The sequence below is a fragment of the Callorhinus ursinus genome, unplaced genomic scaffold, assembly GCF_003265705.2.
Source record: "Callorhinus ursinus isolate GAN/ISIS: 27379988/994484 unplaced genomic scaffold, GSC_fseal_2.0 scaffold17, whole genome shotgun sequence".
Taxonomy (NCBI): Eukaryota; Metazoa; Chordata; class Mammalia; order Carnivora; family Otariidae; genus Callorhinus; species Callorhinus ursinus.
The window spans coordinates 26527443-26599531 of record NW_027397079.1 but is presented as its reverse complement, the minus strand read 5'-3'; the positions used below and the strand labels follow the sequence as shown (position 1 = coordinate 26599531).

Sequence of the window (72089 nt, the reverse complement as noted above, 5' to 3'; positions counted from 1 at the left end):
GTACTTATTTTTATCAGACAATAGGAGTTATATAGTACAACGTGTTTCCCATTTTTCATGGGCCCCTGTGAACCCATTGCGTCATTGTTCCAGTATCATCCCTCCTAATGAATTCTGCTTTCCCTTTTTGTCTTGAACCATATTGGTTGTTTTTTTTTTCTTTAACTTTTTCATTGTGAGGTAGAGCATACACACAAAGGAGTGTACAAAACAAAAACATATGGCATAACAATTATCTCAAGATAAATACCCATTACGCACTACCCAGGTCAATAAATGGGAATTGCCAGCACCCCAAAAGCCCTTTCAGCTTCCTCCTAAACACCATGCACCCCCTCTCCACCCAGCCCTCATTCTCCTTCTTCTTCTTCCTTGTTCTGGCTGCTTCACTTCTCTTTATATTCCTATTATCTAACCACAGTATATCCCTCAATACTAGGGTTTAGGGCTTCACTGTTTATTTTAACCTTACCTGAATGGAATCCTGCACTGTGTGGTCTTCTGCGACTGGCTAATTTCATTCAGTATTACATCTGAGTATATCTACAATCCATGTCATTGTTTTTATTTGTAGTTGATCCATTTTCATATCTGTATAGCCTGCCATCATATGACTAGATCACAATTTATCTATTTTCCTATTCATTGGCATTATGTTTGTTTTTTTTTTTATTTCCCTTGATTGTTAATGTGGCTGAGCACCTTTTTGTATGTTTAGGAGTCATTGGAAATCCTTTTTTTGAGCCATTTTTTGAACCAAAGAGATGGATTCTCACGTGGCACCTCTAGAAGGGACACGGCCCTGAGTTTAGCCCAGCAAAACCCATTTTTGACTTCTGACTTCTGGAACTGGGAGGTAATAAATTTAGGTTGTCTCAAGCCACTATGTGTTGGTGATTGTTACAGTGGCCACCAGAGCCTAACACACCAGGAAAAGGAAGATGACTGCTTTGATAATTAAAATAGTTTATATGAAAAAAAATTAAAAACACAAAAATAAAATAGTGTATATGAAAACAAATGAAATAATGTGATGGTATTTTTGCATTATGAAGGCATTACAGTATTGCCCATTTTCCATATTTAATATCCTAACACTTAAAATAGAAAAATGATTTTGAAAATTGAAGTATAATATGCATGCAGTGATAGGTAGAGATCCTAAAAGTATAATTCGATGAATTTTGACAAATGAATACATCTGTAGAACTGACACCCAAATCAAGGTACAGAACATTTCCCCTCCTCCAGAAATGCCTCGTGTCCCTCTCCATTCCCCAAAACCTCCCTGCCCCACCATCCAGGCAACCACTGATCTGACTTCTATTCCCATGGGTTAATTTTGTCTCTTCTAGAACTTCATATGAAAGAATCATACAATATCTACTCTGCTGTATCTGGTAAGAATGTTGAGTTTGAGGTTAAAGACTCCAGCACAAACTCTGGTTCTTGCACTCACCAACCCTCTGAACTTGACCAAGTGTCAGTCTTTCAGCGGTTAAGTTTCCATCTAGAATATAAACTGCCCACCTCAGAACTGCTATCAAGATCACAGGAGATCATCTGATAAAAATGCTTAGTCATTTCTTAAATGGTGTACACTTGCAAACAGTTGTTTCCAACTCAGAACAGAAATTGGATGTTAACCACTTTGGGTAATGGGATAATAAGTGATTTTTTAATTTTCTTAACATTTTCCTATATTTCTCAAGTTTGTACATTAACACACATTCCTTTTAAAATAAAAATGTCATTTTAAAATATTAGCACAGGAGTGTTTATCAACTCTGATTTCATGTCACAGATTCTTTTTTTTTGTTAGATTTTTATTTTAAAAGTCTGATTCAATTAATTCCAATCTTCAAATATGTATTGGTACGAATCATGGTAGAGTTTTATTCATTCCTACACAAGAAACAGCAGAAAGTAAGATAATAAGGATCCTACACTCTATTTTCTTATTTTATAAATCTAAGGAAAGCCTGAGACAGCATGAAATACATTGCTGCAATACTGTACTTAAGAATCAGCCACGTCATTCGGTGCAGCACGTCTGACTGTTCAGATGCAAAATCCAGGGGCAAGGTCTATGACCTATTCTTGTTTGCTTCTCCAAACAAGCCAGCACATAGCAGGTACTCCATGAATACTTGTTGGATACATCTCTTTTCCCCATCAATTATGTCACGCTTCTAACTTGATCATCCTGTTATCAGCTAGCCCAAAATATCCGTGTTCTGATTTAGCAGAGCTTTACAGCAACCTCTATTTCTCTACTTATCAAATACAATGTAGAATTTTTTTTAGATAGGAGTACGAATCACTTAGTTTTTATAAAAATGATTTAGCCTCAAAAATTGCATAAGTATCTAAATAACCAAAGGTCAACTATTTTATTAAAACTTTATTCTTCATAATTTATTTTTTTATTTTAAATTCAATCAGCCAACATATAGTACATCATTAGTTTTGATGTACTATAGTGTTGTGTTCATTGATTCATTAGTTGTGTATAACACCCACAGCTCATTCCATCAAGTGCCCCCCTTAATGCCCATCACCCAGTTACCCCATCCCCCCACCCACCTCCCCTTCTGCAACCCTCAGTTTGTTTGCCAGAGTCAAGAGTCTCTCATGGTTTGTTTCCTTCTCTGATTTCTTTCCATTCAGTTTTCCCTCCCTTCCCCTGTGGTCCTCAGCACTATTTCTTATGTTCCACATATGAGTGAAACCATATGATAATTGTCTTACTCTGACTGACTTATTTCACTTAGCATAATACCCTCCAATTCCAGCCATGTCGATGTAAATGATGGGTGTTCATCCTTTCTGATGGCTGAGTACTATTCCATTGTATATATGGACCCCATCTTCTTTATCCATTCATCTGTTGAAGGGCATCTCGGCTCCTTCCACAGTTTGGCTATTGTGGACATTGCTGCTATGAACATTGGGGTGTAGGTGCCCCTTCGGATCACTACATCTGTATCTTTGGGGTAAATACCCAATAGTGCAATTGCTGGGTCATAGGGTAGCTCTATTTTTAACTTCCTGAGGAACCTCCACACTGTTTTCCAAAGTGGCTGTACCAACTTGCATTCCCACCAACAGTGTAGGAGGGTTCCCCTTTCTCCACATCCTCACTCACATTTGTTGTTTCTTTCCCTGTCCATTTTTGCCATTCTAACTGGTGGAAAGTGGTAGCTCATTGTGGTTTTGATTTGTATTTCCCTGTATTCTTCATAATTGATTGAGTGCTATTGCAGATGATTCACAATGGATGTAGGACTGCCAAATGACAGACTTGCCAGAGACTGCAACCAGTAGGTGGATTGGGAGGGAAGAGGAAAGATGTTGGATATTCGGCACCAAGAGGGAAAGACTTCCTGGAAGAGCCTGTCTATAGAGTCCTTCCCATTGCCATTGTGAAGAGAGGAAAAAACAAAGACATAGAGAGACAACAACCTTGAAGGAAGTCTAATAGGGAACAGTATTCAGAATCACAGGCATTACCCCCTAGAACAAGCTTTAAGCTCCAGAATGGCACAGAGCAGTGTAACAGCTTACACAAATTGAGGTCAAACAATAATGGTGAACATTTATTAAGTGTGTACTCTGCGGTAGGCACTATTTTAAGCACTTCATAAACATTAATCCCTTTATTTCTCACTACAATCCTAGGAGAGCAGGGCTCTGGTGCCCCGATTTAAGAGAGGAAGCCCACTTATTTAGTGGCATACACAGCATGGTATCAGATCCCATGCTCTCAATCATTACTCTACACTCGCTCTATAACCATGACTAGAAAATGACTGCACTGACGGTTTGAACTGTAAATAATTACAGTCAAAAAGACAAAAAGTTCTCATGAATTAGTGCATGACCTTTGAGAAAAAGAAGTGATCATTCGAACACGTACCCATGGAGAATGTGTAACCACATGGGACATTGACGAAGATCAAAATACACAAACTTGGGACAACAGGAGAAGTAGCTCTCGGCAGGATCAGGAGGGAGATATTTCCCCGAGTCATACTTCTTAAAATTACCCCCAGTTCCCTGTCGGAAAGTAATAGTGTTAGTACCAGAGCTAACGGTCTCGTCTTTCTACTTGAAGTAAAAATTTAGCAGGTAATATGTAGTTCACTCCACAGTCCAAATTTTGTTCCTCTCAATCCTTTCTGCTGTCATTTTAAAGTCCTGAATAAAGAATCTACTTCCGAGGCTTACTGAGGTTCAGTATCAGAACGGGATGAACCAGGCCAAAGAAATGAGCCCACTTCAAGAATGACACCTTAAAGCTTATTTCCACCTGAGTGTGCAACTGTGAGTCACTTTTGCACCATTATCTCTTTGATACCACAGGAGAAGAACAGTAAGAAAGATACTATTACAATCCTCATTTAGTAAAGAAGAAAGAAAAAGGCCCTGAGATGTGAAGGGGTAGGCCTAAGCCCACACAGCTCTCACGTCCTACATGCAAGACTAGAACCCAGGCCTCTTCAGGTCTCTAACCCTGACCCATGTTAGTGACAACTGCCCAGATTCATTAACAAGCCACAAACCTGACTGATTTGGCCTACCCTCTGGTGAGTTATCAGTGAGTGGTGAAATGTTCCAAAAGTGGACTGAGACATGAATTAGAGCTTCAAGAACAGACTTAGAAAATGGAGTCGTCATCTTATAATAAATGCCCAGTTTTAGCACTTAGAATGTACCAGGCAGCGTGCAAAGTGCTTTATAGATATTACCTCATCTATCCCAAAAATATGCCTGTGAGGAATATATTATTAGCTCTATTTTACAGATAAGGGATCTGAAGTTTAAACAGGTTAACTGACCAAGGGAACAGTTAGAATCCTGTGTGACGGGGCGCTGTGCTCTCCCAGCCAAGTGAGTCAACAGAGACAGGAATGCCAGGCCTGCCCCCCTCCCCAAGCTTGAGCTCCAGCTCGGTTCTCCATTCTCCCTCCCTCTTTACCTGCTGGCTCTGAACAATGAGGCTCTTTCTCTGTTGAGGTCTTCCTGGTGCAGGAAATCGCATCAGGCCTCTGGGAGGCTAGTGTTCTTCTGATGCTTTTGTGACATTCCCCTCCCTCAATTCAGAAGGATCTGAATAAGCCAAAAAGAGGTTTACTCCCCTTGCAGGAATGCTTACTGGGACTCATGGTGGGGCAAACGATTTAAGAAAAATAATGCTTTAATGCAAAAACTTTTAAAAATCAAGATCAATGCCCAAAAAAGTCCATTTTAAATAAAAATGGGAGATGGGAGATCCAACCCTACACTTACTTGCGCCACTCACTCCACCCCATCGGAGGGAGCCCTGTTGGATCCTGTCTGTATTGAAATTCTTGACATTTTGGTCACCGTGGATGTTTTCTGCATTGATTTTCATTTTTTAAAATATGGCACTAAAACACTCCTTATCTTGATGACAGATGAGTTTTTTGTTTTTGTATTGAGTGCCCTTAATTTTTGTGTGCCATGCCTCACCCACCTCCGCTTACCCTGATCCTGGACTGAGGACATAAACGCCGGAATCACAGGTGGTGGGCCCTGATCTCCAGTTTACAGTTTTCCCATCCTTCCTGACCACGTGGTCACTATCCTCCATGTCAGCCCCAAGGGCACTCAAGTTCATAGCTGGGCTGTGCTGGAGAAGGAAAGAAGTCTTCTCCACCGTGCTCCAGAACTACTGTTTTGCTATTTCTTTCTCCTTTTTATTTTTTTATTTTATTTTTTTAAAGATTTTATTTTATTTATTTGAGAGAGAGAGAGAATGAGAAATAGAGAGCACGAGAGGGAAGAGGGTCAGAGGGAGAAGCAGACTCCCTGCTGAGCAGGGAGCCCAATGTGGGACTCGATCCCGGGACTCCAGGATCATGACCTGAGCCGAAGGCAGTCGCTTAACCAACTCAGCCACCCAGGCGCCCCTCTTTCTCCTTTTTAAAGGACACCTTTTATACCGTCGGCTGAGTAATTTGCCATGACGGACATTCCTATCTTTGACACCCTCAAATCAGTGTAATTTTAATTATATTATTGAATTCCTATCACTGTTTCTCTAAGGCAGCGGCTCTCAATCTTTAAAAACAAATCCCTATGTCCACGCTGCTCCCCAGAGCCATTAAATCAGTATCTCCAGGGGCGCCTGGATGGCTCAGTCGTTAAGCGTCTGCCTTAGGCTCAGGTCCCCAGGGTCCTGGGATTGAGCCCTGCGACGGGCTCCCTGCTCCACAGGAAGGCTGCTTCTCCCTCTCCCACTCCCCCTGCTTGTGTTCCCTCTGTCTCTCTCTCTCTCTCTTAAAATCTAAGATTTTAAAATCTTAAAAAAAAAAAAAAAAAGTATCTCCAGAGGCAAGAGCCTGGCATTCGCAATCTTTAAAGCTTCTAGGTGATTCCAATGTGCGGGCAAGGTTGAGAATGACTGCTCTAGGGAAAGGCTGTTTATTTTCCTCCCTCGGATGGTTTTTCTTGAGGTCCATCCCGGGGACAGTATCAGTCAAGGTCCCAGGGTCACAGGAGCCGGATTCAATTCCTGGCTTTCCCACGTCCTAGCTTTGTGACCTTGGACAAGATACTTTTGTTTCCTCAACTGTGCTAGAGATAATAACAGAATCTACCACTCGGACTTGGAACGAATCAAGCTGAGGCATCCGACACACCCAGCATAGTGTCTGGTGTGCGTGTGCCTGCATGCCCTCATGCACCCACACGCTCGGTACGAGCTATTAGTACTATTAGTTATGCAGCCATCCTGCAGACAACATGACAAGAAGCCCAGGGAATAAATAGATAAAGGCAGAACTGCTCTGTTGGAAACCAGAGCTGGAAAGAGACTCAGACCCCACTCTCTTTTTCCAGTGTGTTGCTAACCCCTGGCAATTCTGGGAAATAATCTGAAGACCACCAGCATGGTGTGCAACGACATTTTGAACCCAATTTTACTCTGTTTGGGGTGGCTTTTTCTGCTTCAGAATGGCTCTGGCCCATTTCTAATCTCATTTTCAGCGGCAGGCATTCACTGGCTGGGTTCTGGGGCTGCTCTCTGGCCCCAGGACCTAACAGAGTAGGGCTGCTTGGCCCAAGTGGCCTCCGGGGCCTCAGGCTGACTAGAGGAGTAAGGAGCCACTAAGTGAGCGCACCGACCCACCCAAAAGATGCTGCTTTGAATCCCCAGTCCCCTGGCCGGCTGAACGTCTCCGTTTGGTTTTTCCGTGTGTGGTGGTGGCCAGGAGGGTTGAACGCGTTTCCTGTTCAAGAGTAGAAGAGTATTTAAGTGCCCTGTGGAGGAAGACCCTTAGGGCATCCTGGCTTGGCAAGGGTGGCTCCCTTTGGGAAAGAGGAGCTTGCCTGTTTTTCCCGTTGGAGAACAGTTGTGCTCTCTTTGTTTCTTAGGCAGTGTTAATTGTTTCAACCCAACCGGTCCAAAAATCCTGGCCGGGTTCAGAGAACTCTGCTGGCCGTGGGCTGATTGGGAGTGAGGCAGAAGGTACAGATTGGGATCCGCGTAACTAAGGTTGGCTCTGCCTCAGCATCTGTGCCACAAAATTGGCTGTATTTCCTTTTCCCTTAGGGAGGCCCATCTGGGCCTCCTTGTATGTGTGCCTTCGGTTGCTGCCTTTCATTTCTTCCAGTCAACACAGTACCTTTTTCTTTCTTTTTTTCATAAAGGAGTACTCCTTGTACCAAGGTAATCACTGAATAAGCTGCTCGACAGTAAGAGTGTCTTGTTTTTCCCTCCCCTGAGCACATTTCCAGACGCATTTGGGAAGAAAGTTGAGATTTCATACCACAGTGTGTTTACAGTGTGCGCTTTGATCGTTCTTTAGAGAAGCTATTTTCATTAGACTGGTAGTAGTTGGGCTCTTCAGTTGCAAGTAACAGAAACCAACTTGTGTTGGCTTTAGCCAGAGAGGGGAATTGATTATAGCATAAAGGAATACCTCCTAGAAGCAAAGACAGGAGGGTGGCCAGGCTTCAGGAAGCCACAGGAAATGGAAAGCCGCCAGAACACTTCTGTGGCGTCTCATCTCTGAAGCTCTGCATGTGTGCTGCTTTTGTCTCTCTGCGGACTGGTTTTTACCTCCTCTGTGTAAAGGCTGTCGTCCGAGCATGGCGCTCATCACTTCCATGCAAAATGTGCTCAAAGTGACTCGTGGCTTTCGGTAGTGATTCTCAGGAAAGAGAATGTGATTAGTCAGATTCTATCAGCTATGGTCAGTGGACAGATAGCCCAGAGGCTGTCTTCTCAAACAAGGTTCTCAGACCCGACTGATGACTAGGGTCCCTTGTGGGGGATTTTTTTTTTTTTTAATGCAGACCCAGGCTCCACTTTAGAATCTGTAGGAATAGGGCCTGGGACTCCGCATTAAAAATTCCTCAAGCAATTCTGATGATAAATTAGATTGAGAGCCACTGAGACAAAACTCTCTGGTATCCATTAATCCTTCTACAAAGGTCTAACGAAAGACTGCCTTGTAAGCTATCTGCTGTTTGTTGGAGGCTATTACTATCAAGCTAGAGTGAGTAGTTCATTTCACTGCGAACACACGTGAGTGGGATGGGGAGCTCCCCATCCTACAGAGCACTAGCTGTGGAACTAGCCTAGTGGAAATCTGAGAAGACAGCTCAGAGTTGGATCTAATATCACTGTTCTTAAAGGTTTCGTGGTCAGGACTTTCAGACACAATTTCAAGAACAGTTCTAACCAGGTGTAATGTGGTTCAGTGTTAGCCAAGCAGATGATGCAGCTACTGCAGTCAGTGTGAGTCCGGAACAGGTTTAAAATCTAGGTCTTCACGCTAGGGGAAAAAATAAAACTCCATTGGGAACAAAAACCATCTTGGTGAATCAAGTTGGGGTTTTGGTTCCCATGTTTTTGTTTCTTACAACACGCTGTTTCTGCCACTTGATAAACTATTACCTCTTCTCTTTTTTAATGTCTATTGCTCTGTTCTTTTAAGACTTAACTTGTGTTTCCACTTAGAGGAAGTCTTCTCTGACTCCTAGTCTATTCACCTTTGATTCTGCTCCTTTAATATCCTCTATGTACCATGATCATATCATGGGTGGTAATCGTGTTACTTCTCCATCACACCCACTTGATGATGGGTCATTGGCACTTTGGTAACTAAATCTACTTGTAGGGGGTTGCTGTGAACTGGCCTTCTACTGAACTGATGTAGCGATGTGTCTGCTGATCTGGCCCCTGGCTTCCCTTCTGTCCCTCGAATCCTCCTAATTTTAACAGTCAGAGCCACCAATCTCAAAGCTATTCCAGGTTCTGGGATCACTCATCCCTTACTCAGAAAATTAAGAAGCCCTAAACCTGTGGCCTTGCATCCAGTAGGCCATGCTTAAGACACCCTTTAGCACCATGATGAATTCTGAAGATGTTTTATTTGAGTTTTACTCTGTGATACTCTAGCTAAATCCGCCATAATTCACTAGGCATAATTCAGATATTAGCTCATTTAACTCCTACAAGCCTCCAAAGAAAGCTTTATAGGGAAAACTGGGAGTAGAAAGATGAAGTAATCTGCTGCAGCCGTACCACCAATTGTCAGAACCAAGATCAAAACCCAGATCTGACCCCAAACCCTTATGCTCTTAAACACGAGGCTGCACTTTAGGCACCTTTTGAAACTCATTTCACAGTTAGCTACTTGGTTAGCTAGTTATTTTATGTAGTTCGCTATCTTTCCAGGTTTATGCCTTATTTTCTGAATTAGAATGAAATATTCTAAGTATTTGTTGGTTGCATCTACACAGTTATGGATGATACATCACTGATCTGAACTAAAAGAAAAAAGTGGCTAACCTTATCCTATCAATTTTCAAGTACAGAGTAATTTTTTAGAAGTATTTATCTAAAAGTTTCCAATAAATGTGAGACTATGCTTATTTGCACCTCTTCTACTGAACATGGTTGAGGAAAAGATTTCTTCACTGTTGTCCACGGAACAACTGAACTCCAAGGAAGCCCTATTTCCACGGAGCTCTTTGTTCTTTAGGTGTGGCCCCTACATGGTAGGGTCTGAGGATGTGCAGGTGCTGTATGAGGACAGGGTAACGGGGCCAGTCATAGCTCTCAGAATATTCACAACTGAGTCATCCGAGTCACACAAGCCAAGCCTGAAACTGGGCAGTTAGGGGAGAGCACTGTATACACAGGTCCCCCAGACACATCATCTACATATCTGACAGCCCAGACAAGAACACATTCATCATTTGCCTTAAAGGAGGGATTTTTAAGAAGACACAAGAGTTCTAGGGGATATCAGAAATAGTTTGCATTAATTATACATGGGGAAGTAGAAAGAAAATTTAATCAGAATTATGTCCCCCCTCCATGCTCAAGTATGGTTCAAAGGCTAGAAACCTAAAGAGATGCACTTAGACTGATATTAAGTCTAAATACTGAAACTGATGAAACTGATATTACACTGTATGTTAACCAGCTGGAATTTTTTTTAAAAGATTTTATTTATTTTAGAGAGAGAATGCACAAGCTGGGGGAGGGGCAGAGGGAAAGGGAGAGGGAGAGAATCTCAAGCAGACTCCCCACTGAGCACGAAGCCTGAGGCAGAGCTCAATCCCTCAACCAGCCCCCACCTCCCCGAGATCATGACCAGAGCCAAAATCAAGAGTCTGACACTCAACCGACTGAGCCACCCAGGCACCTCTAACTTAGAATTTAAACAAAAACTTAAAGAAAGAGTAGACGCAAAGCCCATCTATTCCAACAAATGAGATGAAACATGGATGGCAAGGAGGCAGTAGCCAAACCTTTTCCCTCCAGAGGCTATAGCAAACTAGTCCAGAGCCTTGTAGAGATGACAGATGCACCAGGCAGATATATGACCCTATACTTGGGAGCGAGAGAGGGAAGGGCTGATTCAAGCAGGCTCAGGTGTCACCTCCTGAAAGCATAACATTTTCCTCCAGCTTCGTTAGCAAACTTTTCATTCCAGATGTGAAGGGTAATCACGTCCAGGCTTCCTCCAAGGGCAGAAAGCCAAAGCACACTGCAGTGTGACAAATGAAGCATCCCCATAAACATAAAGAACAGGGAACCAGCAGCTTTGCCACAGATTTGGAATGTGAGTGATGAGCAGGTGACAGAAGTGTAGGCTGGGGGCTAGAGATGGGGGGATAACCACGTTTTATTTCTTCATGTATTAAATTTAAGATGCTGGTGACACTCATGAAATACCCAGCAAGCTGGTAAAGAACTTCTGGAACTCAAACGAGGGGTCAGGGCAATAGATTTTAGGAACTTTTTGCAGGGAGGTGATAAAATCTTGTGCGTCTCAGGGAGACAGTAAAACAAGGTGAGGACCAAGGACACAAACTTAGGGAAATATACATTGGCTGACGCATTCTGGTTATACAATCCCCAAGTTTTTCCTCTTCTTTGCATAGAGATTCCTCCTAGCCTTGAGAAATTCCTAATGCTTATCTTATTCTCTTCCCTTCTACCTTGAGCAGTAGTAAATTTTCCCCCCAAACCTGACAGTCAAATAGAGCCTTGGAATAAATGACTTTACTCAAAAAGGCCATAAAAAATGTTGTAGTAGAGTGCCATGTTAGAATGGATTAATAACCCTTCTCAAGTATAAAGAACTATGGTATCTGTGATAGCATAAGATTCTAATTGCATTGATCTGTATAATTTGAGCAAAAAAAAATCACTTATAAGAATGTTTTCATTTGCAAGCTGGAACTTTACTACATCTGATTTTCAAAAGCTCCTCTCCCATTACTTCTCCCCCAACATTGACAGAACACAAGGAAGTTGCCTGTATAAGGAATGCAGGATTTAACACAAATGTTAGGACTTAAGGTTTATTATATTTTACCTGTCTTTCCTGAATTTCTTGAATCATCACTAAGTGACTGTTTGTGGTTCCCATATTTTTCTCACTATATACACAGAATGAACAAAAGTCATGGTCCTTGTTCCCTGAGGGGCCCCTTACACATTTTAAGCAAGCTAGAAGTACAGTGTAATCGCTCAAACACTCAACAGAGAAAGTGACTGGGTTTCAGCTGTCTGCACTGAAAACTGTTTCATAACATTCTACCTAGTGTGTGTGCAGTTTCAACACAGCTCAGCACTGAATAAGCACTAGACTGAGGTGGGAAGAACGCTAACCCAGGTGTTCTTGACATTATCTGATAAAGGGAACTGAAAAGGCTTGGTGTTGGCTGGTTGATGGATAAGCTTTATGACATTAATGAGGCAGGAGCAGGTTAGTTTGTTTTACACCCCCCTGCAAAAGATTAACCCAGTTTTCTCAGTGCTCACTAAGGAAGTCCTAAATAAGAACTTTTATCAAATGTGGACTCAAAAAAGCCCACAGTATCATTGATGGAAAGATTTTACAAACACACAGTAATAAGGGTAGAACTTGTCAACCCTCTGGACCAGAGGCCTTTGTATGGGGTGTGTTTAACCCTATGAGGGGTACCCTAAAACTTTTCATGGGTTTGAGCAAGGGTAATTTAAAGGAATCTTCTTCCACATTCTCTCCTCTCATACATACCCTTCCCTCAAACTGAGCAGTCTGAAAAACAACAAACACTGTATTCACAGTATTTCCTCCATTCAGAGACACACTGCTCCCCTTCCCAACTTACACCAGGCTGTACGGCCCTAAGGCATTAAAGGTCTAAGGTGCACACAGTGTTAGTCCTTGGGGCTTCCTGACTTTCCCTATTCTGTATTTCTGTCGAGGGAGATTTAGAGACAGGGCATTTGGGGAATTATTACAATGTGTTCAAAATTCAGATATGTGGTAACAAGCGGGGTACAGTGGAAGTAAGGAGGGGTACAGTGGAAGTAAGGAGGATTTTTATTTAACAAATTGGTCACAGTCTATCTTCAGATTCCTGCCAAGGAAGAAACAGATCCTCCTAGATGGAAGCCCCACCAGCAAAGCAGGAAGTACCTGTAAGAAATGCTGAATGCTACAGATTTTCACATAAGTAATTTTTCCTGCTACTTAAAATACTCTTCTTTAGAACAATCACTGACTGGAAAGTAAAGTACCTTTGAGCAGTCAAAACAAGAATAGTTTGGTGATGCTGATCGTTAATTGTAACTTGAAATATTTTTAAGGACGACTAGAATTTTCAAGATGCACTGAATAAAAACTGCAAAGGAAACTTTTCATGATCGTATCATGAAATATTTAGTCCAAATACAGCCAAATCTCAATTTATTTAATCTCATGAGATGATTACCATTTCCTACCACCATTAACAGAAAATAAATTAGATTCTAGCTGCCACATCAGTTAGTTTTTAGCAGCCTATAACATTTTATAGGAAAAGTCTGATCATATCTAATAAATTTAATGTTATATTTTGATTCCTAATTCTACCAAAAGCCAAACACCTACCTTCGTTCAATATACACACAAAGCTTTATTGAAAGACTATCTTGTCTTATCACCCTACTTGCTATAAGTTACTCTGAATAACTTTTAATTTTAGCTTACAGATAACTGTGATTGTTACAAGTTAAATAATGAGAAATAGTATATTTATCTTGTTTCTTAAAAAATTATGTTAAATCTATGTGATTTTTAAGCCTTGACTACTTTTAGTAATCTCTTACAAGAAGTGTTCGGTGATGTTCTTGATGATTTTTATATTCTTCAAAATTCATTAACACAGCATTTGAGTTTTCAAGTCAGACTTTTCCTGACAGAAAGGAAGTCTGATTTGATTATTTGATTTAATGATGAGATGGTAGATCTTTGACTTGGTTTCATATATGGTGGACATTTACCTAAACCGATTAGATCTGCAGCCCCAAGGTTTTCATTCATGAATTACATATTTAATGAAACATTTATTATGATGAAAATATATTTAAAGCACTAATTCTATCAAAAGAATATATCTGAAAGGTGTTTTTAAAGTAACAGACTGGATTTCCCAACTGGGTTAAATATATTGAATTAAATAAAGCTTTTCTAAATTAAAGAGTAACAATTACAATTAACAATTATTTGATAGTCTTGGTAAAGCCCTCGGGGTTTATATCCCCAAATTTGAGAATGAATAATTCTTAGTAACAAACTCTTCTAAATGTTAGGCAGCTACCAATTTTCTGTTTTCAACAAAAAAATGAATAAACTAATCATGATGTCAGCTGAAGGATGATTAAATCCACAATGTGATTTTTGGCATGGAATTTTAAAAATTGAGTAATGTTGTTTTAATAAAGCTACTTCCATTCCCATCTCTTTATTTAGGGGCTGTTTTCAGCATTTACATAGACAGAAATGAAAGACAGACACAGAGTTAATGGTGAACCCTCCTTCATTCTAGCAATGCCATTTATCCAAGGATATATAAACTAATCAGAAAAATAATCTCATTAAAAGAGGACTTTTCAAAAACTTCACATTTAATAAGTATCAAATTTTTAAATATATTTATATTTTGACCAATTACATAAATTAATTTAAACTCAATACAGAAGAAATTTAGCACAGTTTTAATTGAGATCATAAGAAAATAAAATTTTAAATGTACTTATTTTTGTTGCAAAGATGTATATGACAGTGTGATCGATATGACTTTCAAGCATAAAAACATACAGAAAAATTCTAAGACAACCAAATGCAGGAATATGAAAATTTGATTTAATGGAATTGACCCCTGTCCCTCAAACCAGCCTCCTATTCCCAAACATTCTAAGCTTCTCTGGGGAAGGCCCTTGCTGGTGGTGGTGGTTAGAAAGTGATCGCCAGCTTGTATAAGTTTCATTACTTTTACTTTTGTCCTGTGTGACAGTACAGACTAAAACATACACTCGCCCCCCCTCTTTATTACTGCAATAATATGGTCTCAGATTTTCACAATTCAAGTTTTTGGAGTCCCATTTAGGTATTATGGTAGGGTTTTGCTGTGTTACATTAGGATAAAATCTTGTGAGGAAATTGCAATGAAAATACAACTTCAAAGAAAGATTTAAAATTTTAAATATTTATGTATTTTTCTTTGTGTATTATCTATAGTGGTTGATGGTACTGAATTTCCACGATATCTCGACTCTACTGGGTATATCTGAAAGAGTAATGAACACTTTGTTTTAAAATGTCAATATTTATACTATGCTGGAAATTATACCCCTTTGCCAATTTATTTAAACTTAGGGTCAGCTTTAAATATACAGTGTTAATATTTTCCTTTTAAAACTAGTTTTTAAAAAAGTATTAGGGAGTACTTGTGCATAAAAGTTTGAAAAATCACTGCTCCAGACAAAGGAAAAGTAAGCAATGATCTTTTCAAAGCCAAAGATAGTTGGAGCAGATTTTTTTTTTTTTTATCAGCAGTGCATAGTCTGAACTAGGAGAGCTTAACATTTGTTTGCTTTTCCTGGCACCTAGAGGGAAAGCCAAGTATAGACAGGGATTAACCATTACTGCTACTGAGTCAAAGTCTCTAAAAATGTATTCATGGTGCATAGTAACAGGGAACAGCCCAGCCTGTATCTATAACTCTGCCCACGAGGCAACTCCTTTCTCAGAGAGTAGTCAACACTTAAGCTCTCCACCCTTTGCAATTTCAGAAAAAGGTACTGATCTTATGCAACGCATTTTACCACCATTAATTATTTTTAACTGAGCATCCCTTCTGTGTTAGGTTCTGGGGATACAATATGTAAGAACCTGCACTTGAAGAATTTACAATCTAGTTGGAGGAACAGAAAAAAACATGGAGATAAATATGAATCTGTGCAATTGAGTGAATAGAGGAACTTATTGCCAAAGGTCTGGGTAGTCGGGGAAGGAGAAGGCTGGAATCAAAGTAGGTCTTAAAAAAAACCAGAAGCGAGAGCACAAGATTGATAGGCTAATTTGATGGGGCCTGAAGCAGACTGGTGTAGGTGTGATGCAGGTATGATGGTGAGTAGAATCGTAATTAGACCAGAGCAGATGGCTGCCATAAAGTTGGAAGGTAGCTGGAAACCACACTGTGGAGGGGCCTAAATGCCAATGGAGAGCTGCGTTTTACCCTAGGAGCGGGAAGGTTTCTGAAGTCAATGTGCAACATTTTAGGAAGCTTTTTTTTAATGACAGTAGTACATAGGAAGAGACAGCAAGAGAAAAGAGTCAGTTAAATTTTAGCAATAGTCTGGTTAGCCCGGATGAAAGCAGACTGGGGTAAGGATACAGTGACTGGAAAATATTCAAAGGACACAATGCTAAGTGGGGGAGGGGAAACCACAAGTAATCCCAAGGTTTCAAGCCTATATGACTAGAGAATCACAGACCCACTGATGATAAATACTAAAGGAAAGCAGGTTTATGTTCGAAGGAGCAGGGTCAGGAAGCAGGAATGGACACACAGAGGGAAAGGTCCAATCTCTGACTCTTCTACCATCACTGGCTATAGAGAGAAGCATACATTCTCTCCCTATTTGTTCTCTTTTTCCTCAAAAGGAGGAAAAAGCATTCATATTCTAAATTTGTTATTGCTCATATACTATGTGACTCCACAATGATTTTTCAGTATTCACCCTAAAGAAATCCGGACAAACTTTCCTTGATTAAGACTTAGAGGTTCAGAAGCAGATTTAGCTTAAAGTCTCAGAATCATCAGCCTTTTACTCAAGTATTAATAGGATCTATAAAAACAATTACCTCTACCTCTCAGCCCCTTGCCAGCCTCATTACAGCCCTCACCTTGAGAACACAGTGAAAAAATTTTTAAATAAAACATTTAATTTCCTCCACTGACCCCATCCCCAACAAGCCTTGGAAGCTTGTTGCCTTTGAAGTTAACAGTATTTCATACATTCCATTCGAAAGGAACATCGAATTATTTCCTGACATGTAATATTTATCAGGAAATACTGAAAATGTCTAGTTTAAACTGCAGCAAGAGGACGTTCATACTATCTAGGACAAACTACCTGTTCTTAGAATAGCAACTGAGCTGAGGTCTCTAAGGGGAGGTGGCACAGCAGAGGGGTAGTTGGACTGCCTGAGTGTGAAATTCCTGCTACTTAATCTTGGCCAAGGTAAGCTCTCTGTACCCCAACATTTCCAACTATAAAATGGGAAATGATCATGCCTACCCTACAAGATTCTTATAAACAATGGATTAAAGTGCTTTCACAGTGTTCTATGGTAGGTGCAATTCTCACTGTGCCTGACCATCCAGCTCTAGGTTATCATGTTACCACAGCTGATTTCTTATTTACTGATGGAACTCATACATTTCTATAGACCAAGGAGGTAGGAATAGGCAATGTTTTTCTGCAAAGGCCCAGGCAGTAATATTTCCGGCCTTCCTGGCCAGACGGCCTCTATTCTAGCTACTTGACTCTGCTATTGCAAAACGAGAACAGCCGGAAAGAATATGGAAACAGATGAGCACGGTAGCCCTGTTCCAGTAAGACTTTACAGAAACAGAAATTTAATTTCATGTTATTTCACATTACAAAATAATATTATTCTTTTGGGGTTTTTTTTCAACTATTTAAAAAAAGGTAAAAACCATACTTCGTTCATAGGCCATACAGAAACAGGCGGATGCTGGATTTGGCCCACGGGTGGTAGTTTGCCAACCCCTGCTCTAGACTTAGAAGTTTATGGGCTTTGGAAGCTTTGTGGGGAGCTCTGAAATACGGGTTTGTGGTGCAGAAGAAAGAGGGAACTTCTGAGTATAATAGAAAAAAAAAAACATTTAACGCTGCCATTCATTGACTAACACTGGACTCAACTATGTGCAGAACACTTCTGGGATCCTACACTGTTGGAATCAAAAATGTAGACGTCACAGTCCCTGCTCTCAAGGAGTTTATACTTCTCCACAGCAGCTTAGAAACCGAGAGTCTGCCTTCAAAATACAACATACCCTATCAGCGTTCCCAGCAAGTAGTTTCTTCAGTGACCCTGCCTGCAGCCTACACCAAACAGCAGTTATCTTTACTGCTTCCTCTCAATAATTTCAACACCCACCCTTTCCCTCTGCCCCAAATTATTGTTTTGCATGACCATTTTGCGGGTAACAGTCATGGTGATGTACTGGTGATGTACATGGTGATGAGCAAGTCAACTGGTCCTATCTTTATAAAAAATGACCACTTAACCTAGTCTTCAACGATACATCTCCCTTTTAATAGGTAATGCATTAGAGGCTCCTATGGTTTTTCATTTCAGTCCAGGTAAAACTTGTCCCCAGGAGGCAGATTAAACAGGACTATCGTTAGGCAAAAAAGACACTTCAGAAAAAATTTTTTCACAGCATATGTTTTGAAATGTTTTATCCAAAAGAACATGAAACAAATAAAACAGACAAAATACAGTGGCTCTGGCATATATCTCGGTTCTAAAGACTGTGGATTTGAAGTAATACAGCAGAAACCAGTATGGCAATATGTCATAACAAGTGAAAATCAGAAAGCAAAGAAATTAACATAGCTAATGATTGAGGAAAAAACAAAGGGTTGTTTGTAAATAATAATTAATAATAAATATTAATATTATAACATATAGTATATATTAAACCAATGTTATTAATATTACTAATATTACAAGAATAAACTACTACTAATATTGCTGATTTTCTGGAATACTAAATGGCATTCGCCTCTTAAGCATTTTCCTTGCAAGAATTGGCAAAACTGAATACCTCAAAGACAACAGAACATAACAAAATTCAAACAGCCGAAAGCAGTACTCCTGATGTTTAAGATCATCTCATCAGAACAGCAACATTCGTCTCAGCAAAATTCAAACACAAAGTCCATGTGATCGAAGGAATATCAAATTGGAGAGCAGGAGGGAGACTGAACAGAGCAATTACAAATGACTACGAAGAGGGTGGTGTCTGTACGATGGGAGGGCTAGGAGCCCAAGGCTCCATCTCCTCCACAAAAACAACAAAACGATAAAGAAACACCTACAGAATGACAAAAATTGGGAGAGCTACGGTTCCCTGAAATAGGGCAAACTCTGGACAACAAAGCAGCAGCAAAAACCCCGCAGAGCTAAGAAACCAAGGGAAGCTGCACAGGACGCATTTTAGCTCCCAGTCCAGAGCGGCTGGGTGCCAGGAGGGATTCCCGCGGGGATTTCACCCCACGGTTAGGCGAGGGGACCCCCAGCAAGCCTCACCGCTGTGGACGCTTGCCTCCTTGGCTACTGAGGACCCCATAGTCTTGACCAACGCAGATTCCAGCTGCCGCATCTCCTCTCCTCGGGGCTGGTGGTGTGGCCGCAGTGAGCCCAGTCCCCAGGGGCCCCAGCTGCGGCTACGCCCCACTCCGAGCTCGGGATGCCACAGCGCCCCGCCATATACAGGACCAGAACTACTACTGCTCTGTGCCCCCTCCCCCGGGGGGGGGCAACTTTCTACCACCATTACTGGGACACCTGTTGCTGCTCCGAGCCCTGCCCCCGAAGTTGCACGTCCCGCTTGCACGGCCATCCCTGAGGCCATGCCACCACTACTCTGAGACCTGCCCCCGCCAGTCCCAGCTCACGGCTCTGTCATCACTGTAGTCACCAAGCTCCCACTCTTCTGCAACCTTCCCCCTGGGTCCAGACATGTGGCTTTAGCGGGCGCCCCCCAGGAACGTGCGGCTGCTGCCGCTATCCTGAAACTGCCCCCAGACCCACCGTCCCCAGGCTGTGCCGCAACTGCAACACTACCCCTTGGGCCCAAGCCACCCCTGCACCCTGTCATCCCAGGGCCTGTGCTGCTGCAGCTCTCTCCCCACCACCCCACCTGAGTCACTGGGAGGAGCCCGAGACTCAAACCCTGGTTTCACAGATCAGCCCTACCTGCACGCCAGACACCCGCGCCCACGGACCCAGGCACTGTGGTAGTTCCACACGCACGTGATCCCAGGAACCCACCCCACTACTGCTCTGAGGGCCAGTATGCCAGGCCAAGTGCCAGGAGGCAGCCCTCGGCTAGAAACTTCTCCCACAGGCAAAGGAGGTGAACTGAGGGATCCCAGCAGCCTCGCCTCTTGAGGATCCCAACAGCCCTCGCCACCACTGCCACCCGCAGGACCTCTGCAAGGAAGAACAGCGGGAGCTTGGCCCCTCCAATGATGGGGTATCTCTTAAGTGACACCAAGCCATTTACTGCAGATAACGGATGATTATCACAGATTCAAGAAAAGGTTTGGACCAAAAAATATAAAAATTACTGGAGAGGCTGTGACTACCAATGAAGAAGCTGCTGCTACAATTTTGGCAGAGTTGAGTAAGTTGATTAAAGAGAAAGGATACTCGGGGCACATGGATGGCTCAGTCAGTTAAGCATCCAACTCTTGATTTTGACTTAGGTCATGAGATTGAGCCCGCATCGTGTTCCATACTGGGTGTGGAAACTTCTTAAGATTTTCTCTCCCTCTCCCCTTCCCCCATTCCAAAAAAAGAGAAAGGATGCCGCCCAAATCAAGTCTTCAACTGCAATGAAATCAGGCTTTTCTGGAAGAAGATGCCCTATAGAATGTACCTTCTTAAAAGTGCAAGAGGGGTACCAGGGCATAAAACATAGAAGGACAGGTTAACTCTACTATGTGGCAACCCTTATGCAAGGTATATGATACACCCAGGCAGAGGGTACAGAGCAAAGAACCCATGCGCTCCCAAAACGAAAACAAAAATTATCTGCCCGTGTTCTGGCAACATAATCAGAAAGCATGGGTGAGAGCCATCTTTTTTCTGGAATGGTTCCACCAGTGCTTCATCCTGAAAGAGAAAAAATACTTGGAAGAGGAAGGAATAATAATACTATTAATAACAGTGCCAGTACCTGGCCATCCTGAATCTGTTTCCAATGAAAATGAAAATGTTGAAGTTGCATTTTAACCTCCAAATACCTCATGGCTTCAGCCCCATGGCCAAGGTATCATTTGCTTTGTGAAAGCCACACACACCTGCCTCGTATTTGATTGCATTCAACCATCAATTGGTGCAGACTCTAATCTGGACATAATGCAGGGCTGGAAATCTCACTGCTGATGCAGTAACATTCATCAAAGCTGCAATGGATGAATTAAAACCAGAAACTGTATATGCCTCCTAAAACTTATCAAGTGAAGTTATGGATAATTTTAAAGACTTCCCAAGGGATTGATGGAGAAGTTATGAGAATCATTCACACAGCAACATAAGCTACTGGAGCGGAATTGCCAACATTCTTGAGGAAGTGAAGCACATATTGAAGGCCATCAAGAAGTGTTAACAAATGAGGAATTAGAAGAACTTCTGGAATCATGTATAGAAGAGGAAGATGAAGAAGAAACTGAAGCACAATCAGCAATGTAGACATTCCCAAAATTTGCTGACATATACTGAACTACCCAAAGGACAAAATTATGGAATACAATCCTCAGATGGAACACACATTAAAGTCACCCATATGATCACCAAAGGATTACAGCCTCTACAGCAATACTTTGATGAGTTACAATCATTTCTTTTTTTTTTTTTAAAGATTTTTTATTTATTTATTTGAGAGAGAGAGAGAATGAGAGAGAGCACGAGAGGGAAGAGGGTCAGAGGGAGAAGCAGACTCCCTGCCAAGCAGGGAGCCCGATGCGGGACTCGATCCCGGGACTCCAGGATCATGACCTGAGCCGAAGGCAGTCGCTTAACCGACTGAGCCACCCAGGCGCCCGAGTTACAATCATTTCTGATTATAATGTTCTTCTAAAAGATTTCAGCAAAAAAAAACCCCTTCAACTATGGAGGATCCCCAACCATCGACATTGTCTGCTCCTGACATCCAACCACTGACACGGTCACGGCTCAATGATTCAGGATCACCCAAATCAGACGATCCTCCTTCTGACGTACTGTCGGAAAGCCAACAGTGGCTTAACACTACATCACAGTGCTTACGTCACTCACCTCACTTCAGCTCATCATCTAGGCACTGTATCATCTCACATCATCACAAGAAACATGAGCACAGTACAGTATTTTGAGAGAGACCACATTCACATAACTTTTATCATAATACACTGCTGTACTCATTCTACTTCATTATAAGTGATTTGTTAATCTCTTACTGTACCTAACTTACAAATTAAACTTCATCATAGGTAAGTGTGCATAAGAAAAAACATAGTATATATAGGGTTATAGGGTTCAGGACTACCTGTGGTTTCAGGTATTCACTGGAGGTCTTAGAATGTATTCCCAATGGACAAAGGGGGCACTACTACACAAATGAATAAAATGAAAAATGCAACAGAGAACTTCAACAGCAGGCTCAATAAGGCAGAAGAAAAAAATCTGAGAACTTGAAGCCAGATTACCCAGAGGATAAAAAAATTAGAGTAAAAAAGAGTGGAGAGAGGACAGCACAGCTCAGCCCAGTGGAGGGATGGTGGCAGAACCTATGGGCTGGGTGGCAGGCTCAACCACAGGGAGGAAGGTAGCAAGGACCACCACCGCTGGGGAGAGAAGATGCTTGGGGTTCATGGTTTAGGCAACCTACACCTCCTCCTACAGTGGAGACGGCCCTGCCCACGGGGGACCGGCCATCTCAGCAGCCCTATACCCAGGTGGGCACCCCAGAGCACAGTGCTCTGCCACTTCCCAGACCACCATTGGCCATATGTCCACCCTTCCAGGCCCCAGAGCTCAGGACAAGGGCCTGCTGGTCTGGGCTGCAGAACGGGGGTGGAGGGGAAGGGGCACAGAACCCTTTGGTGTGCAGAAAGCTGCCTCACTGGGGGTTCTCTCGTTGGGGTCTCACTATCCCACTCCCGCCTCCTTTGCCAGAGCTGGGCACCAAGGGCTTTGGAGGACTGGGACCCTCTTCTCCGCCCTCAGTCTTGGTGTGTGCAGGTCACCCTTCTCTTTGCAATCCATACCCAGCGACCACTGGATGCCCCTGCTCTGAGCCCACCGGCCTGAAGGGCTGGAACTTTCATGTTCTTATAGGCCCTAAGACCTGGAAAAGGGGACCTGGATTTTATTCCTACCAAACAGTAGAATGTCTTTGGTTTCAGCCACTGAATTTAGCTTCACAATTCAGCAAGTAGGATTGTTAATGCCTGCTTCACCAGGTTTAAATGGTGCCCCCCCACCACACCTTTTAAAAAATATCATTCATAGGGGCGCCTGGGTGGCTCAGGCGGTTAGGCAGCTGACTCTTCATTTTGGCTCAGGTCATGATCCCAGGGTCCTAGGATCAGGCCCTGCACTGGGCTCCACGCTCAGTGGGGAGTCTGCTTGAGATTCTCTCCCCCTGTTTCTCCCCCCAGTCGTACTCTCTCTCAAATAAATAAATCCTTAAAAACTATCATTCATATAAATACATTAATAAAAAAAAGAGTAAAGAAAGCTTACTTGAACTACGGGACATCAACTGAAACAATATTTGCTTTATGGGAGTCCCACAAAGAGAGAAAAAGAGAAAAGAGAGAGAAAATTGATTTAAAGAAATAATGGCTCAAAATCTCCCAAATCTGGGGAGATATGGTCATCCAGGTACATGAAACTCAAAGATCCCCAAGTAGATTCAACCCAAAGAAATCTTTACTGAGACACATATAATAAAAAAAAAAAATCTCAAAAATCAAAGAAAAAGAATTTTGAAGGCAGCAAAAGAAAAAAGTCTGATTTCTCAGCAGAAACCTTGCAGGCCAGGAGAGTATAGGATGATATATTCTAAGTGCTCAAAGAAAAAACTGTTAACTGTCAACCAAGAATACTTTACCTAGCAAAGTTGTCCTTCAGAAATGAAGGAGAGATACACTTTCCCAGACTAACAAAAACTGAGGGAATTTGTCACCACTAGACCTGCCTTACGAGAAATGCTAAAGAAATGCTTAACTTTTGAGTTCAGTTGTTGTCAGCTTGCTTACACAAGACTGTTGTTGTAACTATGAGATATACTATGAAAGCCTCATGGCAATCACAAAGCAAAAGCCTATAATAGATACACAAACGATAAAATGAAAGCATACCACTACAAAAAACCATCAACGCACTAAGAAAGGAAGAAAGGAGAAAAGGAACTACAAAACAATCAAAAGCAATTAACAAAATGGAGATACTAAGTCCATATCTATCAATAATTACTCTAAAGGTAAATGGTTTAAATTCTCCAATTAAAAGAAATAGAGTGGCTAAATGGATATAAAAACAAGACCTAACTATATGCTGCCATTAAGAGACTCACTTAAGCTTTCAGGGCACTCATAAGCTCAAAGTAAAGGGATAGGAAAAGATATTCTACACAAATGGTAAACAAGAGAGAACAGAGTAGCTATACTTACATTGGACAAAACAGACTTTACCTCAAAAGCTGCAACAATGAGGGCCACTTCATCAAGAGGATATAACAATTACTTATGTATCCAATACTGAGCACCTAAATATACTAAACAATTATTAACAGTTCTGAAGGCAAAACTAGAAAGCAATGCAATAATGGTAGAGGATTTCAATACCCCACTTTTAACAATGGACAGATCATCCAGACAGAAAATCAGTAAGGAAATAATAGACCAAATGAACCTAACAGACATATACAGTACATTTCAACCAACAGCAGCAGAATACATGTTCTTCTCAAGCACACACGTAACACTCTCCAGGATAGATATGTTAGGTCACAAAATAAGTCTCAAAAAATTTAAGAAGACTGAAATCATATCAACTATCTTTCTGACCACAATGGTATGAAACTACAAGTCAATGATAGGAGGAAAGCTGGAAAAGTTCACAAATATGTGGAAATAAAACACTTCTGAGGAACCAATGGATCAAAGAAGAAATCAAGAGAACTCAAAAAATATCTTGAAACAAATAGTACATATACAATGGATCATTATTCAGCCATAAGGAAAAAGGAAATCCTGTCATTCGCAGCAGTGTGAATGAACCTGGAGAGCTAAGTGAAATAAGGCTGATGGACAAAGACAAATACTGCATGGTATCACTTATATGAAGAATCTTAAAGAAAAAAAAAAGCTAATATCATAGAAACATAACAGAATGGTGGTTGCCAAGGGCTGGGGGGATGGAAGACACGGGGTAATATAGGTCAAAAGGTACAAATTTTCAGTCATAAGAAGAGTAAGTTCTGAGGCTCTAATGTACAGCAGTGCCCACTATGGTTATCATATACTTGAAAGTTGCTGAGAATAGACCTTAAGCATTCTCACCACCACAAAAAAAAAAGTTAACTATATGAAGTGACGTGATCTTGGTAATCATTCTGTAACATACACCAAATCATCACATTTACACTTTAAATATATACACTAACATTTGTCAATTATTTCTCAATAGTTTTTAAAAAAATGAGAACAGTAAAACATCACCAAATAAAATATCTGACTGAGCCAAAAGGATACTGACAACTTGTAATGCTGAAAGCCTTAAAAAGAAATACAAGAGGAGTTTGCAGTTCTTGGGCTATTTTGCAAAAAGGAAAAATCGGCCCAGAAATTAGAAGTCTGACTTAAAAACAAACAAAACAAGAGGGAACATTTCCTTGCCAAAATCAGATTTCCCCACTGCAATTTCAGCTACTGATGAGCAATTACAGAAGCTGGCAACAGATAATTACGGTTTTGCTGTGGCATGAATTTGAATTCTAAGGTTAAGGTGACTACGTGGAAAAAGATCACCTAAAAAGTGTGCCAGTGGACCTCCTGGCATCCATATCTCAACAGTGATGTGCTGTTCTCTACTACTCTGCCCTGGCCCAACTCAGTAAGGATTTGAAGGAAATTCTCTGAAATTTTCAGCAATACTTTATGGTATATTATATGGTGCTATTTAGGATTCACAAAAATCTCAGCATATATCCATTTCACCCCCAAAGTTTACTGCATAAATGTAAAACATCTAGATTTCCTTGTTTTACTTTAATCCATATCAGTTTGTCTAAGGGCATCACATTCCCTTGTGCCTTCTGTTATCTATTTGTTAGTCTTTATTCTTATTCTACAACTACCGCTCAAAGGCAAAATTCATTCTTTCTACACTGCGGAGAGAATTCTCAGACCAAGAAAAATGCTTCCTTTTATCCTATGCACCAGGGCTGGAAGCTTCTATAAAATTCATTTAGTTAATATATAAATCATTAAAATAAAGTAGCAGCACAACTACTAACAGAAAGTAAGAGAAGGAGCAAATTGTTCATGAAAGCTATAGAGGGAAATGCAATATTTTTACCTTTTAGATAACAGTTTTGCTTTTTCAACTCCATAAACTCACTTACATTCTTAGAATTAGTTAAGAATTAACTATTCAACATTGAGTGGTCACTATGTAAAATCAACTTGTAATAAAAACATAAGGTATGTTAAAAAGCATTATTTGACTTTATTACCTACTCATAATGTTGAATACAAATGCAAAATTAAGTGGTGACCCTTATTTTTAGTCTATTTCAAAGCATGGTTTCTTAGATTTAAGAATTAGGACAGATTTATGTCACAAGAGGGAGGGGAACCAAAAAATGAAGTCCAAAAAACCCCACAGATATGTTTATGTGTTACAAAGTTTGAGCTACAGCCCTTATATTCCTTCAAATGGAATTTTCTTCTGACTTTCTATTAACCTCACCAGTAACTGAATGCTTAACAAGACCCTATAATCTACCACAAGTCTTCCAACTTTCCAAATTGAAAAGAAATGTAGGCAGATATGTGTACCAAGTACTTTATGAAATTCACCATGCACAGCTGAACTTCACATACAGAATTCAAAAACCAAAAGGATAAGGCCTTCCAATCTTTCCTGCACTGTAAGAAATGACTTGATCTAATGATGTTAATGTAGAAACACATTATGTATTTTAATATCAATAAGATATGACATTCAAGGGGAGTGCCAATAAGCCTTTGCATTTTAAAACCAAAAGGGACATATCTTGGACACCTTAAATTATAAAAGTCAATTCTAAGCAGGAACTGTTACTATGTAACAAATACTGCTCATATCAAAAGTGCTGGTGATAAAAAATTCAAAATGCCCTCCCCACAGAATCTGTTCACACACATTTATATACAACTGTAGCTGTAGTAAGACTGTAAATGTTTAAGGTGCTTAAATTTTGCACCACAGGACTAATTCAATAAGTATTCATCTGCTACCTCTTTGTAGCAACTCCAGTTAGAGTGAATGATCCATGGGCAAAGGGCAAAAATGCTGTTATTTTCTAGAATGTGGCATTTGTGGAGCTGGAGTGCCCTCTATTGGTAACGAAGAAGACACACTCATCAGCTGTCCTGCATGCATTTTCTCATTAATTCGGAGTTCACATCCATCTTGAAGCATTCGAACTGCTATTCGGGCAATGTTCTTAGAGTCGTCAAGACCACTGTGAGGCCGCCCATCATAATCCATTCCTAGCTTTTCAAGCATTATTGTCAATTTGGTTTGGCTTCTAGGAACCTGGAAAATAAACAGCGTAGTAAATAATTCTTTAGTATTCTATAAGAAAATGAATGAACTATGAAAAATAAGAAAATGAAAATTAACGGTAATAGCTACAGTTAGGCAAAAGACAAATATTTAGTCAAATGGAGCAAATAAATAACTCAAACCTTCAGAGCTTTAAAAAAATTATCTTAAGTTATAGATGAAAATACATATAAATAGGTAGAATCCTCAAGACATCTAAAGAGTCCGCAGTTTTGTAATTTGACAAATCATTTACGAAAGGAAATGTATTGCTCTGGATGTCTAAGTTGAAGCTCTACTATTTCTTTTTTTAAGTAGGCTTCCTGCCCAGCGTGGAGCCTAACACAGGACTTGAACTCACAACCCTGAATTCAAGACCTGAGCCAAGATCAAGAGTCGGACACTTGGGTGCCTGGGTGGCTCAGTTGGTTAAGCGACTGCCTTCGGCTCAGGTCATGATCCTGGAGTCCCGGGATCGAGTCCCGCATCAGGCTCACCACTCGGCGGGGAGTCTGCTTCTCCCTCTGACCCGCCCCCCTCTCATGTGCTCTCTCTCTCTCTCATTCTCGCTCTCTCAAATAATAAAATCTTAAAAAAAAAAAAAAAAAAAGTCAGACACTTAACCAACTGAGCCACCCAGGCACCCCAAAGCTCTACCATTTTAGCCCAAACATTCTTTTCCATGGTATCTTACATAATGTATTATTTTATTTGACAGACTCCTCAGACAGATACACCAAAAAAAAAAAAAAATCTAGCCTTTCTACGACTAAAGATAATTAAGATTCAGCATGAAAGAAATTATCATGTGGTATTTTTCAACCTATTTAAATACCTGCTCCAATTTAATAAATGTAAAAATCTCACTCCCCAGATTCCAATATGCCCCTCCACTTTGAGAACCACTATTCTATCTTCTGTGTATGTTAAGTTTTATATTCTGCAGTTTGTACAGCTATGTCACCTATACATCTTGGGGCCCCGCCTTCATCTGTAAAATAAGACTAATAGTTATACTCCTTACTCACTGGGTTCTCGAGAGAATCACAAAGCAAATGATATAAAAGCACCATGATAAACATCAATAATTATCCTATTAGGGCGCCTGGGTGGCTCAGTTGGTTAAGCGACTGCCTTCGGCTCAGGTCATGGTCCTGGAGTCCCGGGATCGAGTCCTGCATCAGGCTCCCTGCTCAGCAGGGAGTCTGCTTCTCCCTCTGACCCTCTTCCCTCTCATGCTTTCTATCTCTCATTCTCTCTCTCAAATAAATAAATAAAATCTTAAAAAAAAATAATTATCCTATTGTAATATTGCAATGCATTCTGGTCCTTTCACTAAGTATCACCTAGAAAAATGTGCTTACAAAAATAACTTTTCCAACACATTGAACAACTTAGGTGAAATGGACTATTCCTAGACACACACAACCTACCAAGACTGAATCATGAAGAAAACAGAAAATATGAACAGACCTACAATAAGTAAAGAGGACTGAATTGGTAATCAAAAACCTCCCAACAAAGAGAAGGGGGGACAGGATGGCTTCAATGGTGAATTCTACAAAACACTTAAATAAGTCTTAACACCAACTCTTCTCAAACTCTTGCAAAAAACTGAAGAGGAAGGAACACTTCCTAAATCATTTCATAAGCTTAGCATTATCCTGATACCAAGGCCAAAGACACTATAAGAAAACTAGAGACCATTATCCCTTATAAATACTGATGCAAAAATCCTCAACAATACTAGCAAACCAAATCCAGTGGCATACTAAATGGATTATATGCCACAACCAAGTGAAATTTATTCTTGGAAAGCAATGATGGTTCAACATACAAAAAATAATCAATATAACAAACCACATTAACAGAATGAAGGGAAAAAAACACATGATCACCTCAAATGATGCAAAAAAGGCATTTGACAATAAACACCCTTTCATGATAAAAATACTGAACAAACTAGGAACAGAAGAAAACTACCTCAAAATAATAAAGTCCATATAAAAAAATTTAGAGTGAACATCATATTCAATGGTGAGAAGGCTGAAAGCTTTTCCTCTAAGATCGGGAACAAGATAGGGACACTCACTTTCACCACTTCCATTCAAAATAATAACAGAAATTCTAACCAGAACAAGTAGGCATGAAAAAGAAATAAAAGGGATCTGAACTGGAAAGGAAGAAGTAAAGTGATCTTTGTTTGCAGGTGTCATGCAGAAAGTCCTGAAGATTCCACCAAAGAACTGCCAGAACTAATAAGCAAAGACAGCAAAGTCACAGGATACAAAATCAACACACAAAAATCAGGTGCATTTCTATACACTAACAATGAAGAATCCAAAAAGGAAATTAAGAAAACAATTCCATTTCAGTAGCAAAAAAAAAAAAAAAAAAAAAAAATTAACCAGAGGTGAAAGACTTGTAACATCAAAAACTACAAAATGTTGCCGAAAGAAATTAAAGACAACATAAATGGGAAGATATCTGTGTTCATAAACTGAAAGATTTAATATTGTTCAGCTATCAATAATCATCCAACATGTGAATCACAGATCTGTACCTCTGAAACAAAAAATGCAATATATGTTAAGAAAAAAAAAAAAGAAGATAGTAGGAGGGGAAGAATGAAGGGGGGGAAATCGGAGGGGGAGACGAACCATGAGAGATGATGGACTCTGAAAAATAAACTGAGGGCTTTAGAGGGGAGGGGGGTGGGGGGATGGGTTAGCCTGGTGATGGGTATTAAAGAGGGACGTTCTGCATGGAGCACTGGTATTATGCACAAACAATGAATCATGGAACACTACATTAAAAACTAATGATGTAATGTATGGTGACTAACATAAAAATAAAAAATTTTTTAAAAATAATCATCCAACATGATCTATAAATTCAAAGCAATCACTAATAAAACATTAGCTCAAAATGGATCAAAGACCTAAACCTAACAGTCAAAACTATAAAATTCTTAGAAGAAAACCTAAGGGAGAAGTTTCATGACACTGGATTTGGCAATGGTTTCTTGGATACAACACCAAAAGAGACAACAAAAGAAAAACTAGATAAACTGGACTTCCTAAAAATTTAAAACTTTTGTATATCAAAGGGCACACTATCAACAGAGAAAAGCAGCCCAAAGAATGGAAGAAAATTTTGGAAATCATAGATCTGAAAAAGGATTAATATCCAGAATATATAAAGAACTCCTGGGCGCCTGAATAGCTTGGTCGGTTAAGCGTCTGTCTTCAGCTCAGGTCATGATCCCCTGGCTCAGCAGGGAGTCTTCTTCTCCCTCTCCCTCTACACCTCCCTCCTGCTCTTGCTCTCTCTCTCTCAAATAAATAAAAGCTTTTTTCTTAAAGACTATTTATTTATTTGACAGAGAGAGACACAGCGAGAGAGGGAACACAAGCAGGGGGAGTGGAAGAGGGAGAAGCAGGCTTCCCACAGAGCAGGGAGCCCGATGTGGGGCTCGATCCCAGAACCCTGGGATCATGACCTGAGCCGAAGGCCTACGCTTAACGACTGAGCCACCCAGGCGCCCCAATAAATAAAACCTTAAAAAAAAAAAAGAATTCCTAAAACTCAACAGTAATTACAAAAAAAAAAAAAAGACTTGATTTCAAAATGGTCAAAGGACTTGAACAGACATATCTCCAAACACATACAACTGGCCAATAAGCACACAAAAAGGTGCTCGACATTACTAATCATTCTGGAAGTACAAATCAATAACACAATGAGATACCACTCCATACCCATTAGATGGCCATTATTAAAAAAAAAAAAAAAAAAAAAGGGCAAGAAAATGGAAAATAAGTGTTGGCAGGGACGCGGAGAAACTGGAGCCCTTGTGCATTGCTGGTGAGAATGTAAAATGGTGCCACTGCTGTGACATGAAGTTTCTCAAAAAATTAAACACAGAATTGCCATATGATCCAATTCCACTTCTGGGTATATACCCACAGAACTGAAAGCAGGGACTCAGTTATTTGCACATCCATATTCACTGGAGCAGTATTTACAACAGCCAAAAGGTGGAAGAACCCAAGTATCTATCAACAGATGAATGGATAAATGAAATTTAATATAAATATAATGAAATATTATTCCACCTTCAAAAGGAAGGAACTTCTAAAGCAATGGATTATTTAGCTTTACAAAGGAAGGAAATTCTGACACATGCTACCACATGTATGAATCTTGAAGACATCATGCTAAGCGAAATATGCCAGTAACAAAAGGACAAATCCTGTATGATTCCAGTTATATTAGATACCTAGAGTGGTATAATTCACAGACAGAAAGCAGAATGGTGGTTACCAGGGGCCGAAGGAACGGGGAATACAGAGTCACTCTTTAAAAGGTATATTTTCAGTTTTGAAAGATGAAAAAGCTGTGGAAATGAATGGTGGTGATGGTTCCACGACAGTATGAATGTTCTTACTGACACTAAACTGTGTACTTAATGGTTAAAATGGTAAAATTTGTTATGCATATTTTGCAAATGAATCAGAGATAACATGAAAAGTCCTGGATAGTGCCAGAAAAATGATTAACTATGTTAAACAAAGGCCAATTCACTCAATCATGTCTAAAACTTAATAGCTGTGTGAAAACCTGGATAAAGAACACATAAACCTCACACTTCCTCTGGCCTGGCAAGGAAAAGTTCTCAGCAAGATGACTGACTTGAAAAGTGAATGGTAGGAAAACAGTAGGCCAAAATTTGCTGAGTAGTTTGAAGAAGAGCTACAAAAACTAGCCTAGACATTTCATTACATAAACCGATTGAAGAAATCTCTGTAAGACCCTGTAGAAAACATTTAATTTCCAGGGACAAGATTCTTGGATTTTGAAGAAAATTGAGTCTTTGGAAAAATCATATTGCAAAAAAAATCTTAAATGTTCACACTTTTGCTTGGGCTTGACAGTGAGAAAAGTTATTTGCAAGTCTCAAGACCTACTGAAAGCCATCTGGAAAAAAATGTAGAAAATTAGTATTTTTCTTCCCTTTGAACACAGAGTATGACCAGGTTAAAAAAAAAAAACAAAAAACCCTTTCTCAGAATCTTTGCTCAGCCACAGAACCTTACTCTGAAAAGAGCTTTGTAATGTACAGTCTGATCACACTCTAGGGATGAGATTTACTGATCTGCCTTTAGAATAGCTGCAGATTTCTGCAAAAGAGGGTCCAGTCATTCATAGAAAAGCAATGAACATTTTGCCATAGATTTCAACCTTATATATGCGTAAGTAAGCCTCTTCTTATTTAACAAGATGAAGAGCAAGGGCAGAAGTTGTCTATTTTCAGTGGAAAATGAAATCCATGAGAACTTATCTCAAATCCAACCCAGAACTGAGTATTTGTACAGGAAAAAAAAAAAAAGACAAAAACAAACATAGCTTTTGCCTTCCCAAAGTATATTTCATTCTTTACTTTTGCTTCAAAAATGACATTTTAATGCATATACAGAATTACTAAAGAAATAAACATGTTTGTATAATTTTATAAATGCTGAACCTACATTGGAGTATGATCATACCATACATGTTTATTTTCTAAAATCTAGTATAAAATTGTGTCTGTAACCTGTATTTTTATTCATATTGTTTCAGCCTACTTACAGAAAAATCAAACCCACTTTAAATTTAAGCCAGCTATTAAACAGAAAAGTATTATGCTTGCCCTATAAGTTTCTTAAACTTATGAAAAGGAAAGAGATAATTTCAAATTTAATGATCTATCTCCACTCCCAAAAAAGGTTGGGTAAAAAGTCATTTTTAGTTTTAAAAAGGAGAAAAGAATACTTTGTACATGCCAAAGACTATACATTGTTAGCATCCTATATAGTAAAAATTTGTGTCAAGATTTTTAGGCCTACTTGAATAAGGAAAACAAAACAAAAGGAAATATTTTAAAAAGAAAAAATGTTACATTTCCTCAACTTCCATTAATTGGCATCAGAGTTGATTAACTATCAGGAGCAGGGGAAAACCATATAGAAAAGAACAGCCTATCCTTTCTCAACAGGGAACCTGCTTCTCCCTCTGCCTGCCGCTCCCCCCTGCTTGTGTGCACGCTCTCTCTCTGGCGAATAAATAAATATAATCTCTAAAAAAGAAAAAAGAAAAAAGAAAAGAGCAGCCTAATAAATTGGTCAACATGAACAGATCCACAAAAAAATACTATTCTCTACTTAAAAGAGCACTGGCAATGTTATTGCCTTATTATATCTACAACTTTCTGAACACTCTAATGTATTGTGAGCTGTGGATGTTTTGATGCAGACATGAAAATTATTTTATGGCTTTATTAATTATTAATAATTATCCCTAGAATAAATAGAGTTAAAGGTTTGAGAAAGATGCCCTAATGTAAGAATGCATTGTCACCTGGGAGGTATAGCAAAAAAAAAAAAAGCAAACCTAAAGATGACTGAGCCCCTACAAATTTACATGAAACACAGAGGCTAGAGGCACATTTGAATTAATATCACAGGACATAATTAGCAAAATCCAGACAGTGGGAAAATGGAAAACTGGCTCCATTTCTTTCTTTCTTCCCTTTTTTTTTAAAGATTTTATTTATTTGTCAGAGAGAAAGAGCACAAACAGAGGGTGTGGCAGGCAGAGGGAGAAGCAGGCGCCCTCTGAGCAAGGACCCCTTTGCGGGACTCGATCCCAGGACCTTGGGATCATGACCTAAGCTGAAGGCAGACGCCTAACCGACTGAGCCACCCAGGCATCCCAAAATGGTTTCATTTCTTAAAATAATAACAATAAATCGCTAGAGGAAAAAAAAGGATGTGGAAAAGGAATTTCGAGATTAAAAAACTTAAAAGAGACATGTCAACCAACTTTAAATGTGTGGACCTTATTCTGATCCTGATTCAAATCACAAAAGGTAAAAGGAAAAAAAAAGAGGTGAAGGGGATAAAGAGGTATAAACTCCCAGTTATAAAAAAAAGTCACAGGGATGAAAAGTACAGCACAGGGATACAGTCAATAACACTGTAATAACACTGTATGCTAGCAGATGGTTAACACATATCGTGGTGAGCATGGCATAATGTACAGAACTGTCCAATCACTATGTTGTATGCCTGAAACTAGTAAATGTCAACTACACTTCAATTTTAGAAATTAACTAATTAAATTAAATTTAAAAAGAAAACTATGACCATTTGATGATATTAAGGGATTACTGTTGATTTTTTTCTAAGTGTGATGATGGTATGATAGTTATGTTTTTTAAAACAGTTCCTTATTTTTTGGAACCATATAATGACATGTTTACAGATCAAATAACATTTGAGATCTGCTTTAAAAGAGTAAGGAAAGGGGAAAGTGGGTTAGAGATACAGATGAAACAAGGTTGGCCATGAGCTTATACCTATTAAAACTGGGTCATGAGGGTTCATTATACCTGTCAACTTTTGTATATGTTTGTAATTTTCCATTAACAGAAATTTTTTTGAAAAATCACAAAATGAGTGAGAAGATAAATTCACAAAAAAGGAAAAAAATTTACCAAATATAATCAAAGGACTCGTATCCAAGATAAATATCTATCAACAATCACAAATTATAATCTACAATTACAAAAGGACAGACCACCCAATTTTTACAAATGGGAAGATTTAAACAGGGACTTCACAAAATAAATTCAAATGGAAAACAAGCTCAAACTCCACCTCATGAGTAATTAGGCAAATGCAAATTAGAATCTTAATGAGATGGCAACCCACATCCACCAGATTTATAAACATTTAAAATGTCTGGCAATACCAGATGCTGGCAAAGATGGGGAGCAATTATAAATTTACCCACTCTTCTGGGGAGAGTGCAAATTGGTATACCGCCCTCAGAAAACTACTTTTGCATTACCTAATGTCAATGATGCACGTAGCCTGTGAACCAGCAATTGTACTCGTAGGTTTATACCCTGGAGCAATGCGTGCAAAAAGGCACCAGAAGACATGTGCAAGAATGTTTATAGCACCACCGCTCCTAAAAGCCCCCAAAATGGCCAGCCAAAATGGCCAGGACAGATACACTCCTATACATTCACACAATGAAATTCTCCACAGCAATAAAATAAACTAACTACAGCTACATAATACACAACCTCAATGAATCTCAAACATAATCTTAAGGAAAAAAACAAAATGAACAATACAGCCAGTACGATGCTAATTATACCATGTTCAAAAAGAGGCAAAAGTAAACTATATGGTATAAGGATACACACACAAATATTAAAGCTATAAGGAAAAACAAGAAAATGATTTCCATGAAAGTATGAACTTTGAGGGGGGCCCCTCTGGGAGAAAGGAAAGGAGCTAAGTGAGTGGAAGTTACAAAGGATTTCATTTAAAACAGTCAAACTCCACTTTTCTGTATGTACATTTCTCAGCTTTAAAAAATGTTAAAAATACAAAAATGTTCTTTAAGGGAAAGCACCTTTTCTCACAAAACTACTTTAGGATTTGCTTCACCAAAATGAGGTTGTAAAGGAAGAAAGATGACGACACAAAGTCTAACACATGATAGAGAAGCAAGAAAAGAATCTCCTGGGATGATTTTAGAAGAAGCCTGACAAACAAATAGTTCAGATTAGAACAGGATTAAAGGCTATAGGAAGGTAGCCTCCAAGGAAAAAGGAAAAGAAAGGAAAAGAAATGGAAAGAAAGAAAGAAAACGGACCACTGAGTGTTTTGAATACAGAGAATGATTTACAGTTTGAACGGGAAAGTAACAGAATAAGAAAACAACTGAAGGCACTTGTAAAAATCCGGGGAGAAGTTGTGAACACTCTCCACTGCTACAAGAACGGAAGCACTGAATAATGATTTGATTATAAAGATAATGTAACTAAATAAGAAGACATGCAGAGGGGAAGGACATGCAGGTATGGTGGCTTTCTCATAGAGTTAAATCTTCATCTTCCACTGCAGGAACTCCATACATATCTCATACTGAAAACTCAAGAAATAGGATAAACATATCATTTAGAAGTATAATGGTAAATATTGGAAGAAACAGCTACAAAAAGTTGAAAGTGTTTGCCTCAGGAGAGTAAGGAGAATAAGAACCAGTACTGGTGAGGGCCACCGTGGATGAATGCCATTTTTCATAAGCCTTGTAGTACTACTCAAAAATTTACACTACACATATGTATTAACTTTGATAAAATTAAAATTCAGTGGGGGGTGCCTGGGTGGCTCAGTTGGTTGGGCAACTGCCTTCGGCTCAGGTCATGATCCTGGAGTCCCAGGATCGAGTCCCGCATCGGGCTCCCTGCTCAGAGGGGCGTCTGCTTCTTCCTCTGATCCTCCTCCCTCTCATGCTCTCTATCTCATTCTCTCTCTCAAATAAATAAATAAAATCTTTAAAAAAAATGAATAAAATTCAGCGGGGAACATTTGTTCCACAAACAATTCACATACTGAATACCTCCCCCAGTTTCAAACCTCTCCTGAAGATCATGTATTTACAGTTAATCTATTCAAATAATGGTAACAGATTGAAAGAAAAATAGCTCAACTTCCTACACTCATATGATCATCCTCATGTTTGGATTATAAAACCTTACAACTAAAGTATATGGTCTTTTCCTATGAAAAGCACCTAGTATATCACAACATACATGCAAAATGTAATAAATTTATCATTAAGAGCAGTATAATCAATAAAATGGAGAAATTTTACCTTGTAAAAGTTTCCATATGACTTTCGAATATTGATCCACTTTTTAGCAAAAGAAGGATATTTGAGCCTGCTTAGCCGGCACTGAATGTTCAGGAACTTACTCATATCCCACGAACTTGTAAAATCAAAAAGAGGGGTGGAAAAATGATAAAATAAATGCTCTACTGTTCTTACTAGTATTTTAAGTCATTCTAATTTGTTTATTTACATGTCACCTTTCTTTCTGATATTCACACATATCATCAAGCTTAGAAAATTAACTTACTTCCAAAATACTAATCCAAAAATAAACAACAAAGAAAAGTAGGAGTCAGGTATATCGAATTTTTTTCATAAACAAATCTTACTAGACTAATCATGATCACTTTCATAGTTCTGATTACTTGGGCAGACCTCTATCTTGTTAATTATTTTTTCATAATCCTAAAATAACTCTGCTAAGCTTACTTTTAATGCTAGGTTTACTGTATTAGGAAGTTCTTTGAGGGTATGCTTAGAAACAAAAAAAACAAATGAACAAAATATTTGAAAGACGAAAGTCGCTGGTAGTAAGTGGTGAATTCAAATACAATTTGTACTGTTACAGCATATGTTTCTACAACACTAATCAACTTATGTAGTTAAGTAGGAAAATACTGATTGTATAATATGGAAATCATGTTGGTTCATACATGGTTTTTCCTAGGGAAGGGAGTGATACAACAGCCATACAAATTATAACCTTCAGCAGTTAAGAAAAAAAGCTCTCAATTCAGCTGTAGTGCCAGTAGGAGTACTTTCAGGTATATTTTTAAAAAAATTAAAAACGAGTGCCTGTCCCGAGAATCCTACTGCCTCTGAGACAACGTCCACTAACTCTGAGCTGCCTGCCTGAGCTGTCCAAACTCTCTGGAGGTATGAGCTATGTCCCAGAATATGAGGTTTTTACAGAATCACACATACTGTGTTATGACAGAAACACCTATATACTTGAGCAGGAACATTGCTCATTCATGTTTAAAATCAACAGATTTCTAAAGAGGTCCACCAACATTTTCCCAAATTTCTATTTTTAAACACAATTATAATGTGACTACACTCAATGCTTTTTTCCTAAGGGTCACTAACCCCTTTATGTAAGTGACATCTCAGTTTTAGGGTACAATCTGTTCACAGTTTGAAAGAGATGTTGATTAGGAGACTTCCTTCTTCAATCTTAATAGCATTAGGGTATAGAAGCTGCCTTGGCACAAGGCCTATAATCCTTGTTTCAATCCTTCTGATCTTCCCTCTAAGCTTTCCATTTAACAAATGCTTTTGAGGACACATTCTGAGTTCAGACTACAGGAAGCATTAGGGAAGACGATCAAGTAGCAGAAGTCCTTACTTTGAAAGGATTTTTAATCTCCCTGCAAACAAATCTTACATAAAGTTTAGATATCAGAATAGTCAGATGGCAGCACAAATGGTACATATATAAAGACCCTAAGATGTCAAAAAAAAAAAAAAAATCAGTGTGAGTTGTAGTATGTGGAGTAAAACAAAAGAAGGCTTTGAATAATAATAATGAAGTAGTAAAGGAAGAGAGCCTTCCAGTAGAGAGGAGAGCATGACTACGTGCACAGAGAAAGGACACACCATGTGATTCATGGCCAGCACGCACAGAGTGGACAAGAATGGCAGGTGGATCAGGCTACACAGGTGGGGTGGGTTAGATAAGAGAACCTTGAAAGCCAGACTGAAGAGTTTGGATTTCTTTGAGCAAGAAAGTATCACGATAAAAACTGACTTTAGTAAAGTCATTTTAGTTTTACATATTAATATTTATTTTTCCCTAGTTCTCTAGTTCTAGATTAAAGCATTATCATTCTTTCCCTCCTCATTTTTTGATCCTTAAGATGCAAAGCTTAAGTAGAAAAAAACAAAACAAGTAGAAATAAGAACGTGAAAGGAAAAATATGGTCTCTTATAGGAGACCCCAGAACTATCAGAAAATATTTTTTTGTGGTTGTTCTAAAAGTTAAATGGATATGAACATCTTTCATCTTAAAAAAGTAGATAAAAAAGATAATTTTCCTAAATACTCACCCATCTGTCAATATGCAATATTTATACTTTGTTCCTAATTCCTTCAATTTCATCCAGTCGATTACTTTTTTTAGTACCTGAGGGAAGGTATCAGCTCTGTCTACCTGATCCTGAGGATATAAAAGTAAAATTTATAAAAATAAGAGCAGCTACATGTAGTCCTGCAAATACCCAGACACAAAAGTCGAAAGGAAATGAACAGTAAGAGAAAGTCTCATCTATGATATTTTAAACTCCACATGATTTCCTTAGCTGAGATCCACCTAACATTTCATTTTTAAGATAATTAAAAATTGTTCATAACCAGGCATTACAGACGCTTTCAACTGAAGTATATAATCCTCCCAAAATTAAGATTTATGATCATCCCCAGTGTTTTGTTTTTTTAAGACCTCAACCCAGTGGCTTACTATTTATCCAGAGGGGAGAAGAGGGAACTCTCCTCCCAGCTGCAAGCCATGGCCCTCTAACATGGTCTCCCTATCTCAAAGCTCAGATCTTTCCACAACATACGACACATCACTGCCAGACTGATCTTCCTAAATTGATCCATCACAACATTTCCACACTTAAAATCCTCCAAACATTCCCCAAGGCTTTCAGGATAAGACACACAGACTCTTCATGATATGGCCTCCTTCCACCTACCACTTTAGCTTTATTTTCAACCACTTTCTTACCAGCCCATCACACTTGAACTGTCCCAAACTACTTACAGTTCTGCTGTGCACACCTGAAATGCCCATTCTTTCCTTCCTATTGACCTATCATGATTCAGCCCAAGTTCACTAACTTGAAGAAGTCTGACCCTGGCCAGCTCTCCATTCTCTCTGTCGTAAGATGCCCGTAATACCCAGATAAAACACTGACTTGCCCGTCTTCCTAACCATACTGTCACTACTGGTTTAGTCTGTCTGTCCTGATTATAAATTGAGTGAGCTGAGGAGATTGACTTGACCATCTCTGTATTCCCAGTACCCTGGGAAATACCATAGCAGGCACTCAAATACTCCCTGAATGAATGAGTAAATGAATAAAGGAACCAAATTAATGAACAAAGAGCAATTAGAATACAATAAAAAATCAGAGACCTAAAAAAACATTAAGCTATGTATCAAGTCAGGTTATAAACAGATACATTTCAATCTTCCTCCCCAAGTCCACCATGGTAACACTTACTTTACTAATGATCTAAACAAATTAAACCTTTGGTTTCATCATTACAAGTCCTTAAGAGAAAGGCTGAGAAAGATCTTACCAGGTATAAAATTTGCTTTGCTACTTTTTTAATATTATAATATGAAAAATCTTTACCAAGTAAGGAAAGTACATTAATTTGTTTACAATAATAATTTTTTAAACTATGAAATAAAACCCAATTTCAGAACCTCTTTCAAACTCCAGAAAAAGGAATATAGATTTAGAACCTGAGTAATTCCAGTTAGGTTGATGCAGAAATCAGAAAGTTGTGTGTTAATCTCTGGTCTCACATACTGCTGGAACGTATCTTCCTACAAGGGAAGGAGAGCAAGTTAAAGTATTTTCTGTGACTTCAGATATAGGACACAAAATACATAAAACATCAAGCCACAGAAGACTATAATTTTACAGGTGCTCATGATATAGTCCTTTCTAGAATTTTTATAATTTAAAGATAATTCTCCACTCCCAAAGCACTCTAATTTTAATTATGTTTCATGGTTTAAAAATTTTAAAGAGTGGCACCTGGCTGGCTCAGTCAGTTAAGCGTCCAACTCTTGGTTTCAGCTCAGGTTGTTATCTTATGGGTCATGAGATTCAGCCCCAAGTGGGCTCCCCGCTCAGTGGGGAGCTGGCTTGAGGTTCTCTCCCTCTATGCTTCCCCTGACTCATGCTCTCTAAATAAATATATCTTCAAAAAAAAAAAAATTTAAGATGGGGTGCCTGGGTGGCTCAGTTGTTAAGCGACTGACTCGTGATCTTGGCTCAGGTCATGATCTCATGGGTCGTGGGACTGAGCCCCCATCGGGCTCCGCATTGAGCATGGAGCCTGTTGGAGATTCTCTCCCTTTGCCCGCCCCCCCCCACCCCGTCCCGCCACTTGCGTGTGCACACAGCCATGCACTCTCTCTCTCTAAAATAAGTAAATAAATCTCAAAAAAATTTTTTTAAGATAAAGCAAGTATCTGAAAGCAAGTTTTCAAACCAAGGGTTATTTTCTTGAGGAGCAAAATGTTGATAATTTTGTTTGTAATATTTGAAACCATAAAGCTTAATAATGCAACCTCAACTTCAAGTTACTAACAGCTTTTTAAATAATAATAAATTCTTTGAAGAAATGCCAATCTTTGGTTTTAATAAATTAGCTCTAGATTACTACTCTCTCATTTACTCTTGACTAGTCCTTATTTTTATATTGATTCCAGTAAACTGAATTCTGAATAGTCAAAACTGAACTACATGAACTATATGTCGTAGTTTAAAGGGTGATAATACTATATTTTGGTAGCAATTTTAACCTCTTCAAGAAGCTTTCACACTTGCCTTCTCATAATCACAACAACTGTTATCATCAAACCTCAGATCTCAAAGTGCTTTTCCCTTTATCCTAATAATGCCTCCCTAAAGTAGAACATGCTAAGTCACTTGTTAAAACTTAAGGACAATTTCAAAGCCTAAAGTCAGCAATCATTAATACCAGGTAGATACAGAGAAAAAGACAAAGAATATTTTTTGTGACAGAAGATTCAAAAATTAAGAAAGGTAAATGTTTCATTTCCTAAGAATAAATTCTTTCTTCACACTAGTGTATGAAGCCAATGAGTTATAAAGGTTACTATTGTAAAAGAGCAAAATTAAAGAACAGCAAAGAATGTTTGAACTTCAAAAGTTAGATGCTCTTTACTTACCAGACACACTGAAGAAGGAAAAATTCCACTTAACTGAATTTCACAGATAAATGAAGGCTTTATCCTTTTAAGTATCAATATTTTTATAATTTTCAATGAAAATCTTTTTTTTTTTTAAGATTTTATTTATTTGACAGAGAGAGAGAGACAGTGAGAGCAGGAACAGAAGCAGGGGGAGTGGGAGAGGGAGAAGCAGGTTTCCCGGCAAGAAGGGAGCCCGATGAGGGGCTCAATCCCAGGACCCTGAGATCATGACCTGAGCCAAAGGCAGACGCTTAACAACTGAGCCACCCAGGCGCCCCGAAAATCTTTCAAAAATAAGCTGCAAATTCCCTTACCAATACAGGCAGGTAATATCAAACATACTATTAATAAAACTTTATTCACTATTTAACACATTTATCAGAATGATGCTATAGAGAAGAACTGTGCACTTGTTGACCAAATATTTAGGAATCACTTAAGTAAATTACATAGTAAGCTAACAGGTGATAAGGGTTAGTAAACATTTAAGTAGACCAGGTAAGTGGGATCAGAAAAAAGGGGGGGGGGGGTTCAGCTACAATAGTAAATAGGTCATCACCTTTATGCAGAAGATGAGAACTAAGGAAGGCCTGGAAGGAAGAGAGGGAGGGAGGAATTAGCAGCAAGACCTCTGGAGGAAAGGAATTAGAACTAAAGCCCTGGAAGGTGAAGGGGTAGAACATGCCTGGCATTTCTAAGAAATAGCAAACAGGTCAATAGGGCATAATCAGAGGTAATAAGAGGCTAGCTCATGTTAAGGAATTTTACTGAGTTAAATGGGGAGCCACTAAAGGGTTTTAAGCAGAGAAGGAAAATAATTTGACTTATATTTTATAAGGCTCACTCTGGCCACTATGTTGAGAATTGGCTGTAGGAGACAAGGAAGGAAACAGAGACCAGTTTGATGGTGAATGCAGTAAATCCAGACAAGAAATTATGGGGGCTCAGACTAGAGTCGTAGCACTGCAGCTAAGTGGCTGGGTTCTGGATGTATTCTGAAGGCAGAGCAAATGGGAGTTGCTGTTGGTCTGGATATATGATGGGAGAGAACTGGGAGTCAAGGATGACTCCAATGTTTTAAACTGAGTAATTAGAAAGACAGAGTTGCCATCACTCAAGCTAGGGAAGACTGAACATACAATGGGTTGAGGATAAATATCCAAGTAGAGACGTTAAATAAGCAGACTGGAGGGGCACCTGGGTGGCTCAGTTGGTTAAGCGACTGCCTTCGGCTCAGGTCATGATCCCAGAGTCCAGGGATCGAGTCCCACATCGGGCTCCCTGCTCAGCAGGGAGTCTGCTTCTCCCTCTGACCACCCCCCCCATCATGTGCTCTCTCTCCGTCTCTCATTGTTGCTCTCTCAAATAAATAAATAAATAATCTAAAAAAAAAAAGCAGACTGGATTTGGGATAGAGGTCCAGGTTAGAAATATAGATTTGGAAGTCATTAGCATACAGTTTCTAAAAGCTATGGAAGTAGATGAGATTAAGAGATCTATATAGAGAGGAGGACCTAGGACTGAATCCTGGGGCATCCAGTATTAAGAGTTGTGAAGAAAAGGAACCAGCAAAGGAAATTATAAAGGGGAACCCAATGATGATGGAGACAAATCGAGAGAATGAGGTGTACTGACAGTCACTTGCAAAAAAAAAGTTTCAAGAAGAGAGTGGTCTATTATACCAGGATTTAGGTAAAGGTCCAAGATGACACTAATGAGTGATTTTAGTGGAGTGATGGGATTGTAGACAGTGTGAATTTAACAGAGAATTCGAGGAAAGAGACAGCAGTATGTACCTTTTTCAAAGAACAACAAATAGGGTAGCTGGCAGGGAAGCGGGACAGAGCGAAAGCTTTTTGTGGTGTGAAAAGTTAACATGTCTGTATGTGATGGGAACAATACAGTGAAACCAATAAATCATTACTGTCTCAACGAGGGAAAAGAACTGCTAGAGCAATGTCCTTGAGTAAGAAAGAGAAAGTAGAATCTAGTGAGTTATGCAAGATTATTACCTTCATAGCTGTCATTTTTCCTTTTAATTTACTGACTTTAATCTTCTTTGGACAAGGAAATTATATAAATATTGTGATTATAACTAAGAGGCTCTGAACAACACTAAGAAAAAAATCTATGCATTTTAATACACAAGCCTTTTTATACTTGCTCCCAATGTGTTGGCAGCAACTGAGGATAGCACAGAAGTAACTTCCGGATAGATGAGATGTTGATAGACCCTTGCTCAGATTTTGCAAGGCAAACAGTACTATTTGGAGAATTCCTGCTGAGTTCCTGAACTAATAATGCAGTGACAGCAACTATCTAAAGCATATACATTATAGTTCTCGAAGCCAAGGTTAGGAGTGTCATTTCCACACTAAACTTTTCACCAGAAAGATGGCCAGTTCTAGGTTGAAAGGCGATTTCTGTAATTTGCCATTTTTAGAGATCACAACATACAGTAGTCTACAGCAGTGGTTCTCAACCCCAACTGCATGCCAACTGAGAAGCTTTAAAAACATGCTGATGTCAGGGGCTCCACCACAGAACAACTAAATCAGAATCTCTGGGATGTGGGCCAGACATTTTTCTACCCTCCCTAGGAGATTCTGATGTCCAGCCAAATATATGTTCCAAGCAAACAGAAAAAAAAACAAAAACAAAAAACAAAACCCTATAATTTTAGCTATTGGAAAAGGAGAGAAGTAGCCTCTGAAATTATTTCATTACAGCTTTTCTATTAATCAAGCTGATACAAAGTACACAAGAGAAAACAGCCCACTTTAGAGTTCTCATTCTAGCTTTAAAACAGCAAATGAGATCCCTGGTCTACTAAGAACACCAGAATAGCAGCTGCTAAAAATAAAATTGAAATACAACAATTCACTTACTATTTCTAAGGTATGGGTATTCAGTAAAACCACAGGAAATTCAATTATCTCATGTATAAATTCAGGTGGGTTACCCTCTTCACAAGTGGCTTCAAAATCAATGATACAAATGTAGTCGTAGTAACTGTCAGCACAACCACCCTCTTTCAACATGAGCTTCTGCTTCTTGTAATAGTTTTTCAGCCTTTTCTTTAGCACATCCTTTACTCCTCTAAGGAAAGAAGAAGAAAATGAAACTCTGAGGTGAATTTTACAATCAAAAATCTGAAGTCTTACCTGCTGGCACTGGGTTGAACACTGGCAGTCGCAGTATAATTTAGCAAATATTAGCTAAAATAAATGTAAAGAAAGCAAGACTTAAAGCTAAGTTAGCAAAGAATTAAAATCAAATGAAACACAGCATCAATATTTTCCTTCCCAATGGGGCGCCTGGGTGGCTCAGTGGTTAAGCGTCTGCCTTCGGCTCAGGTCATGATCCCAGGGTTCTGGGATCGAGCCCCACGTCAGGCTCCCTGCTCGGCGGGAAGCCTGCTTCTCCCTCTCCCACTCCCCCTGCTTGTGTTCCCTCTCTCGCTATGTCTCTGTCAAATAAATAAATAAAATCTTTAAAAAAAAATATTTTCCTTCCCAAGTACATAAGAGCATTTCTCCTATACTAGTATTTCAAACCGTGAGCCTTGTTAGCATGTACCGCCTACAGCCATACTGCCTTATATACCAAGATGATATATGTAATACAAACACTGAAATTAATGTTGAACTCTTCTACAGGCCAAACACAAATTTCAGAGTAAGAAAATTCAGATAAATGGAACATTTATGCTCTTTCCTTTCTTTTGGTTTTTATAGGTTAAACAACTAAAATATTCATATGAATACAAAAGTGCTAGCATGTAAAGTTGAATGTCTGTTAGCTACTTAACTAGGAAAACTCATTTAGAAGATATCCTAGTGTAAACCATGTCCAGAAGAACACTGTCATACTCAGTAGGTTCTGGAAGTTTTATTAATTGGAAGTAGGTTTCTTCATTTACCATAGGTAGAATTTAATTAAGGAGATTATAGCTATTTTCAAAATATATGTTCTACAAATGGTGGGTGGAGAAAGGGTTGTTCTAAAATAGATAACAATGGTTGGTAATGGTGGTCACATTCCTCAAACTGCATAAAATTCTAAAAATTAAAAGTCATGACCAGTGCTGACTTCCTTCAGTGTTACTTGTTTGAATCCTATTAACAGTTTATAAATACAAAATGACAGTAAAAATAAGAGGATTCTAAATTGTAGTTAGTGTGTAGTAACAACTCAGGCATTTTTGTCAGTGACTATTAAAAAAAATTTTTAACCTTTTATTTTCCTTTCTAAACTACCAATGAAAAGAAATCCTTTCATGAGAATATTAAAACCAGTGGTTTTAAGACAAAATGTTTTAATACGTTTATTTGCTCGAGATTTTCTAAATTACCAAAATCTAGGAAGGAAATCCCTTACCCCCCTTCATATTAAGGTACTGTGAGTGACCTCTGTGTCATGGGACAGCTCTGATTCCTTCGTCTTAATGTCTCTTTCTTTCTTGGAGAAGCTACGGTTACTTAAAGGGGTCCCTGCAAACCTAGTGGCAACATGAACAATAACCAGGTGCTCCAGAGAGACTTGTCTTTAACATCCTTTGCCATCCACATCCAAATAATCACATCTGCCAATTCTAACTCAGAAACAGATTCAGAATCTGGTTCTCCTGAACTGTCTCTGGTATGGCTCCCATGAGCTCCCTGGACTCTGGCAAATGCCTCTGATGCCACAACCCTCCTTTTCATCCTTTACCACACTTGAGAACTACGCACTAATGCCAATTTACTGCTAAAATACCTGCAGTGACTCCCTTATGCTTATACGTTACACAGATTTCAGCACACAGTTCTTTCACAATTTGGCTAGGACCTATCATTTCAGTATCATCTCCAGATGCTCCCACTCCCCATACTACAGCGAACACTGCAGGGAAAACATGTATGAGCCACTGCCTAATATGTGATACGCTTTCTTATTTTGTAACTTTGGTTGTACAACAGCTGATGAGAAAGCAAGATTATTTAACAGAAAACATACCTACAGAAATTAGTTTTGAGTTCTTTCTGTCTCAATTACTCTCCGTCCCTCTTCTGTTTGGCTTGTCAATTCAATCAGCACTCCTGAATCCCTAAGCCAGACTCTCTTCTTATTTGCATGCTGTGCTCAGCCAGACCTCCAACACAGCACTGGCCACACTGCATTGTGATTGTATATATTCCCAAAAGACTGTCTGCTTTCCAAAGTGGGGAATATACGTATCTATCTTACTTTTATAACTTTAATGCTCAGTGTAGTGCTTAGAAATCAGTAAGTGCTTACTGAATAAATGTGCAAACATATAATTAGATCTCTAACTGCCATGCAAGTCACAAGTAAGCAACTGATCTTCACTCCTAGGAAGGACAAAAATTTTGCTCAGAAAATCTTCACCGGGGGCACCTGGGTGGCTCAGTCGTTAAGCGTCTGCCTTCAGCTCAGGTCATTGGGATCGCGCCCCACATCAGGCTCCCTGCTCAGCGGGAAACCTGCTTCTCCCTCTCCCACTCCCCCTGCTTGTGTTCCTGCTCTCGCTGTGTCTCTCTCTGCCAAATAAATAAAATAAAATCTTTAAAAAAAAAGAAAATCTTCACAGGTTGTATCTTCATAATAGAGTCAGGAGGAAATGAGGTAAAATTTTTTGTCACAAGTTATCATGCAGACAATCTAAAAGGGAAAAAAGTACATGTGTGCTCTTTTGAAAGCAGTGAAGCTCTATTTTAAAGCAAAGAGGAGGAATTTTGCCTAAAGAGAAAAAGGATACAGGGGGACCCAGAAACAATAACAGTTTTCATCTATTGCATGCAGTCAATTTTTTTCTTAATGCCTGGCAACTGAACTGTCTATCAAAAATACGCATGCTTTTCGGGATTCCAAAGGTCATTCTTACCCCATGTCCCAAGTCGAAATAAAGTGATTTGTTTTGCAAAAAATTACTAAAAACTGAGTATGTATACATCTCATCGAAGACAGACAGACAGACAGACACACACACACACACACACACACACAGAGTTGGCTAAACTGCACTGTTTTCTCATTCAATATACAGTTAATATACATAATACATACTATCATTCTGCATACTTTTAGAAACTAAAACAGAAAAAATATTTCCTAGTAGGTGATTTTTTTAAATTACCTGGTTTCAAAGAAACCCTCTTTATAAAAATAACACAGACAAAATAATATTCATGAGATTGGATATATATATATAAGATATAATTAAGCATCAACTAAATGAGCAACTAAAAAAATTTAAAACATATTTAGTATAAGATAGCTGCTCCTATACATTGTTGGTAGATTGTCAAAATATTCAGACTTAAACTCAGCAATCTTAGTCTATCATCTAAGAGACTCTCAGAAATATCAGAGTTGCACATATTCACTTCAAGAATGTAAATTATGCTTTTATCTGAGTAGATGGTAGGATTACAGACGACTGTTAATTTTTCAGTGTTTTCAAGACCTTCTGGGATGAACATGTACTACTTTTAAATTTTTAAAAAGTTATTTTTATTTACCTGGTTTCAAGCTTGAATTCTGAAAGTTTAGCTCTGAGTTCTTCCTTACTCATTCTATTAATGCATCCGTTTGTAATAGCAATCTCTTTGTAAACTGGGTCACTGAAATCACTTGCACTGGAAGTAATGAACTTAGATCCTTTTGTTTCTTGGCCATCGAATCTACATCGTTGCTTTTTCTACCAAAAAAAGATATAGCTTATAATTAATACAAACATCTTAAAGATTCAAACTCCTGAGGCCTACTCATGCTACATGTTCAATGAAAAGTACATAGAAAGAAGAAAGGTGTGTTTCCAATACAATTTACCCTGCTGTTCTGAGTCATGAAACTTCTTAAAGGAAATGAAGCTAAGTAAAAATTGTACTGGTGTTGGGAGCACTTCAAAACAGAGCCCCCGCTGACCATTTACTAGCAGCATGACCTTGGATAGTTACTTATTAGCCTCTGATCTTCAGTTTCCTTATCTATAAAATAAAGAATAATAACTGTTCCAAGTGGCATTTAGTATTTGGTAATGGTAAATAGTATTTAAACAAGGTTATTATAGGGGTGCCTGCGTGGCTCCGACGGCTAAGCATCTGGCTTCAGCTCAGGTCATGATCTCAGGGTCCTGGGATGCAGCCCTGTGTCCTGCTCCCTGCTCAGCAGGGAGTCTGCTTCTCCCTCTCCCTCTGCCCCACCCCCGCCCACTCAAGCTTCTCTTTCTCTCTAATAAATAAAATCTTAAAAAGTTTTTTTAAATAAACAGTTTATTTTAAGGATTAAATGAGATTATGTATATCAGCTCCCAACACCATACCCACTGTGGCAATTAATGGGATCTTTATTACCATCATAGACTATAGAACAGACCTTTTCACAAATGACATTCTAAAATTTACAAACTAACTTTTAAATGAACTTTTACAACATTATGCATGTAAAAGTGACTTCCTGAGAACTTTTTTTTAAAAGATTTTATTTATTTGAGAGAGAGAGAGATCGCAAGCATGTGTGAGAAGGATAAGGGTAGAAGGAGAGAGAGAATCTCAGGCAAAGTCCCCGCTGAGCACAGAGCCTGACTCGGGGCTTGATCCCACGACCATGAGATCACGAACTGAGCCAAAATCAAGAGTCGGACACTTAACCGAATGAGCCACATAGGTCCCCTGAGAATTTTTTAACCTGACTTCATTTCACAAAGTTAACAGAAATTGCCCAATATAAAAACAAAATGGACTAGATAGAAATCTAGTTCAAAACTTCCTAGAACCCAAAGCAAAGGAAATGTATTCAGTTTCAAAACACATAATTTCTAAAACTCACATTTGTACCAATTATTCAGAAGAACTACACTTACTGTATTATAAATCTTTCCTCTTAAATCAAAATCTGTGTTGAGAAAAAACATGACTCAACTGTAATCACTCCACAGGTAGGCCAAAATTATTAATATGCTAAATATCAGAGTTCCATTTATAAGTTAATTATTTTTCAAATGCATGTCACAAACATTAGGTTATGTTCCAGAATTTTTTCTTTTTTTTAAGATTGATTGATTTATTTGACAGAGAGAGACACAGCAAGAGAGGGAACACAAGCATGGGGAGTGGGAGAGGGAGAAGCAGGCTTCCTGCTGAGCAGGGAGCCAGATGCGGGGCCCAATCCCAGGACTCTGCAATCATGACCTGAGCCAAAGTGCAGGCGCTTAACGACTGAGCCACCCAGGCGCCCCATTCTAGAATTTTCAAAAAGACTTTGGAACTTACCATCAATCCACATTAAAATTTGTTAACTTAGTCATAATTTACCACACTGTCCCACGTGAACTTTAATGACAGATTAAGAAGGGATAACCATGGACAGGCCAAAGACCCTGACTTAGCACTAATCTTAATGGTTCAGGAACTGTTTCTCACTCAAAGCTCAATTTAATACAACATACATTTACGAGAAATGCAATGCTAGGTATTGTGCTAGAGTACTCAAGAATTACTCCTATCTCCTCAGAGGAAGAGATCAGCAATCCCAATGTGTGAATTGTCTATAAACTGAAGAGTAACTGTATTAAAGCTCCTTGCTGACAAATGTTTAAAAAACTTTATTACGCTGATCTTTGACTAAAGCTAAGGAAATAACCAGCTTTCAATAATACTTTAAATTTATATGCCTAGCTACTTTATCACTAGAATTTAATCAGGATAATTTATCTCGTGTCTTTAAACTTATATTGAATTTTAAACTTCATCTTCAGTCAGGTTAAAATTTAGGTCAACAATGAGTAACAGTTTGTCTACCGAAACAGAACGGTCAATTTAAGCAAATTTACTCTTTGGCTAAGTCCTCTCTGATTCATTTGCTTAATTCTTATCTAAAACTGTAGCTACAAAAATTACCCACAAATGACACTAAGGCCTCTTTTAAATCTGCTATAAATCAGATTTTTGTAAAGGAAGATCTGCTTCCTCTCCCAGATTCAACTCTAGCTCTTTCAGTGAAGCTCAGGGCAGTCAAGGTCCAGTTCTCAGTGATCAGTGTCTTCTCCCAAATTTAATGTCTACACCAATGGTTTCTGAAGGCTGCTCAAGTCAATCCACTAAGGAGCAGTAAGAAAATATTAAAAACCTCACATGTACTATTAATCTACTAAAACGCATAGTTTACTTAGTAATACATAGATTGACAAGTGGCATCTTCCCCAATGTCTATGTCCCCCTGTCATACCTCACATAAAGTTCTGGACATATAATGAGGAAAGGGTGGACAGATTCCATAGTATGGGGAAGAATATTAACTCTCACAGTTTGGTGACATTCTGCAATTTTCCTGTGTTCAAGTAAATGACTGTGTAATTTATATTATCCCGAATAAGAATACGTTTACCTTATGGGAAATGATCACAAAAATCTTTTATACCAAAAAGAGGCTTACTATCTTGCCTTAAGTACTTAAAAATGTTTTTGAACTTCAAGTTACATATTTTCATTTACAAGACACGTACTCCAAAATTGCTGTCATTTTCTGTGATGAGAAAGGGATTAATAGCTTGAAATTTAGAAGATTTCTTTTAAAAAACACAATTTGTTATTTCAACATGAAAGAAAATATGTTTTAACAATAAGATAAAAAGGTAACTTTATCAAAAACTTTTCTCTGTGTCAATAACATTTTAAACATAGTTATTTTGGAAATGTTTTCATTATTTTATTGCCCAAAAAACTGCATTACCTACAAAACAAAAAACTTTTGCAACTACATACTAAAAATAAAAACCTTAGAAGTATAATTTAGCTCGATTAAAATTCTTCCAAAAGAAAAGTTTTGATGAAATTGGAACCTATTTGCTTAAAAATATAAAAATGCAACACCTATTAGTTTGCAAAAACAACTGACATTAGAGATAATGAAAATGGATTTAGCTGAGTTCCAACAAAATACCTTGCTTGAGGTTGAAAAAAAAATTGTATCACCATTTATTAATGGTATCGACAATAAGTTTTTAACAAATATGAGTCACTAAAACCAATTTGGAACATAGATCTAAGTCTCAAGTCGCTATATCTCAAAGTTTTAAGACTTTCAAATATAATGAAGTATATTCCATTATTTTTAAACCAACTTACATGATGATCTCAGATTAAAGAGGGAGGTGGGTGGAAAAGTGGTTCTTTAGAGAAAAGGGGCACGGAAGGCCTCTTTACTATCTTAAAGAAAATGCAATAACTATGCAAAGACCCAAAAGAAGAGCATGCAGGGCAAAGGGAGCAAACAAAGATCCTTAAAATGAAAAACTGTCCACCATAAAAAAATAATGAAGCCAGGGGCTCTGAGAGCAAAAGGGAAGAATAGTGTGAGGTGAATTCAGCAATAGAGGCAGGAGCCAAGTCCTGCAGGACCGCAAACTGAAGACTAGGAAGGGGAGAAACCCAGTCTGATTTATGTTATTAAGATTATTCTAGCTGCTAAGTGGGGACCTAACTGTAGATGCAAGAACAAGAGCAAGGAAGCCTCCTGCGAGTACCCATTCTATGAAGTGCTCAGAATACGCTATTGAAATGAAATGACCAATTTTACTATTATTTACAATCTGCAGCGCTAGTCAACAATAATTTCTATCTGTCAAATAAGATGAATAAATAAGTTTTAAGACCGTCTTCACTAATTTTGCTGTGTAACTCGGATCTACCAATAGGTGTCAAAATCATTACGGAAAATAAGTCATACGATAGGTCTGTATGAAATAGTAGCAAATGGGCAAAAAGCTCCAACTAACAGGCACAACCACCTTCTGTTAAGGCTGGGAGGTAATGGGCTTCAGATCTTAAGAAATGACATACCTAGAGCATAAGGGTGCGCTTTTTAAAAACATAACCTACCAATTACCTATAAGGGCTAGACAGAATGACTACAGCAACAGTGTGCACAGAATATTTAGAGCACAATTCCCACCAGAACTTGTAAAACCACAGTTCACACACTTCTCTTCTTGACTATTTCCTCACATCCAGAGGGTAATTAGGGCGAGAGGCAGCTCTGTGACAATCAAGGCACCGGAGCTGGGGACAGGGGAAGCGGCCGGGGCTGGGGTCGAAGGGCACGCAGGCTGAGGTTTGTGCGGAACACCCTGAGAGACAGGTCTGGAAGGGCCGGGCACCGACAGCCGGGCGCGGACTGACTCACCTCGGGAGTTGGATGCTGCGGCTCCTCCCCACACTCGGACCTGGGAGACTCCAGCCGTGCGGCAGCCACGGCCTCGCTGCCAGGCTGTTTGCTCCGCTCATGCTCCATGCCGGCTGTCACGTAAGAAGAGAGTTGCTGGAGCCCGACACTCGCTCACTCTCACTCGGCCAAGACCGAAAGCCTCGCCTTTCTCCGTTGAAAAATTACCGGGCTCGCGTTCCCGCGGCGGCGGCCACACAAACTCGAGCGGACACCTCCCACTTCCGGGAGCGTGTGGCGTCCACACGCCGCGCAGGCGCAGTGAGCGGGCGCGCGCGGAACGCTAGGGCATCTGGCGACCGGGGAGGGAGGAAGGAGGTGAGGGAGGCGCGCGCGGGAGAATACGGGTGTTGGCGTCTCCGCGTGGTGAGCGCGCGAGTGTCCTGTTGCCCTTACGCAAGAGTCTAGACTAGTCCCTGGAAGAGCCCACCAGAGCACACGATCTCATCACCGTATCTTCTAAGGAGAAAAACGAGGCGTACCGTGGAGAGGGGTGAACTTTAGCCGCGGCAAATAACATCTGTAAAACAGTTTACATTTTCCGTGAGGAGTTTAACGTCTGCTTCTGGGGGAAAGAAAATGGGACTGGACTTACTAAAAACTAAGCAAAATATATGAAGACAGCTGTTCTCAGATATTGGGCGACAGGCAATTCTGGACTGTGGGGCCTGAAAGAAAAGAAGCAAACAAGATGAGCCTTATATGGCTTTCTGCCCAAAGTCACTTTCCAGTTTGAGGTGCAGGGAAGGGGAACTCCGAAAGAGACCTGGAGTTTCACCAGGAGGGCAGAGATCTTATGGGGTTGAAGAGACATGGATTGGAGTTTAGGGAATTTGGGGAGGCCAGGCTGGTTGGAATTTATGCGTTGGAGTTCATGGAGAAAGAGCTTCAGGATCTACGTGGGAATACCCTTGAATCTTTAGCTGAATAAAAATCCGTGGATAGGTCATGTGAAATTCCACAAGGCCCAGAAGGAGCAATTATGAGGAGTAAGCCAAGTTCCCTACAGCCAGAGTGCAGAAACTGTTGAACATGTGGCATATGCTATAGAGACCCCAGAAGTGTGATGCCTTAGTTGTGAGGTAAACTAGCCTTAGATTCTGGAGTCTAGAGTAAAAGCTGTTGTAGACCCTTCAAGACCTTAAAGCCCCCAAAGGATCGAACTGTTCAGTAACTCACCTGACTGCCTACCAGAACAAAGGCTCATTCTAAGAGACAACAACAAAACTCAACAACATTAAGTTGAAAATACCAGGCATCCACCAGTTAAAAATTAATAGACGTGCCAAGTAAGTAGGAAAAATATCAAAATAGATCAGAGAGGCAACAGAAATATATTCAGAAATGACACAAATGGTGGCATTAACAGGCAAAGACTTTAAGCATCTACTATAAATGTACTCAATATGGTCAATGATTTTTTTTTTAAGATTTTATTTATTTATTTATTTGAGAGACAGAATGAGGGAGAGAGAGAGAGAGCATGAGAGGGAAGAGGGTCAGAGGGAGAAGCCGACTCCCTGCCCAGCAGGAAGCCCGATGCGGGACTCGATCCCGGGACTCCAGGATCATGACCTGAGCCGAAGGCAGTCGCTTAACCAACTGAGCCACCCGGGCGCCCTATGCTCAATGATTTAAAGGGGGAAAATGATGGGAGAGGAAAGAGATGTTTTCTTTAAAACAAATAGAATTTCTGGAGATGAAAATTAGGATATCTGAAATTTTTAAAAAAAATCTCTAAAGGGGACGGATAGCACATTTAGCACTGTAAAAAAAAAAAAAAAAGAGTAATGAATTTGGAAACATAGCAGTAGAAGCAATCCGAAATAACGCAGAGAAAATGGTTGGAAAAAATTTAACGGAGCTTCTGTGACCTATGGGACAATATAAAAAAAAATAAAAATTTTTGGAAGAGGACTTCAGCTGCCTCCATTTTGACCTCAAACTTTCTAATTAAGTTCTTCTTTCCTGCTTATCTCTTAATTTAGGCAGAAAACCCTGAGGGCAAATTATTCCCTGATGGGAACTGAAACTACCCGCTCAAGCAATAAGGACTGCCTTGAGCCAGCAAGACCCCACCCATGATTGGCCGGAGACTATGGTTGACTTGACTTTCATTGGGCACCTGTATGTACTCACCCACCTTTGTCCCACATTTTCCCTATATAAACCTAGAAGTATTTTCAGCACTCTGAAGCATCTTTGAGATGCTAGTCCACTGCCTTCCCAGTGTTGGCCTCCCTGAAATAAATTTCCTCCTGGTTTTACCACCACTAGTTTCTCTGCCTTTGGATTTTGTCAGTGGTGAGTGGCCTGACCTGGTCTCTTTGGGACTACCCCCTAGACCCAGGTGCTGATAAATATAAAGAATACACCGGGCCACATCATAATCACACTGGTAAAAACAGTAATAAAGAGAAAAATCTTAAAAGCAGCTAAAGGAAAAAAGGCAAAGAGCATAATAAGAATTTTTATAAACTTCTCATTAGAAACTGCAAACCAAAAGTAATGAAATGGTAACTTTAAAGTGCAAAAAACAAAACCAACTGTCAGCTTGGAATTCTACACTCAGCAGGGTGAAACAAAAACTTTTTCTGACAAGCCCAGGAAAGCCACATCCTGAAGTAGAGTCATCCCAGCTGACTTGCAGACCTGTGAGGAAGAAAAATAAATGCTTTTTGTAAGCCACTGGGGTGGTTGGTTATTCAGCATTATTATAAAAATAGTCAAAGTACAGGATCATTTCAAGTCACATGGCCTTGGGTGAAGACAAAATTCCCTAACAGAGAAAAGGACACAATTGGAAGTCTACCACAAATGTTTTACTTCTTTTTTTTTTTTTTAAAGATTTTATTTATTTGAGAGAGAGAGAATGAGAGACAGAGAGCATGAGAGGGAAGAGGGTCAGAGGGAGAAGCAGACTCCCTGCTGAGCAGGGAGCCCGATGCGGGACTCGATCCCGGGACTTCGGGATCATGACCTGAGCCGAAGGCAGTCGCTTAACCAACTGAGCCACCCAGGCGCCCACAAATGTTTTACTTCTGATATCACCGGCTTCCTCCTTAGTGGATTCTATGTTTTCCCTCATAACTACAGATTTACCTTTGTGTTTACAAGCTAAGGTTTATAGACTCAGAAACTATAAAGATTTCTAAAATACAACTGAACCAATACTCTCTTTTTGCCAGATTTAGTCATTTTCTCTTTAGATTATGACTTTGAGTCCTGACACACAACTGCAGAAATTGATGAAAATTACTAATCTCATCTCTCTGTCACCTAGAAAATGCTTTTTCTCTCAAAGGAGAAGAAAATGACCCAGTAAACACTGTCAGGATCCACATTACATTAACATTAATAAGCACTAGTTAACTGTTCCACTTGAACTTTTTGGTATATCAATGTCAACTGTTAAGTAAAGAAGATTCACCATCAAGGAGTAATAATTTATCTACATTGCAAATTAGGTGCTTATACCTTAAAAAAATTGTATGTATGGGAATAAGATACAATAACCATTCATTTATCTATTGAGCACCTTTTATGTGCCAGGAATGAGCATTGAACAAAATAACAAAAACTCTTTGCCCTAGTGGAGTTTACATTCAAGAAGTGGAATTAGACAATAAACAAAAGAAATGAGTGCAATGTTTACACTATGGAGAAAAATTAAGCAGGTAAGTGGAATGGGGGGGTGTCCTTGGGGTGGGAGGGCAGGAGGTGGTTGCAATTTTAAATAGAGTGGTTATGGGAGGTTTCTCTGATGATGTACTATTTGAGCAAAGACCTGAAGAAGGTGAGGAGTGAAGGAGTGAACTGTGAGGTTATCGGGTAAGAGAATTTCAGGCAGAACAAGTGACAAGGGGCCTGAGCTGAGAATGTGCCTGGAATGATCAAGAAATATCACAGTGTCCCATACTTTTCTTTGATTGTATGATATCCACATGTAGGAGACACAGATGTGTTTACTTTTTTTTTTTAAAGATTTTATTTATTCATGAGAGACGGAGAGAGAGGCAGAGGGAGAAGCAGGCTCCCCGTGGAGCAGGGAGCCCGATGTGGGACTCGATTCCAGGACCCTGGGACCATGACCTGAGCCAAAGGCAGACGCTTAACCAACTGAGCCACCCAGGCATCCCCACACAGATGTTTTTAAATGTTGACTTTGCTGTTACTTTCCACATAACACTGAGGGAGAAATGTCAATGATCCTAGTGCCTTCTGCCTAAGAAGATATGTGCCCTAGTTAGCTAAGGAAAAAAGCCTCCCTGAATGTTTGAGGTATGACACAAGCCTGAAAGAGAGGTTTAGAGTTGGTTATTCTCTTATTAACCCCAGTAAAAAATGTACCTGCTCCTGGATTAACCCACTGTCAGTGATAGATCTGTGTGTAGGTATTGTTAGATAGTGGAGTTTGTAAATTGTTCTAGGCTGAACTAAATATGTGAGCTTTGCAGAATTAAATTTGTTTCTAAGTCATTTACCCATTGCTGCCTGGTGCTACAAGTTGTGTTTTTTTGTTCTATGTTTAGTTTTATATCTGAGCACGCTTCTGTTCTATTGGTCTGTGGTGTCTGTTCTTATATCTTTCCCATGTTGTTTTTATTGCTTGGCTCTGCAGTGTCTTAATATCTTCTTTAAAAATTCCTCCTTTTTACTCTTCTTTTTCAAGACAGACTTAGCTATTTATGGAGTTTTGATGTTTCACATACATCTTAGGACAAGTTTATTGCTCCTCAAAAATTCATCAAAAATTTTTATTAAAATTGAATACACTAATTTGCGGAGAACTGACATATTAAGTCACCCTATTCAAGAGTGTAACTATTTATTCAGGTAATTTTATATGTCTTTAAAATTTTATGTCCATAAAAGTCTTGTACATTCTTGGTTAAATTAATTCCTAGATACATTATGATTTTTGTTGCTATTATGAATGGCGTTTTCTTTTTACTTTAGGTTGGTTACTTGTGGTGAAAAAAATACTACCGATTTTTTTATAATTCCTAAACTTTCTTATGAATTTTAATAGTTTTTTAAAATTCTGTTGGTTTTTTCTAAGTTGGATGACTATTTCTGCAAATAATGTTTTAGCTTTACTTGTCCTACACTTGGACCACTTTTATCTTTTTCTTTCTTATGGCATTGGCCAGGAGCCTTGATAATTTGTTAACCGTAATTGTGCTAGTGCTAGTCTCATGGGAATTGCATATAAATAAATCTTCTCTATTTAGTATAATGTTTTCTGCAGGTTCCAAGGTCTTTTCCTTCAATATTTTAAATATAATACTTTATTTTCTTCTTGTATCTAATGTTGCCTTGGAAATCTGTTATCAACATGATTCTTGCTCTTTTTTAAATGATCTGTTCTTTCTCTCTGGAAACTTCCATATTTTATTTTTGTCATTGATGTTCTTAAATTTCTCCACAACGGGGGCCCTTGGGTGGCTCAGTCGGTTAAGCTTCCAATTCTTGATTTTGGCTCAGGTCATGAGATCGAACCCCCCTCACCCCCGGGTTGGGCTCCATGCTGGGTATAGAGCCTGCCTTTTCTCTCTCCAGCTTCCCCTACCCCTTGCCACCCACCACTCACTGGAGCTCTCCTAAAAAAAAAAAAAAAAAAAAAAATCCCCACAATGAATCTAGGTAAGGATTTTCTTTTTTTGTCTGTTTCGTTTTCTGGAGGCCTTTCATTTTTCTTTAATTCAGAAAAACTAGCCTCCATTATTTCTTTAAATGTATCTTTTATCCAGTTTTTTTCTCCTTTCTGGGACTCATAATATCTGAATATTGGCATTCTGCTTCTACCTTCCATGCCCTCCATATCTCATCTTTCTTTTTACATTTTCCATATTTATATTTTTGCTCTGCCTTCTGGGAAAGCTCCTCAATCTGATTTTACAAATCTCCAACTTATTTTCCAGCTGCATCCACCCTGCCATTTTTCCTATTTTTGTTTTTTCCCTCCTACTATTCTAGTCAAAGATTAACGCAGGGACCTTCAGTTAATTTGCTTCAGGAATTTAGTTATATGAGGAAGGCAGTCATTAGACTATTATTAAGAAACAAAGACAAAAATTGAACTTAAATGACTGGAGAAAGGGAAACGGCCACAGACATTCTGGAAACAGTGATTGGTACACACATTTCGAGGTATATGGTTAGCCAGGAGGTTGAATAAGACAATAGAGGGAGATCAAAGAGAACAATTTTAGTGGCTTGTGGATTTTTAGAAGACCTTGAGAATTTTAGTTGGGAGCCTGTGTACCAAGCTGTCATGCCTGCCAGTGTCTTTGCAGCAGCACCCCCAGCTTGTCAAGGCCAGGTCTGTACCATCTCCCTCTTCAGAATGTTTCCTTTTTCATAACTCATATTTCCACTTTTAAATGATTTCTTATTCTTATTCATATTGCTAATATCTTCCTTCACCTCCTTAAGTATATTCATCATGCATATTTTAAATTTTTGGTTCATCTGTTCTAATAATTCTGATTCAGTTGGTATGTGTGATTCAATTTGTTATCTTCATTTTATGGTCTCTTTGCTCCTCCACAGGTGCCAAGTTATTTTGGCTTGTGAGCTCATGTGCCCATGGGAACTTCTGGTAATGTGAAATTGGGGAAGAGGCATGTGTGACCCTCCAGGTGAATTTAAGAAGTCACTGAGCTCCAATCACCATAAAATTAGTGCTAATCACTTCCACTTATTGCTGTCCACCAGGCAACTACTCTTTGAGAGTTTTACCTTTAATCCATTGGGAAGAAATATCTTTGAGACACTAACTCCCCAGTTCATAATCCATCAACTCTGGAACTTGGGGTGCAAGGGTGAAGAAGTCAATGTCTCAAGTGAGCTGGACAGTGTGTTTTATTTTCATCAAGTCTTCTCCCCTGCCAGGTGCCCTAATGCTTCTACCCTGATGTAAGACATGGGTAGGATTAGGATGTTGCTGCTGGTGTCCTCCAAGCCTTCCATGGCTGCTCCCAGTTGCCTGCTACCCCAGGCTGAGTCCACCCCACTCCCCCAATAAACATGCGTACCTCCCACACCATTTCAAAACTACCTTTGGACTCCCAACGAGTGTCTCCTTTTGTTGTGGTTGTGATTGTTCATTTCTCAGATCCACGCATTTTTCTTAATTCTAGAATTTTTCTAGGGTTCATGGGAAAGGAAGGAAGCTAATGAGTTATGAAACTACTTCCTTATTTCTATAATATTAAGATGTACAGTGTATTAGTTTCCTAGGGCTACCATAGCAGAGTATCCCAGACTGGGTGTCTTAAACAACAGCAATTTATTTTCTTACTATTCTGAAGGCTAGAAGTCCAAGATCAAGGTGTGTGCCAAGTTTGGTTTCTTCTGAGGCCTCTCTTCTTGCTTGTAGATGCCATCTTCTCTTCTCCCTATGTTTTCACATGGTCTTTCCTCTGTAACTGTCTATGTCCACATTTCCTCTTCTTGTAAGCACACCAAATATATTGGATTAGGGCCTACTTTAATGACCTTCTTTTAACTTAATTACCTCTTTAAAGACCCCTGTCTTCTAAAACAGTTACATTTTGAAATATAACAGTTAGGACTTCAGTATATGAATTTTGGGGATACACAATTCAGCCCATATAGCATTCACATTCTATTTTGGAGCTATAATTTCACATTTGATTTAGCTCATTTCTCATGTTTTGACTTTCTCCCTTACCACCTAAGATTTTATGGTCCATTATCATAATTAAAACTCTTTGCAACATCTTAAATTCATTTCCCTAAAAAAAAAAAAAACCCATGATGACAAATCTGTCTACCTTCTGCATACTTGCTCTGAGTTCTGAGAGATGCCTTAGAGATCACACAACAGGTCACCATATCATCTGGGTGTTAATACTCCCTGGCAACCCTAGCATGTTTCTCACCTCATTTTGCCTTTCCTCTTGCCAACTCCTACTGTAAACCTCTGCTCTCACCTCCAACCTCCAATCTCCTTCCTGCTTATGCTTACCTCCTGCTTCACAAAGTAAGGCAGAAAGAAACTATTTTAGCTTTCCACCTCCAAATCTTCACCTACCCATATCTGATCTTGTCTTTATTTAAAACTTAGATATTTTGTTCATCATTTTTTGCATTAATTTTTATTTATTACACTGGAATAATGTTTATCTTAATTGCTGAGTTTTGGGTGCTTAAATTTTGCAAGTGAGTGTCTCGTTTGCTTTACCCCCAGCCCCAATCCATCCATCCATTCTTCTCTTCTTCAATTTCTGAGTGAATACCACTACATGTTCTCTGAGTTCCCCTCCTCTCCTACATTCTTAGGAAGTTTGAATTCTGTATAATCCATTCTCTCTTCTGTATTTGCCATCTTTTCCTGGCAAGTGGACCTTTCCCTTCTGTATTTAAATGGGCTCAACTCAAAATTTTCCAACTTAAAAAGACAAACCAAACAAAACACTTTCCTCAACCTCAGAAGCCCTACAGCTGCTGCCCTGTCTCTCTTTTCCTCTTTGGAGCGAAACCTCTTGAAAGAAGTGTCTCTCTTTCCATACCATCCACGCACTATATAATATTCCAGAGTTTGGATTCCACCCTATAGTCCAGGGCCTTTACTTCTCCATTGAGGTCACCAGTCATCTCCCTGTGGTTAAATTAAACCCAGTAGGCTCTTCTCAGAGCTCATCCTGCATGAGCTTTCAACAGCATCCAACATTGTTGGCCACTATTTATTTACTGAAACACTTTCTTACTTTGTTTCTGTGACAACACACTTGCCTGGCTTCCTTCCTTTCTCTCCATCCATTCCTTCTCAATCTCCCTGGTCAGTCTCCTGTCTTGTATTCAGTTGTTTAAAGCAGAAATCCTGAGGCACCTGGGTGGCTCAGTCGCTAAGCGTCTGCCTTTGGCTCAGGTCCTGATCCCAGGGTCCTGGGATGGAGCCCCGCATAGGGCTCCCTGCTTTGCGGGAAGCCCACTTCTCCCTCTCCCACTCCCCCTGCTGGTGTTCCCTCTCTCGCTGTGTGTCTCTCTGTCAAATAAATAAATATAATCTTTAAAAATAAGAATAATAAAATAAACTAAAAGCAGAAATCCCGGGGCGCTTGGGTGGCTCAGTTGGGTAAGTGCCTTCAGCTCAGGTTTTGATCCCAGAGTCCTGGGATCAAGCCCCATATAAGGCTCCCTGCTCAACGGAAAGTCTGCTTCTCTCTCTCCCTCTGCCTCTCCCCCTCTTCCTTCTCTCTCTCTGTCTCAAATAAGTAAAATCTTTAAAAAATAAAGCAGGAATTCTGTCAGGGCTGGATCTTAGGCCCTCTTCTTTTCTCTTACATTCCTTTCTCAGTACAGATTCTCACCCTACGTGTTCTTAGCATTCCTCTAGCTTTATTTACTATCCACTTGCCAATGATTCTCAAACTTACACTTCTACACAAGTTCTTACTTCTGAGATCCAGATCCACATAACTAATTACCTACTCACAAACACCTCAAACTCAGCATTTCAAAAAGTGAATTCATCATCTTCCAACCAAAACCTGCCATTTCTCTGTCATTTCTTTTCTCAATAAATGGTTCAATAATCCACAAAGTTGTTCAGACCAGAAATATGGGATTCACTTTTGACTTTTCATCTTCTTCACCTTCCTTAATCAAGATGGCTACAAAGCTCAGAATTACCTGGTTATCTCTCCAGGTTTAGCATGAAATACTTTCTCTGTCCTTGCATACTTAACTTCTTTCAGTACCTCAGCATTCTATGCTAGTTCCCATCGCAGGGATTTTCCAGCCAATTTCTCTCATGCTTTAGGTTAGAGATTAAATTTCACTTCTCCAGAATGTTTCTCACAAGTTCCCAGGTTTTGTTAAGATTCTACCCTTGATGAGCTCTGCTTCCTTCCTTGGCATGTTTGTTAGAATAAAGATTTGACTGTGTAAGGAAAAGACCTTAAATAGCAGTAACTAAAATGACATAGAATTTCATTTCTCTCAGAACTTCAAAGGGGCGCCTGGGTGGCTCAGTCAGAAGAGCGCCTGCCTTTGGCCCAGGTCATGATCCTGGGGTCCTGGGATTGAGCCCCACAGCAGGCTCCCTGCTCACGGGGAGTCTGCTTCTTCCTCTGCCACTGCCCTTCTCCCCCCCCGCCCCACTCATGCTCTCTCGCTTTCTTGCTCTCTCAAATAAATAAATAAAATCTTAAAAAAAAAAGATGATGTTCAAGCTTGGCTCTGTAATGCAAAGATGTCAAGGGCCCAGAGTCCCTCTATCTTGTTACTCCATCATTCATAGTATGTTGACCTCATACTCATGTTCCAGGCAGCTTGGCATTCTGTGTGCATTCCAGCCAGTGGAAAAGGAGAAATTGAAAGGGAGAATGTGCATTTCCTTTTAAAGTCACACCCAGAAGTCATGCATATTGTTTATGCTTCGATCCCATCTGTTGAAACTTAGTCACATAACCATACACTAGTCACAGAAGAGGCTAGCAAAAATATTGTCTTGGTTCTGTGGACAGTTAAGTATGAATAGTTGAAAGTCTATTGTTGAAAAGGGAGAGATCAAATATTTGGTCAGTTGATAGTCTCTGCCACAATCCTGGTGAACACACATACCCATGTACACCCTTCTTTGCACATAAAGCACACTCATCTTTTTTTCAGTGGAGACAACCCCCAGCTCCTACTCAACTAATGCATCTGGCTCAAAGGTTACAGTCTCTGGGTGATGTGCAGTCTTTTCCATCAGGCCCAGATGGGGCACTTCTTGGTTCAACCACTTAAAAACCAAAAGAAGGGTTATCTGCCCTGACCATTCCCAATATAAAACAGTAGGAGCAAGACCAGGATAGCTGGAATAAGAATGCTTATTTGGAAAAATAAGAGGAACAGAAAACATACAAAGTCACTGGGCCATAAAAATGACCAATTCTGACTGAGCAGGAACCGAAAGAACTGGATCCAAGTTGATTAAACTCGTGGCAAATGTTTCTGCTCTTAGGGGACTGGGGATGGGGGAGTTGTCTCTCTCATCTTTATCTTCTGTAACTCCCATCTGATAATATCCATTTTCCTTATATTTGCTTGACAGAACTCCTGTGCTATGTAAAACACTGAAAAGTTTGAATAATTTTATTCAGCTTCAATATATATGTATGCATATATATAGTATATTATATATAAATTATATTTTACCTATAAATCATTTATAGGTAATATATATAATTGCATAGTTATGTAATTTCTTAGACAAATTATTATTTTTTTAAGATTTTATTTTTAAGTAATCTCTACACCCAACGTGGGGCTTGAACTCACAAACCTTAGATCGAGAGTTGCATGCTCTACCAACTGAGCCAGCCAGGTGCCCCAAATTATAATTACTTTATATATCATGTAAACAACATATAATTTTATACATCCGTATATTTTATATTTATATATGAATGCACATATCTATAATTTATAGTTTAATTCCTTGTTCTAATTCCTTGTTCCTTTTTCTTCTTGTACAGTCACAGGTAATTGCTTAGAAATATTTGTGTGACCTGGTATAAATCATGTCCTGTCTCATCTTGAGGACAAAACAAATAGGGTCTTCTGCTCTACCCACAGAATGGGGATGTGTAGCCTTGCTGACAAGCACGGACCTGCATGGCAACTCAGTGACAGGGGAGGTATGTACATATTTTGGTGCCACTTTTGTTAAACAGATCATCCAAGAAAGTTTATTATGCACATTTTGTATGTCTCTGTTTATTTTTTTAAAGATTTTATTTATTTATTTATTTATTTGAGGAGAGAAAGCAGAGAGAGGGGAAAAGGGAGAGGGGGAAGGAGTCTCCAGCAGACTCTGTGCAGAGCCCAACGTGGGGCTAGATCTCAAGACCCTGAGACAACAACCTGACCCAAAATCAAGAGTTGGGCACTCAACTGACTCAGTCACCCAGGTGCCCCTATATGTCTTTGTTTAAATAAATAAATAAACATGCCTAAACATACATATTAAAGATTTCAGATTTATTTTGAAATTGAGCAGAAGGAAATCAATTTGGGTGTTTGGTATATAAAATAAAGTAGACTTTCTATTACAAAGTACTTCAAATATTTATTTACCATTTGAATTATAAATAATTCATTTGAGGGTTATCAAAATTCAGCAGAGTCAGATTGAGAAATAAGAAAAATATACTAAACATTAGAAAGAGATTATATTCTAAAAACACATATAATTTATATTTGTACTTTTGTTAACTTCCTAATAACCTTATATTGTATCAGAAACTCATCATATTATTTTGAAACGTACAGCTTTTCTCTGATTACAAAAGTCATGTATGTTCAGTTGGGAAAATTAAGAATATAGAGTCATGCATCCCTTTGAGATGTTAATAGCAATAGTACCAAACATCCTCCTTTCTTTTTCTTTCTTTTTTTTTTTTTAATTTTATTTTCTTTCTTGATCATGACCCACAGGCTGTACAAGAAGTTAGTTTCTTGAAATGCCACCAGAGGGCGATCAATCCAAAAATTACTCTATCCTGTATAAACAGGCCTCTATGCTTTGGAGATGCTAATGGGTTTTCAGTTTTAGTTTGGGAAGACAACAAAAAAGAGGAATTGGAATGTGTTTGGTAGAAAATGTATCTGAATAAGTGTTTAATTTTTTTAAAGAGTTTCATCACTACCCTTTCTGGAATCTAATTATACATTCCTGAATATAGCAAACATTTATTGAGTGCTTACTGTTGTGATAGGGAGCAGTTAAAAAAACAGGTTCCTGGGCGCCTGGGTGGCTCAGTCGTTAAGCGTCTGCCTTCGGCTCAGGTCATGATCTCAGGGTCCTGGGATCGAGTCCCACCTCGGGCTCCTTGCTCTGCGGGAGGCCTGCTTCTCCCTCTCCCACTTCCCCTGCTTGTGTTCCTGCTCTCGCTGTCTCTCTGTCAAATAAATAAATAAAATCTTTAAAAAAAAAAAAAAACAGGTTCCTAACATTTTACAATTTAGACTTTCTCTGGGGAAAGAGGCATACATAAACAAATGGATTAGGATCCAATTTGTTTTGTACCACACAAAATATTTGAATGCAGTGAAGGACAGGATTAATTCTGCTAAAGGCAAATAAGTGAGAAGAATGTTTCACAGAAGAACTGAACCTTAGAAAATGAGTAGGCACATTGAATTTCCAGGTTAAAGTGGTGGATTGAACATGTGAATTTAATTTTCTTCCCTCTTGAGCAAACATTAAAAATAGGAAGTGTTTTAAGACCTAAACCCACAAGGATTAAGCAAGTAGGAGAGGAAACAATAGCAACAAATTTTGGAAGCTGAAGAACTGACGGATCACTGTAAGTGACTTAACAGACCTGAGAAAACAAAATCCCAAGCTGTCAATGGGAAAGCTGAGAAACCAACTATATTTACACAGTGAAATCTGCAAAGGGCACAATTCCTAGGCCCTTTAAGTTATGATGGCAAATCTAGGACTGGAGGTAAAAGGGAGAGAAGACCTAATATCAGGAGGACCAAGATGAAAGCTGTTTGAGAAGAAATTAGAGCCCTAGACCCTCCTTCACCCTGGCTGAAGTCTGGATGTTTATTTTCACTGATGGGGATTAAGAGATCTTTTCTCAACTTGGTCTCCAGAAGGCAGCAGTTAGACCTTTACCCTGTAGGGGGGGGTTAGTAGACTCTTTCCTAGAGGAATCTGGCCATCCAAAAAGAAAATATTTAAAGATACTGACATCAAGATTTCCCCAGTAGCCTCCCCACCAACATCTCCCTATAGTGAAACTCATAAGCTCACTCTTACTTTTGACTAGACCACCAAAGATTACCAGACATCTGACAAAAGTCTGTTATATAAAAGATAGAGATCAAAACAAATAAGCTCAAGCAGAAGAAGCATCTTGGAGGAAACAAATTATTCAAGACTTAAAAGCAACAGTTATAATCAAATCCTCAGAGAGATAAGAAGGGATATTGCATCCATTGAACAAGAATCAAGGCTATGGAAATGGACAATTTAGGAAAACAAAAAACTAAAAAGAGCTCTTGGAAATTAAAAACACAACAGCAGAAGAGAAATACTTATGCTGTCCAATGTGGTAACTAGTAGCCACTAGATTAAAATTCAAATTACTTTAATAAAATTAAAAATTCAACTCCTCATTTGTAATAGTTGCATTTCAGATGCTCAAAAGCCGTATGTGGCTAGCTGCTAAATATTGGACATTTTCGATATAGAACATTTCCCATCAGGGCAGAAAGTTCTGTTGATACCACTTGAGAAGGTAAGTTTGAGGACTTCTTTCAAAAAGTGGAAGAAGATGACAAAGAAAAGATGAAAAAAAATCACAGGACATCCAGGAGATCAAAAAAAAAAATTGAATAATAGAAGTACCAGAAGGAAAGAAGAAAGAAACTCAAGGGAAGAAAATAATCAAAGAAAATTTTCAAGAAAATTTCTTGGGACTGAATGATATAAATTGCCAGATTAAAAGAGCCCAATAAGTTTAGCTCAATAGATATACTCTGAGGCATTTTCTTGTGAAATATTAGAATACTGGGCATTAAAAAGAAGATATTACACATTTCCAGACAGGAAAAGTTAGTATCATCAGAAGCAGAAGGGCTTCTGACTTCCGAAGACCAACAGTGGAAGCAAGAAAACAATGTAACATCTCTCAAAATATGAAAAAATTATTTGCAATTTAGAATTCTAAATTCTAAATCAACTATTTATAGAGCATGAGAGTAGGACATAGCTGTATTCAGACATACAAGGTCTCAAAATCTTACCTTCTGTGCATCCTTTCTCTACTGAGGATATGCTCCACAAAATGTGAGCATAAGCCAAGAAAGAAGGCAGAGGATTCAGAAAACCGAAGATCTAACACAGGACTAGGCAAAGGGAATCCCCAGGATGATGGAGGAAGAAGATCCGAGGATAGCAGTATGAGTAAAGGTGAAGAAGACTGAAGGTATCTGGCATGTACGCACCAGACTTAGAGTCAGAGATGCAGTGGGAGGAAATCCTATACTGAAGAATTCTTAGTATTATAGTGTATTAGCATTATATATTCTTAATAGTACAACAGGCAAGACCAATGGCACATCATTTTAAATTAAAATAATAAAAGATTATAGAAACATATAATAAAATAATAAAAGATATAGAAAAGATTATAGAAAAATACTAGAGCTCTAAAAACAGAACAAAAATTAGACCATCCTCAGTTTTCTCTGAAATATTAAATTCCAGAACTCAGTTGAAATATCTATAGCACTTTGAGAGGAAAATTTATGCCCCAAGAATTTTTCATTCAATCAAGTGTCCTGTCATGTGTGATGCAAGCTACGTGAGGGCCCATAAAAAAATACTTGAATAAGTATTCCAAACAAATGAAAAATAATTAGATTTAAAATGAGCATTTCATGATATAATTTTGTCTGTCTTGAAGGCGTTTCTTTAGTCATCATTAAAATTACTAAACTTGGGCGCCTGGGTGGCTCAGTTGGTTAAGCGACTGCCTTCGGCTCAGGTCATGATCCTGGAGTCCTGGGATCGAGCCCCACATCGGGCTCCCAGCTCAGCAGGGAGTCTGCTTCTCCCTCTGACCCTCTTCCCTCTCGTGCTCTCTATCTCTCATTCTCTCTCTCTCAAATAAATAAATAAAATCTTTAAAAAATAAAATAAAATTACTAAACTCAACACCATGGAAATCATGTAACAGAGCTCTTAAATCTTCGTGTGCATAAGATAACCCAAGGAGCTTGAGAATAATGTAGATTTCTGGTCCTTATTTCAATTTTTTTACTTCATCAATCTGGGCAGCCTCAGAGTCTTCATTTTTACCTAACACTTCAAAGATCCTGAGTAGGTATTAACACTGACCATACATTGTAATGGAAATAAGACAAGATAAACTACTCTGTTTTGTAACAGACTTGGTTACAAAACAACTAGTATTAAGATAAGGAATAGAAATTTAAATGATATTTAAACTCTGTAATCAGAGGAGTACTGTGGTTCTAGAACACTGTTAAGAGATTAGATAGATGCTAAAATTATTTTTTAAATAATTCCAAATGTATAGAAAAGTTGCAAAAATAGTTTAAAGAATTCCCATATCCACTTCATCTGGATTCCCCAGTTTCACCTCCTATGCTCTCACTTTCTTCACTCCCCCCTTTATTTTTTTAAAGATTTATTTATTTATAAGAGAGAGAGCACATGAGCACACAAGCAGGGAGAGGGGCAGGAGAGAGAGAAGCAGACTCCCTGCTAAGCAGAGAGTCCAACTTGGGGCTCCATCCAGGATCCCTGGATCATGACCTGACCTGAAGGCAGACACTTAACCGACTGAGCCACCCAGGCACCCCCACCACCCCCTTTAATCTTTAGTCTGTGTTTGAGCCAGTGAGTACAAGCTTCAGATGAGCTGCTCCAGCACTTCTACATGCATAAATGTGTACCCAAACAAGGATACGCTCAGATCTCGCCTTAAAATAGTGATTTCTTTTCTTTTGGATATATACCCAGGAATGGGATTGCTTGGTGATATGGTAATCCTATTTTTAATTTCTTGAGGAATACCCATACCCTGTTACTATTTTCCATGACTGTACCAAACCAATGTATTTGTTTGTTTACATCAGGCTTCCTATTTTATTCAAGGAGTTGTAATCCATTCCTATCAATTTTTTTTTTAAAGATTTCATTCATTTATTTGACAGAGAGAGAGAGACAGAGAGAGAGGGAACACAAGCAGGGGGAGTGGGAGAGGGAGAAGCAGGCTTCCCGCAGAGCAGGGAGCCTGATGCGGGGCTCGATCCCAGGACCCCGGGATCATGACCTGAGTCGAAGGCAGCCGCTTAACGACTGAGCCACCCAGGTGCCCCCATTCCTATCAATTTCTTAACGTCCAAATCGACCCACATTTGCCCAAAAGATTCTCTTTAAGCCAGTTCTGGGTCCTTTTTAGCATGTTTCCAACTGTTTTTCCCAACTTTCTGTGCAACAAAATGTTGCAAGTGCTCCATGTATTTCCCTGCCCTGGCCCTGGAATCAGCCATTTCTCTAAGGAGTCCTGGTTCATTTTATTTTATTTTTTTTATTTTTTTAAGATTTTATTTATTTGACAGAGAGAGACACAGCGAGAGAGGGAACACAAGCAGGGGGAGTGGGAGAGGGAGAAGCAGGCTTCCCGCGGAGCAGGGAGCCCGATGCGGGGCTCGATCCCATGACCCTGGGATCACGACCCGAGCCGAAGGCAGACGCTTAACGACTGAGCCACCGAGGCGCCCCAGTCCTGGTTCATTTTAATGAAGAATAATATGAAGAATAATATTTGGAAACCGTGTACTCATTTCTACTGGGATTCCATTGCATATGAGCCCTGTCATGAACAGAGCTAGAAGATATACACATAATCTATATAACTATTTCTGTATTTACCTATCTCTATTTATATAAACTATGAGTTCACATCAATACCACCAGTTTCAACCCAGCACCTCAGATTTCACCTCCCCCTCTCATGTATGTTATCTCTTACTCCCACAGTAAAAATCCTGTTCCCATTATTCTCGGTATAGTTGTTTGCTTATTCCTGTATCCCTACCATGCTGTCTCAATTTCCATGAGCCCTACCCACTGTCTCCTCACTCAGCTATCTTATTTAAGTTTATATCTATGCGGGATCTATCACGTGTATTTACTGAGAAGAAACAAGCTTCTCAAAATAATCCATGGGATACTTAACTTTTAAAACCTTAGTTCTCATTCAATCTCCTGGAAATGTGATTTTCAGTCACAAAATAAGTGATGACCACACTGTTATAAAAACATTGAATTAATTTTTTGTTCTGTCGATTATATCGATTGAAGAAACTGGAATTTGCTTACTAAGGCAAATGAACTCACCAGGCACATGTTAACTGACTGATTATATTCTTATGTAGGTTCTTCTGTTAATTAGAAAACTCCAGGCTCTCTGGGGCTTTGCTTTCTATTTCAGCATATTCAATATAAAATGTATCTTTAGCAGATCTCAATCCAAACACAACAGGAAAACTGGTTCCTTTGATGTACTTATGAAATACTTCCATTAATGATGAAATAGTACTGTTGGTATTTTTATACATATGCCAATCAAATCCTTTAAAACAGCTCTGTGAGTTAGGGCAGGTCTGTGGTCCCACTTGATGGAGTAGGAAAGTAAGTGCCAAGAGATTCAGAGAGCATTCATTCAGGCTTTTATAGCTAGGAGTTGACTAGTTCAATTAGAACTACATTTCCTACTCCAAATCCAATAAACTTTTCATTATTCTTTGGAAAAGAAAATACAAAAAAGAAACTGCAGTTATATAACACACACAAAAAAATCATGTCTTTCCTAATCTATGAAAATATTTCCATTTTAAAAAGCAGTAAGCCTTGGGGCGCCTGGGTGGCTCAGTTGGTTAAGCGACTGCCTTCGGCTCAGTTCATGATCTCAGGGTCCTGGGATCGAGCCCCACATCCAGCTCTCTCCTCGGCGGGAAGCCTGCTTCTCTCTTTCCCACTCCCCCTGCTTGTGTTCCCTCTCTCGCTGTCTCTTTCTCTGTCAAATAAATAAATAAAATTCTTAAAAAAAAAAAAAAAAGCAGTAGGCCTTTTTCCCTAGAAAAGTCAGCCATGAGGGAATCATTCCAAGAGTGTGGAGAGCACCATCCAATTTCCTTCCTATACTTGCTGAAGTAATAATCACTGTAT

General features: G+C 39.1%; 1 protein-coding gene and 1 long non-coding RNA gene across 2 annotated transcripts; one reads left to right on the top strand and one right to left on the bottom strand.

Moving 5' to 3' along the window:
• Positions 1-21678: 21678 nt before the first annotated feature.
• Positions 21679-53571, bottom strand: ERI1 (exoribonuclease 1). The gene is made up of 7 exons (XM_025886167.2): positions 53312-53571; positions 48649-48827; positions 45013-45223; positions 40640-40723; positions 39213-39322; positions 37146-37260; positions 21679-27419 (listed from the first exon to the last, which is right to left on the bottom strand). Exons 1-7 carry the CDS (start codon positions 53417-53419, stop codon positions 27177-27179), a joined length of 1050 nt encoding a protein of 349 aa, XP_025741952.1. The 5' UTR covers positions 53420-53571; the 3' UTR covers positions 21679-27176.
• An 86-nt stretch (positions 53572-53657) lies between these two features.
• On the top strand, positions 53658-55623 carry LOC112834768 (uncharacterized). Its single transcript, XR_003211024.2, has 2 exons — positions 53658-54639; positions 55339-55623. It is a non-coding gene; the product is annotated as an uncharacterized lncRNA (long non-coding RNA).
• Positions 55624-72089: the final 16466 nt, after the last annotated feature.

Bases quoted from the DNA above. Each gene is read 5' to 3' on its own strand.
- ERI1 (XM_025886167.2), bottom strand. From the start codon at position 53,419: ATGGAGCATGAGCGGAGCAAACAGCCTGGCAGCGAGGCCGTGGCTGCC. The intron at 48,828-53,311 runs GTGAGTCAGTCC...TTTTTTTGGTAG, and splicing joins CGCAGCATCCAACTCCCGAG to AAAAAGCAACGATGTAGATT. The intron at 27,420-37,145 runs GTAAAATTTCTC...TTTATTTTCCAG, and splicing joins CATATGGAAACTTTTACAAG to GTTCCTAGAAGCCAAACCAA.